General features: G+C 42.0%; 1 protein-coding gene and 1 pseudogene across 1 annotated transcript; one reads left to right on the top strand and one right to left on the bottom strand.

The window, feature by feature from the left end:
• Window positions 1–27,232: 27,232 nt before the first annotated feature.
• On the bottom strand, window positions 27,233–28,696 carry LOC145341380 (fascin pseudogene; annotated as a pseudogene).
• Window positions 28,697–47,027: 18,331 nt separating this feature from the next.
• Window positions 47,028–57,650, top strand: LOC145341379 (dual specificity tyrosine-phosphorylation-regulated kinase 2-like). The gene is made up of 3 exons (XM_080186321.1): window positions 47,028–47,124; window positions 48,602–48,765; window positions 56,055–57,650. The coding sequence occupies exons 1-3, from the start codon at window positions 47,028–47,030 to the stop codon at window positions 57,648–57,650; spliced, it is 1,857 nt and encodes a 618-aa protein (XP_080042447.1).
• Window positions 57,651–72,089: the final 14,439 nt, after the last annotated feature.

Genomic DNA, 72,089 nt, shown 5'->3' with positions numbered 1-72,089 from the left:
AGAAAGATGTTGGCTAATGAATGTTGGTCAAAAACATTTTTAATGCAGAGGTGTTATAAATATAGGAACACGATTAGGGCATTCAACTTCTCAAACTCTTCTATTCAATTAGGCCATAGCTAAATTGTATCTTAATTCCTTCTAATACATTTTTTTAAAATCCTGCAATACATTTGCTAGATATACTGGTCTCAATCAATAGTGGGAAACCTGTGTACATTCAGCCCTTCGGTGTTCTGAGTGCTGCCCACAAGACATTTTGTTGACTGTTGTCCAGCGCAGTGTTGTCACATTCCATTTACCATCCTTTTGGCTTTTTTCCTACTAGAATGACTGATGTGGCACATATGTAAAGCAAGGGCAAGTGAAGTGATGTGTGTGCAGATTGCATACAACATTGACTGTGAGAGCTGTGCGCTTCTTCTGCATCCAATCAGAAATATTTATTTTTTTACCACTTGAAGTTGACATCCGTCATGTCATTTGTAAATATAATGAAAATCTGTGGCTTTTCCCTGGAGTAATAGATCTAAGCACATCATACTAATTCATATCTATTCTCCCTGTGCTGTCCCCTAACTCATTTCTTAATCTGTGAGGTTGTCTAATTCCATGCGCTTTCATTTTTGTTAGCAGTCTCTCACGTAGAACTTTGTCAAATGCTCTCTGGAAGTCCATATAAATAAAATCCATAGTCATTCTCCTATCTACCATTTTAGTTACTGCCTCAAAAAAATCAACTAGATTTATTTGGCATATCTTGTCTTTAAAATTTATCGAAGCTCCTTCTGAACTCTCATTTTTTTTCCAAATACTCACTCATTCTGTCCCTAGTAATAGGTAATCATAACTTTCCTAAAATTGACTATTAGATTAATATTATACTTTCCTAAGTTATTTCACCTTCCTTCATAAATAGTGGAGTGAAATGGGATTTTTTTTTCAAATCCAAGGGGTCAATTGCTGACTCAAGAGTGTTTTTGTCGATAATGGGTGGGATTCCCCAGCTTTGTGGGATGGCTGGCGGGGATCCCAATGCCCTGCACAATGGGGCATCAGGCAAAAATCGGGATTCACCCGACTCCTGTCAGCGACCCCAATTGGGTTCCTGCCCAAAGTGGGCGGCAACCTGATAATTATGCAAACCCACTAATTATAATACAATTAGTGAGTTGACAGCTCATTTACTAGCCCCGCTTCATTCACCCAGCTAACCGCCAATCACTTGGCCCCCTGGCAGTAATGGCACCGGCCAGACATTGGTTTTGCTTACCACTTGTGGGGACATGGCGTGTTGGACCCTGATGGATCAGGGGAGCAGCACTAGACCCGCAGAAAAGAGGGACATACTTTCCCCATCATTCAAATAACAGGTCAACGCCCCCTCCACCCCAACACCACCCAGGTGACGACCCCAGACCCCCTCTAGACCTCTCCCCCCTCAGATTCCACACACAGGCTCTGTCCCCCTCAGATCCCCCATTCAGGCCTCCTCCCTCCTCAAACCCCCATCCAGCCCTTCAAAGGGGTCAGCTCACACCTGTAGCCTCTGACAGGGAGAAAGGAAAATCTCTGCTGCAGAATGGAGTGCTGCAGTGATTTAAAGTCCTGCCAGAGATGGGGTTTAAAGTGACCTTGCCACTTCAGAATTTTCCCAGCTGATAGGCAGGAATGAAGTTGCTGATCACAGAGCTGCCTGAAACCTTCATGCCAGGGCTGATCTTTGGGTCTGCCAATGCTAGAAGGGGAAGTCCAGCTGCAAGACCCCATCTCAGGATGGAATGCTGTGGTCAACCTCTTGCCCACAGCCTGAACCCAGCCAACCATCAGGATTACTGAAAAACCCTACCACTTCAGCCTGGCAGTGCAGAGGGGCAAATATCCATTAGACCTACCTCCTTGACTACACTCCCCCCCACCCCTTGAGCCAAAGATGCCAAGCCAGGCTGGCAAAGGGCAGTGCACCATTTGCACTGCCAAAGTGCGTGGCCTGTATGGGGGCCTGAGTGGGGTGTCTGAGGGGGAGAGGGGGGCTGAGGGAGGAAAGAGCCTGAACGGAGGGGTCTGAGGGGCAAGAGGGCATGAGGGAGGAGGGGAGCTGAATGGGTTGTCTGAGGGGCAAATAGCAGTTGCATAGACCAGGGTTCAGTGTTGGGACCTTGCTTGTTCCCCATTCACATTTGGACATAGCCATAGAGTGAATTATATCCAAATTTGTCACTGACCCTAAGTTAAGGAGCCTAGCAAACTGAGGATGAATGTAGATGTAGCAGCAAGGGCAGGTGTATTGGAAATGGAGTCAAGATAGTTAAATATGAAGGAGTAATTTTGGGAAGCAAATATGAGCCGAAAAAACAAATCCTAAATCTATAGCATCATTAAGCATGAACAAGGACATGATAAATGTTGTACAAAATATTGGGCAAAACACTGAAGACTACGTGCAGTTTTGGACAAAATAAGAGAAAGCCGATGTAGATTGATTTGGTTAATATTGGAACAAAGATGCAAATCTTGAAAAATCAGAGCGAGTTGAACAGAGAAGGGTAAGTAAAGATCAGAAATATTCAAAATGAGGAAAGATTCAAGAGGATAAATATTGAAACATAATCATTGGTTGATAATTTGATTAGCAAAGAGACATAACCGTAAGAATAGTCTTGGAAGGAAGATCCCAACCATTATTCTGACCAATGATCAGCTTTAGAAGTGTTGGTAGCTTTGCCATGTAAGGGTGAATGAAATCAATACTTCAAGAATGATATTAAAGGCTTGGAAAAAGAGCAGGCGAAATGGTACTAACAATGGATAGCTTGAGCAAGGAAGCTCGCACCAGCACAGGCAAAAACCAGGTGCACCCCCTTTACCAAAATATTTATGGTTTGTGAATTGGAGAACATGTGCACTAGAGTGAAGAATTAGGAAGCCACCACTTTCAATGCAACAGAATCAAAAAGGCAGGGCAAACTGTAGATAAGAGATCTGGGAGTACTCTATACCCACACTTTGTAGACCAGTGACGCTTGGGAGCTTCAGGAATATCAGTATCAATGTACTGGTGAATTCTGATAATCTAAAAAAGATAGAAATTATTATCACCATTTAAATATTGATTAGCACATGCTGTTAAGTTGGATCTTGACTATATGTTTTCTGAACGAGTTCAAACACAGTTCAGATTTCTCTACGTGTAGCACAATAGGTCCTGCAGGCGACATTATCATTTTGCCTCTCAAAATGACAGCTGTCAGTTCTTTTGGCTGTGAACAATTCCAGCCAAACCGTGCCCCCTTTACTGTCAGTAGAACACAAATATTTATCTGCGTTCTCTCCTGGCATTGTTCTGTGTCTTTCCATTAGTTAATAGGTTCCGAAAATTCTGGCACTGGACCACGTTTTACAGTTTAATGTACTAGCTGATGAGTAAGGTAAAAATTTCAGTGCAGTAATGATTTATTCCTTCGTGGAAACATTTTTACTTGACCTTGATGAATAATAGTTGGTGAACGCTGACAATCTACCTTTAGAGGGAGGTAAACTTCAATGGGTGTTACTATCGATGAACAAGGGAACCATCCCCGATGTGTTCAGCTTTTGAATTGTGATCAGGCCAAGGGGATGTTCCCTTGTTCATCGATAGTAACTGTTATACTAAACTGAAGAAAAGGAGAATATGGAGAATGCTATGGCCTTTTTAAAACATAGGTCGACTGGCTTAATGAAGATGCATGTAGCTGTGTCTAAATTTGCATGAGAATCAATGAAGTCACTGTGAATGAATGCAAGTTTATTTAGTTGAGATTGAGATCAACAATAATGCTGGAGAATTTAAGGTCTCCTGCACAGCGAACAGTGACAGTGGTCATACCACAAAGATTGCAAGGAAGAATTCACTGCACTGTTTCTGTTGAAGCCCTTTGCTCAGGGTCCTTGGTGCACAGCTAATTTAGCTAATTTAGGTAGTTAAGTTAAACTCCTATGATATCAGCAGGAAGTTGATTCCATTTTAGGACTCAACTGAGCAGTGGTAATTTGAGAAAAATGAACTTTCATTTATAGAGCAGTTTTCAAATTCTCAAGACATGTTAAAGTTCTATCAACTAGGGTGACAAGATGACACAGTGGTTAGCACAGCTGCCTCACAGTACCAGGGACCCAGGATTGATTCCAGCCTTGGGTGACTGAATGTGTGGAGTTTGCATATTCTCCCCATGTCTGTGTGGGTTTCCTCCGGGTGCTCCGGTTTCCTCCCCTAGTCCAAATATAAGCAGGTTAGGTAGATTAGCCATGCTAAATTGCCCTTTAGTGTCCAAAAATATGTAGGCTAGATGGATTAGCCATGGTAAATATGTGGGGTTATGGGGATAGGGTGAAGGTGCGGGCCTGGATAAGGTACACTTTCAGAAGGTTGGTGCAGACTCAATGGTCCAAATGGCCTTGTTCTGCACTGTAGGGTTTCTATGGATTATAACTAATAATATTGACATAATTACAAAAATTGAAGTGTAATTACTATTGTTAGGAAGGAAATAGGTCATGCAGTCTGCACATAATGAGATGTTAAGGGGTTAACATCGCATGCAACTAAGAACTTTTGAGTTGATTTCAAAATGACAAGCTTAAGACATTTATGATTAACGAATTTACCCTTTAACAGTTCTCTTTCTTTCAACATAATGATATTATGACCTTAGATATGGTTAACCTGACTAGAACAAAAGGTGTCTTGTGATTAGCTATATTGTATCAGATCATATGTGATCTGAAGGTTTGTAAAAGCTACATAAATGAGGACGGTCCCATTGTTCAGCACGCCTCTGCTACCTAACTCCCAGCACTGAGTGGAAGTTACGTAGCAAAGGTTTGCTTGTAAGAAGAATAAAGAATTTTTAGATTGGACAATGGTTGGTGTTTGCCTTTGTATCAAGGACGGAAGAGTCTCGCAAGAAACAAACTTAACGTAGCAAAGGTTTGCCAACTTACATATGTAAGAAGAATAAAGAACTTTTGGATTGGACAGCAAGTTGGTATTTGCCTTTGTATCAAGGACAGAAGAGAATCACGAAAAACGAACTTAACAATAGGAAGATGTTATATAAAGCAATGAGATAAATAACTAGATAACTGGAGCTTGTATGCATAGGCATTTCATATCTTTGGGGTATCCCAAAATGCTTTTGGAAATGCAATTAGCATTGCCGCAATTGGCATCAAATTGCACAATGAGGTGCCACAAACAATAGCAAAGAGACAAATAATTAGTTGATCTGTTTTATGTGGTGCTGTTTGAAGGATAAGTGTTGGTCAGGTCACAGGAAGAGTCTCCTTACTTTGCCTCGGAAAGTGTCCTGGGTTCCTATACATCCACCTGTATAGGCAGACAGGGTTCCAATTTATCATCTCTTCTGAAAGCTGGCATTCCTGATAATTCAGCACTCCTTCATCAGTATTGCACTGTGTCAGCATAAATGATAACAGATGGAAAAGTTGTGGGACAAAGATCAGGCAGGAAAACTAAAAGGTTATGTCAACCTTCCTTTCAACATTTACTCTGAATTCATTATGAGAAACAACCTGGACTTAAGATTAATGGACATTGGTCAACAACTGAAGGTGCGTCACCGGCAAGTATTGATTTCAGATACAGAGACAGATTACAGGAGACATGTTTTGAATATATAGCAAAAGTAAAGATAGAGTGAACTCAGTAAAAATCACAAAAACCAGAACTGCAGTATTTAACTTTAGAGTGAACATTATGAGCAAGTAGATTAAACTGTTTACCCTAATAAAATCAGACAGGCAAAGTGACAAACTTTGCTCTTAGTAATGTGATGAGATTCATTGGTATATATAGAATGGTGGACCACTCTTTCTGCATGATACTGCCTGATTAAGGAAGGTGAAAGTTTTGGGCCACTAATAATTTTCAAATTGGTGTTCTTTAATGTACATTAAAAGTCTGATTTTAATTTTGAGCTATAAATGGGCAGAGTTGGTGCTGCCAACAATTTTCCCAGTACCCTTTATGAACAGGTTGACCACCTCTGCTGGAGGCGCCTGTAAAAGTGGGCCCAGCCTAGACAAATGGGACCCACAGCCCTTGGGCCCATTCATGGGAACATAGCAGCAGGATGTCTCCATAACCCTGCAATCGCATCCCAGACACACTTTCTGCATTGGCAGAGATGCAATTATTTCAAAATAATTGTATGTGAAATACATTTATGATAAGAACATAAGAACATAAGAAATAGGAGCAGGAGTAGGCCATCTAGCCCTTCGAGCCTGCCCCGCCATTCAATAAGATCATGGCTGATCTGTCGTGGCTCAGTTCCACTTTCCCGCCCTCTCCCCATAACCCTTAATCCCCTCTCTTATCAAAAACCCATCAACCCGCGTCTTAAAAATATTTAGCGAGGCAGCCTCCACCACTTCAACGGGCAGAGAATTCCAGAGATTCACCACCCTTTGAGTGAAGAAGTTCCTCCTCAACTCCGTTCTAAAACGCCCCCCCTTTATCTTGAGGCTGTGCCCCCTAGTCCTACTGTCCTTTCCGAGCGGGAAGAGTCTCTCCACCTCTATCCTATCCATCCCATTCATCATCTTATACGTCTCAATGAGATCTCCCCTCATTCTTCTAAACTCTAACGAGTACAAGCCTAGTTTATTCAGCCTCTCCTCATAGCTCAACCCCCTCAACTCTGGTATCAGCCTAGTAAACCTCCTCTGCACTCCCTCTAAGGCCAAAATATCTTTGCTAAAAACTATAGTTGATAAAACTATAGTAAAGCCAAAATTGACATGGTAGACTATAATTCAGAGGAACAAATGATCAAGCTGTCTGGTAGTGCAATTTGAGTACTGCATCTGATTCTGGTTGCTGGAGAGATGTACAGATGTAAAGAAATTTAACATGCAGGTACAGAAAGCAATTCTGAAGGCATATAGTTTGTTCATCTTTATTGTTGGTGTATAAGAGGAAGAGAATGTTGTTGCAATTGTACAGTGTTTTAGAACCATAGAACCATAGAAAATTACAGCTCAGAAACAGGCCTTTTGGCCCTTCTTGTCTGTGCCGAACCATTTTTTGCCCAGTCCCACTGACCTGCACTTGAGCCATATCCCTCCACAACCCTCTCATCCATGTACCTGTCCAAGTTTTTCTTAAATGTTAAAAGTGACCCCACTTTTACCACTTTATCCGGCAGCTCATTCCACACTCCCACCACTCTCTGCGTGAAGAAGCCCCCCCTAATATTCCCATTAAACTTTTCTCCTTTCACCCTTAACCCATGCCCTCTGTTTTTTTTCTCCCCTAGCCAAAAAGCCTGCTTGCATTTACTCTATCTATACCCATCAAAATCTTATACACCTCTATCAAATCTCCCCTCATTCTTCTAGGCTCCAGGGAATAAAGTCCTAACCTATTCAATCTCTCTCTGTAACTCAGCTTCTCAACTCCCGGCAACATCATCATGAACCTTCTCTGCTCTCTTTCAACCTTATTTACATCCTTCCTGTAACTAGGTGACCAAAACTGTACACAATACTTTACTCTAAATTCGGCCTCACCAATGCCTTATATAACCTTACCATAACACTCCAACTTTTATACTCAATACTCTGATTTATAAAGGCCAATATACCAAAAGCACTCTTTACGACCCTATCCACTTGTGATGTCACTTTTAGGGAATTCTGTACCTGTATTCCCAGATCCCTCTGTTCATCTGTACCCTTCAGAGTCCTAATATTTACCCAGTACGTTCTACTTTGGTTTGTCCTTCCAAAGTGCAATACCTCACATTTGTCTGCGTTAAATTCCCTTTGCCATTTTTCAGCCCATTTTTCTAGCTGGTCCAAGTCCCTCTGCAAGCTTTGAAAACCTTCCTCATTGTCCACTACACCTCCAATCTTTGTATCATCAGCAAATTTGCTGATCCAATTTACCACATCATCATCCAGATCATTGATATAGATGACAAACAACAACGGACCCAACACTGATCCTTGCGGCACTCCACTAGTCACAGGCCTCCACTCAGAGAAGCAATCCTCCACAATCATTCTCTGGCTTCTTCCATTGAGCCAGTGTCTAATCCATTTTACTAACTCCCCATCTATACCTAGCAACTGAATCTTCCTAACTAAACTCCCATAAGGGACCTTATCTTAGCCTTGCTAATAATTAGCCTTGCTAAAATCCAGGTAGACAACATCCGCTGCCTTTCCTTCATCCACTTTCCTGGTAACCTCCTCGAAAAACTTTCGTAGATTGGGCAAATATGACCTACCACGCACAAAGCCATGTTGACTCTCCCTAATAAGTCCCAGTCTATCCAAATGTTTGTAGATCCTATCCCTTATCATACTTTCCAGTAACTTGCCAACCACCGACGTCAAATTTACTGGCCTGTAATTTCCCAGATTTCTTTTGGAACCTTTTTTAAACAACGGAACAACCCGAGCCACCCTCCAATCATCTGGCACCTCCCCCGTGAATATTGATATTTTAAATATGTCTGCCAGGGCCCCTGCAAGTTCAACACTAGCCTCCCTCAAGGTCCGTGGGAATACCCTGTCTGGTCCTGGGGATTTATCCACTCTGATTTGCCTCAAGACAGCCAGCACCTCTTTAATCTGTCAAGGTTCCATGACCTCCCTACCTGTTTGCCCAATTTTCGTAGACTCCATGCCCGTTTCCTCAGTAAATACGGACCCAAAAAACCCATTTAGTATCTCCCCATCTCTTTGGTGAGACACTTGCAGCATTCTTTATACTTATGAACTCCTTACCTTGCCTTTGAGGTGGTTCAATGAAGATTAAACAGATTGATTCTTGGGATGAAAAAGGGCTCTCTTTGAGAAAATTGAATAGAATGGGTCCATATTCTCTGCAGTTTTGAAGAATGAGAGGTAATAATATTGAAATATATAACATTCTTTGTTTATCCTCTTTTGCAGAATATGGTTATAATTGGCTTAGTCAGCATTTTTGTTGCCCATCCCCTAAGTGTCCTTGAGAAGGTGGTAGTGAATTGCCTTGTTGAATCACTGAAGTCCATGTCATTTAAGTACACCCAAAGTGCTGTTGGGGAGAGAGTTCCATGGTTTTGGCCCAGCAACAGTAAAGGAACAGCAATATATTTCCAAATCAGGATGATGTGTGGCTTTGAGGGGAACTTGTAGGTAGTAGTGCTCCCATGTTTCTGCTGCTCTTATCCTTCTAGGTGATAGGACTCGTAAGTTTGGAAGGTGCTGTTGGAAGATCCTTGATGAGTTGCTGCTTTGCATCTTGTAGGTGGTACACACTGCTGTCATAGTGTAGATTGAAGATGGTGTATGGGGTGCCAATCTAGAGGACTGTTTTGTTCTTTCTGAACGTTGTTGGAGCTGCATTCATCCAGGCAAACGGGAAGTATTCTATCACACTCTTGAATTCTGCCATATAGATAGTGCATAGGCTTGGAGGAGTCAGGCAGTGAGTTATTTTCTGTAGAATTCTGAGCCTCTTATCTTCCCTTGTGTTGTAACCCACTTCAGTTTCTGGTCAACCCCAGGATGTTGAGAGTTTAAAACAAAAATCATTCATGGTTATGGGTATCGCTGGCTAGATTAGCATTTATTGCCATCCTTAATTTCTCTTGAGAAGTTCGTGATGAGCTGCCTTCTTCAACCACTGCAACATCTGAGGTGTGGGTACACCCACAATTCTGTTAGGGAGGTTGTTCTAGGATTTTGACACAATGACAGTGAAGGAACAGTGATATATTTCTAAGTCAGGACGGTATGTGGCTTGAAGTGGAATTTCCAGGTGGTGGTGTTCCTAAGTGTTTGCAATTCTTGACCTTCTAGAAGATAGAGGTTGTGGGTTTGGAAGCCTCAGAAGTCTAAAGAGCCTTGGTGAGTTGTTGCAGAATATCCTGTAGATGGTACATCTGCGGTATATCTCCGACTCTACCATTCCAATCAAGTTGATCCCCTGATTGTAATGGTAGAGTGGGATTTATATCGGGCCATGAGATTACAGATTCTATTTGTGCATAATTCTGCTTCTGCTCATGGCCCACAGTGTCTCATGGAGGCCCATTTTCGAGTTGTTAGATTTGTTTGAAATTTATCCATTTAATACAATGATAGTGGCTACATTAAGGAACTATTTAACATGGCCAATGCACCTAACCAGCACGTTTTTTGGACAGTGGGAGGAAACTGGATCCTGGAGGAAATCCACACAGACATGGGGACAACGTGCAAACTCTGCTCAGTCAGTGACTCAAGCCAGGAATCGAACCCGGGTCCCTGGTGCTGTGAGGCAGCAATGCTAACCATTGTGCCACCGTGCTTTTTCAGATAGATCTGTGACAGGATTTCAATCTTATTAGCAAGCTTGGCAGGCAATCAACCCCCCCCACCCCGCCCCACCTGGAATGTACCTCCACCCCCCCCAATCCCATCACCACCACCACCAGGAAGTCACACTGGAACAAATCCCGACTGATCCCTTGAAGTGTGGTCAAGGTGCCATGGATTGCAAGGATGAGTGAGTCCCATTGCTAGGTTGGGGCTCGTGTCCCAAGTATTCTCATTGGCTGCTGAGAGGCACTTGAGGGACTGCCTATGATACCAATTGGAAAGCCCACTAAAGTTGTACTGGTCACCCTGCTTGAAAGGCTGTGGTTAATTTTTGACATTCCACCCCAGGCCCCATTAACATTTACAAGCACTAGATCTGGCAACTGTTGCCTTAATTAAACATAAGAACATAAGAAATAGGAACAGGACTAGGCCATCCAGCCCTTCGAGCCTGCCCCGCCATTCAATAAGATCATGGCTGATCTGTTGTGTCTCAGTTCCACATTCCCACCATCTCCCCATAACCCTTAATCCCCTTGCCTATCAAAAACCTATCAACCCGCGTCTTAAAAATATTTAGCGAGGCAGCCTCCACCACCTCAACGGGCAGAGAATTCCAGAGATTCACCACCCTTTGAGTGAAGAAGTTCCTCCTCAACTCTGTTCTAAACCGCCCCCCCTTTATCTTGAGGCTGTGCCCCCTAGTCCTACTGTCCTTTCTGAGCGGGAAGAGTCTCTCCACCTCTATCCTATCCATCCCATTCATCATCTTATACATCTCAATGAGATCTCCCCTCATTCTTCTAAACTCTAACGAGTACAAGCCCAATTTATTCAGCCTCTCCTCATAGCTCAACCCCCTCAACTCTAGTATCAGCCTGGTAAACCTCCTCTGCACTCCCTCCAAGGCCAAAATATCCTTGCGTAAGTACGGCGACCAAAACTGCACACAGTACTCCAGCTGCGGCCTCGCCAATGCCCTATACAGCCGCAGCAAGACCTCCCTACTTTTATATTCAATCCCCCTCGCTATGAAGGCCAGCATCCCATTAGCCTTCCTGACCACCTGCTGCACCTGCAGGCTGGGTTTTTGCGACTCATGCACAAGGACCCCGAGGTCCCTCTGCACCGTCGCCTGCTGCAGTTTTTCGCCACGTAAGTAATAGTCCTTCCTACCATTATTCCTACCAAAGTGGACCACCTCGCACTTGCCAACATTAAATTCCATTTGCCAGTTCCTGGCCCATTCGCCCAGCCTATCTAGATCCTTCTGCAGACTCTCCACACCCTCCGCACAATTTGCCGTTCCATCAATCTTGGTGTCATCAGCAAATTTCGACACCCTACACTCGGTTCCCTCCTCCAGATCATCTATATAAATGGTACATAGCTGAGGCCCCAGCACCGACCCCTGGGGCACTCCACTAGTCACCAACCGCCAGTCCGAATAGCACCCATTAACCCCCACTCTCTGCCTCCTATTTGACAGCCAATCCTCTATCCACGCTAACACCCAAAGGAGCTTGTCAGCCCAGCTCTTCACACTGCATAAACTCTGAGGCACTTTCAATGAGCACTGTAATGTCTGATTGCATGGAAGTTCTGTCTGAATTCCTGGAGGCTTGTTTGCACCTGGCTACACCCAGAAGTCAGACGGCCAGTGACAGCAGAATGTGGTAGTTTGGGCTGAGCTCTGTAGCTCTCATGTAGACAATCAGGGTGATTGTGAGAAGGCCCTCAATGGGGAACACTTGCAAAGGGTCCATATCTGGGCGGGAGTGACTCCTATGATTGAAACCTGCCAGCACAAGAGGCTGGTGGTATGTCATTCAGAAAGAGAAGGTAGGACACACATCCTGAGGGTGGGGAGGGGGCTAACCTGATTCTCCATTGGGCAACAAGTCTTAGTTCATGCACTGACTGCCCAGGTGAGTATGATAGCATCACAGCTTCAGTCTGGGGCATGCAGATATACCTGGTGTCTTCAAGCAGCACCCCTGACTGCTGAGATGACTCATGGGGGACAAGACTGAGGTCATAGTTGATGATGTTGATGTGGGGCAGAGACCAGGGACAGTGAGGTCTTTGCTGCCAACTGATCTGTCATTGAGCATTGCAATAACATGCTCCAGATGCAGTTCTGCTGCCTGGACCTTTCTGGCAGTGCTGTTCAACACAACCCCTAGAGGGTGTCCCACATTGTGGTGGTCTGCTGTGCCCTCCACTATCTTGCGCAGCAGTGGGGATGACTTCTGGAGGAGGAGGACCATACGTATTCCCCTGGAGAGTAGATGGACCAGGAAGAAGTGGAGGTGGAGCCTCAGGAGGACCTGGAGGATGGAGGACAGGTAGCAGCAAGGGTCCAGCATGCAAGGAGCACTGTGGAGGCCCAGATTGCTGCCTGATGGTCTGATTAGGAGGCTTGGTGTCCAGCAGCTCCAGTCCCTATGCACCACCCCCCAGCCCCATCACAAGGAGCACCTGCAACCCCACTGCCCCATCACAAGAACCCTTTCTACCCTTCCAAGACTCTTGCCTACCTATCCTTCCAGAATCCTTGTCCACATTTTCCAGAAGAGCACTTCCCCCTTCCTCCTTCCGAGAGGCTCACTGACATCTCGCCAGGATGACGGGCTTGGGTTGGCTGTGTCAGCAAGCCTTGTCAAGGCGGCAGGGTAATGATCACTTGCTGTGAGGCAAACTATGATGCTGCTCTGGTACTATCTAACTGAGTCCTTCCTGTATTCTGACTGCACACAGACTTCCAGGCTCATGTCTGAGTGTGGGTCAGTGGCACCATGGTTTGGCAGGGATGGTTGGGGGAGGGAGGGGGTCTTAAGAGGCCTAGGATTGAGGGAGTGATGAGGCTGTCATTCCAGGATGTCTGTCACCATGGCTCTCACTATCAGGATTGCTTGGGGACCAGTAGGAGATTTTGGAGAGATAAAATCCCTGTGGGAAATGGGATAAAGATGGAGGAACTGTGGTTTTGAGGTGTAATATTCTTTAATGCTGATTAATTGCAGTGTTGTTTAACCTGTCCCTAATGATAGACTCTGCTCTTCACCCGTGCCCTCTTGATGCTCATAAATCTACTTAATTTTGTGTGACCTAGCACTATGTCTAGGTAACTCACTGGGATGCACATCAGGAGTGGAGCTGGCCTACTGTAACCCATGGCCCACAGCTTATGATGCCCTTGGCAGGTGTCCTCTGGAGGGCTACGACCAGGAAGGCCCTTGCTGACTTTTGGGTGCCATTGTTGTAGCAGTGCCATCCTTTTCAGCCCGCTGATCTTGAGATGTATTGTTAGGAAGGGAGGCATTCAGGAGGACTGGAGGCTGCCAGAGTCTCCTGGGTGGAAGGCCCCTGGATGTCTTCCTCCTCCCTTGGGTGCTTTTGGGCCCCCGGGACACTCCATGGGAGGAGGGGCAGTCTCTGTGTTGCTGCCAGTCCTGAAGCCTAACATTGCCTGCACCATGGTGTGATAGCAATAGACCTCTACACCTGGACCAAGCTCTGGTGCCCCTCTGCAATTGCTTCTGTAACTGGGCCATGCTCTTGAAGCCCACAGCCATGGCTCTGTTTCCTCCTCTCCCTTCCTAAGTAGTCTCCAGATCTCTGGAAATAATGACTTTTCCCTCATATGGATGAAAACGTATCTGGAATTAAGAATCTATTGATGACCTTGAAGCCATTGGTGATTGTTGGGAAAACCCATTTGGTTCACTTTAGGGAAGGAAATTTGCCGTCCTTTACTGGTCTGGCCTACATGTGACTCCAGAGCCACAGCAATATGGTTGATTCTCAACTGCCCTCCAAGGGCAACTAGAGATGGGCAATAAATGTTGGCCAGCTAGCAACACCCATGTCCCATGAATTAATAAAAGAGAAAGGTTCTGGAGGATGCAGGAAATCACCACAAACTTGGAGAAGACCCTCTCTGCACTGGACTGGAGTTCTCCCCGCAAGTTGTCAAGGCAGCAGTGGTGCTGTTTCAGGAGACTGATTGCTTGCGGAGTGTTGAATGACTCCATTTGGAGAATTTCTTGCATGATGGGAAAGCATAAAAGAATCATTGGCCACCTAAAGAGGAGAGTAACAGTTGTATTCCCTCAGCAGCCAGCCTTTGGTTCATCTTGGAGTGCTCAAGATACAGGTTAGGGCCGACTGGCAAGGAATAAATGCATTATGGTTGCTACAGAATTAGTGAGCATTCTCCAAGAGGAATGTCTTGGGATAGTGACACAGTAGCTGCCTATTTATCAAATGGAAGTCCCCGTGTTCAAGAACGGGAGTAGAGACAACCCTGGTAATTAGAGACCAATGAGCCTTACTTCTGTTGTGGGCAAAGTTTTGGAAAGGATTATAGAAGATAAGATTTATAATCATCTAGAAAGGAATAATTTGATTAGGGATAGTCAACACGGTTTTGTGAAGAATAGGTTGTGCCTCACAAACCTTATTGAATTCTTCGAGAAGGTGACCAAAGAGGTGGATAAGGGCAAAGCAGTTGATATGGTGTATATGGATTTCAGTAAAGCATTTGATAAGGTTCCCCACGCTAAGATATTGCAGAAGATATGGAGACATGGGATTGAAGGTGATTTAGTGATTTGGATCAGAAATTGGCTAGCTGTAAGAAGACAGAGGGTGGTGGTTAATGGGAAATGTTCATCCTGGAGTTCAGTTACTAGTGGTGTACCGCAAGGATCTGTTTTGGGGCCACTGCTGTTTGTCATTTTAATAAATGACCTGGATGAGGGCGTAGAAGGATGGGTTAGTAAATTTGCGGATGACACTGAAGTCGGTGGAGTTGTGGACAGTGCGGAAGGATGTTACAATTTACAAAGGGACATAGATAAACTGCAGAGCTGGGCTGAAAGGTGACAAATGGAGTTTAATGCGGAGAAGTGTGAAGTGATTCATTTTGGAAGGAGTAACAGGAATACAGAGTACTGGGCTAATGGTAAGATACTTGGTAGTGTAGATGAGCAGAGAGATGTCAGTGTACATGTGCATAGATCCCTGAAAGTTGGCACCCAGGTTGATAAGGTTGTTAAGAAGGCATACAGTGTGTTAGCTTTTATTGGTAGAGGGATTGAGTTTCGGAGCCATGAAATCATGTTGCAGCTGTACAAAACTCTGGTGCGGCCGCACTTGGAGTATTGCGTATAGTTCTGGTCGCTGCATTATAAGAAAGATGTGGAGGCAATGGAAAGGGTGCGGAGGAGGTTTACCAGGATGTTCCCTGGTATGGTGGGAAGGTCTTATGAGGGACTTGAGGCTGTTTTTATTAGAGAGAAGAAGGTTAAGAGGTGACTTAATAGAGACATATAAGATGATCAGAGGATTAGATAGGGTGGACTTTTTCCTTGAATAGAGATGGCATGCACGAGGGGACATAGCTTTAAGTTGAGTGGTGATAGATAGAGGACAAATGTTAGAGGTAGGTTCTTTACTCAGAGAGTAGTAAGGGCGTGGAATGCCCTGTTTGCAACAGTAGTGGACTCGCCAGCATTGAGGGCATTTAAATGGTCATTGGATAAACATTAGGGTGATATTGGAATAATGTAGGTTGATGGGCTTTAGATTGGTTTTACAGGTTGCACAACATCGAGGGCCGAAGAGCCTTTACTGCGCTAGAATGTTCTATGTAACCCCTCACCTTTGGACCTAACATTGTTTTAAATTCAGGCCAATGTTTATAGTTACAGGAATTTATTTAAGTTATGAAGAAAGCTTAAGAAAATTCTGCCTGTTTTCTTTGGCAAAGAAGGTGCCAAATGGCCACCCTAAGCACAGAGTATACCTTTGAAGTGGTTATTTCTGAGAACCAGTGCTGTAGGAGTCTGTGCCTAACTCAGCAAAAGCTGTCTGCTATTATCCTTTAACTTCTAAAATTAATAGCAAGAGTAATGCATCAATTCACATTTTAAGACATATACTGGTTGGCAATCAGTGACTAGTTGTGTGCCTCAGGGATCAGTTTTGGGACCGCAATTGTTTACAATTTACATAGATGATTTGGAGTTTGGGGACTGAGTGTATTGTGTCAAAATTTGCAGATGACACTAAGATGAGTGGTAGAGAAAAGTGTGCAGAGGATGCTGAAAGTCTGCAAACGGATATAGACAGTCTAAGTGAGTGGGCGAGGGTCTGGCAGATGGAGTACAATGTTGATAAATGTGAGGTCATCCATTTTGGGAGGAATACCAGCTAAATGGACTATTATTTAAATGGTAAAAAAAATTGCAGCGTGCTGTTGCGCAGAGGGACCTGGGTCTCCTTGTGCAGGAATCTCAAGGAGTTGGTTTGCAGGTATAGTAGGTAATTAAGAAGGAAAATGGAATTTTGTCCTTCATTGCTAAAGGGATAGAGTTTAAAAACAGTGAGGTTATGTTGCAGCTGTATAAGGTGCTGGTGAGGCCATGCCTGGAGTACTGTGCACAGTTTTGGTCTCCTTACTTGAGAAAGGATACACTGGCACTGGAGGGGGTGCAGAGGAGATTCACTAGGTTGATTCCAGAGCTGAGAGGGTTGGCTTATGAGGAGAGACTGAGTAGACTGGGGCTATACTCATTGGAATTCAAAAGAATGAGGGGAGATCTTATAGAAACTTATAAGATTATGAAGGGAATAGATAAGATAGAGGCAGGGAAGTTGTTTCCACTGGCAGGTGAAACCAGAACTAGGGGGCATGGCCTCAAAATAAGGGGGAGCAGATTTAGGCCTGAGTTAAGGAGGAACTTCTTCACACAAAGGGTTGTGAATCTGTGGAATTCCCTGCCCAGTGAAGCAGTTGAGGCGACCTCATTGAATGTTTTTCAGGCAGAGATAGATAAATTTTTGAACAGTAAAGGAATTAAGGGTTATGATAAACGGGCAGGTAAGTGGAGCTGAGTCCACGAAAAGATCAGCCATGATCTTATTGAATGGTGGAGCAGGCTTGAGGGGCCAGATGGCCTACTTCTACTCCTAGTCCTTATGTTCTTACTGTAACAGATGATTAAAAACATTATTAAGTAAACACTATCTTTGTCGGCCACTTATGCTTTAAACCGCAGGATAGGATGATACTGTTTCCCACAATAAATGCCATCCCCCCCACCTCCCCCCCTCCCTCCCCCACCTTGCCCACTGCCACTTTTAATTCTTAGACAACCAAAAGAACACATTTCATGGGTATGGGTATACCTAACACAATCCTTTAAGTAGATGTTCAATTTTCCCACAATCAATCCAAAATGATTCCTGGTTCGCAAAGGGTTTATTTTTTGCTTTCTTAGACTGATAACATGAAATTTTAGAACTGCCTTCAACAGTGAGGTTCTCTTATCCCAGTGATCCTCTCTCTAGTCCAAGCTCAGTGACTCTTACAGTCTTATCTTAGCTCCCAAAAAATTTGATCTTTTCCACCCAAGTGTGAGCTCCACCCTACATTCTTCCATGGTTAACCAAAGGCCTGACCTTTTCAGATGTTGGGATGGGGGAGTGGTCTGGAGGTCAAACGACCTCTATCAGATCCAAACAAAGGCCCAATTTCAAAAGGAGGCACCTGATAGAAGTGCTCCCCACCCCCTCCACTTCCTGTCTAATATCTAAGTCCATTGATTTTTGTGTTGCCACCATGGAAGGTCAATCCTCCTGCCAGACTGAAAATTGAGGCTGAGCAGGAAGTGGCCCTTCTGTGACCATTATTTAGCCACTTATGGGCCTCAGTTGGGTCAAGGATGGGCTCCCCGCTCACTTCATCATAAAAATCATAGCATGCTCAGGGCAGAATGGATGAAATCCCATTCCTTCAAAATCACCCTCATTCCACTGAACCTCTCTCCCACCCATTCCCTCCCCCCCAAACAAAAATCTGCTGGTGGGAAGCATGAAGATATGGCCACAGAAATATTTAGGTTTCTAGCTGCTCCCTCTCTCTGGGATTAAAAACACTTTCTGTGATTTTCTAGGAAAGCGCGCTGATCTTTACGATGTGAAGATGTCTGCACCTGTCAAGCACGTCACGTGGAGACAGGCTCACTTGTATCTGGGTTAATGCTAGCAGAGATAAGATGACACTCTTAAGGGGTCCTTAATTGGTCACTTAATTAAGTGCTTGGATTGGGTGACGGGACTGGAAGATTGACGATGGGCCTTGCCACCAAAAACTGAGTTTTGGTGGAGATGGGAAGTTGGTGGAGTTCAGGTATGCCACCATGCCACCTAATTAGTCCCGCCTTCCATGCTCGCTACTAGCAAGAGCAAAAGATCCTACCCACAGTCCCCAATGTCAACACACAGACATGTGCCATTGTCTCCAAGCATAAATGCCATACATCTTAATCCAGTAAAACAATTTAAAACTTTCTTTGATCTCTAATGATCAATAGACCACCAAAGCTTATTGTCAACTTTTCTTTTAAGTGGAACATTCCCAGCAATAACAACAATTAACATTCATGGCTCTCTTTTGTACGGAACTTGGAACAGCTTGGAGTCAGTACAGGGATAATATTCACCTAACTCATCTGACCAGATTTGATGTAAAGCTCATTTTAGACGCAGATAAAATTTACTTTGTATTCTAGCCAGCTGAATAATCTTGGATGAGGTGTAAAACTGGAGTAGCTGTAGTTTTTTAATCCAGTGAATTTGGAATTGCCCTGCCATTTCACAAGGCAAAGAATGAGGAGTGAGCAGATATCACTTTTGAAAAAAACACTCAGCAGTTTTCACAAATCAAATGGTGCACAGAGGGAACCATTCAGCCTATGCAAACTCTTTGACAAAGTGACCAATTGAACCCACAAGGTGCCTTCCTAATTTCTTCTTTGTGATGTACAGTCTCGTAGTCTGCATGCCAGCAACACTTGATAGATCTGTGGGATTTCTCTGGTATTCTATCACTGGTTGCCCATATACTTTGACCTAGTCACCTGTGACACTGAGGCAGGAAAGTATGATGCCATTGTGTGTGGGCTGGGAGGAAAACGCTTTGGTTTAAAAAGGAGATTCTATTTGGGGATTGAAATTCCTCAAGCAGTGGCTAATAATAAACTCTGATCAGAAAAAAAACTCCAGAACATGTCATGTGAAGACCTTCACTTTACCTACAACATAACAATCTTACAAATCTCATAAGTGAGACGTGTGCTGTGGTAGGAGAAGATCTCAATAGTTTGCACACTGCTCAGCATGCTCTGCTACTAACCATCAGAGTCACTGTGGTCTTGATCTTCTTTGCTTGGCTCCCTCCAATGATCAGTAGTGAACCTTGATGGCATTTTGCAAGTCACTCCCCTGTTTGTGAAAGCAGTTTCAGATAGAGGCTTGTAAGCACTTCCACAATTGATTTGTGAAAATTGGTGAGTTTTTTTTCAAAAGTGATATTTGTTCACTCCTTATTCTTTGCCTTATGAAATGACAGGATAATTCCAAATTCACTGGATAGAAAAACTACAGCTACTCCAGTTTTACACCTTGTCCAGAATTATTCACCTCCATCAATGGATAGCTACAGATTCAGGGCATCACCAATTGCACCAGTGTGACTATCAAAGCACAGTTCGAGCAGCTAGTGAGCTTCACCAACAGAAAGGGATCCCTCAGTGTTCAGCTGTCTGTAACCATACCTGTAATCCTGCCTTTGAAAGACCAGCCACACTTAATGCCTGCCCACCTGCTCCCACCACTCCCTCCTCCCACTCTGCATTTTGTTTGTAACCATGCAAGTTCCTCATCCTCAAATACCTGTCCAAATCTCTTTTAAAATTAATTAGCAATCAGCCTGCACAATCGTGTTGGGTCGAATGTCCCCAGATGCTGACAATTATGGAGTGAAAAAAAATCCTCAGCTCCCCTTTACCAGAGGGATTAGTTTTTCTCTATTTGCTCAATCAAAATCTCTCAGCATCTTAAAATGCTTTAACCTTCCCTGTTTCACTCATAACCTTCCCAACATCCCATCATAACTGAATCCCTCATTCATGGTAACATCCTTCTGATGGACCCTTGCTAAGGCCTGAATATCTCTCCTGTTGTGCAGTGCCTAGAATTGTCCACAATATTCAAACTGAAGCCTGAACAGTGATTAATAAAGTTCCCACAACATAATCTCTTTGCCTTTATATTCTATTCCTCTGTATGTAAAGTTACGTAAACCAAATTGCTTTGTTTTAATCCTACCCTGCCATCTTTCAGGATTTATTGATATGGACACCAAGATTCCTCTGCCCATTCACAATTCTCAAATCTTTGCCGCTTATTATATACACTTTCCATTTAAGTCCTTCTGAAGCTGATGACTTCATAGCCAGGCATCTGCCATGCTTCAGCATCCTGTCAATCTCTTACTTTAGGGAAATAAAGCTTTTACTTTGCCATCCCAGAAAAGAAAAATAAAGAAACCATTGTTATAAGAGGTACAATAAATCAAATCAAAAACCACCAATGTCCAAACTGGCAACCAACGATTTTTTTGAAGGACATCTTGAACTGTCTTTTTCCTGAGAATAACCTTCCCTTTGTCTGCTGTCAGATCAATGCTATGGAAGTCTGTGTAAATTTACCTATGGGGCTTTTGGCCTATACAAGCTATTGCAGTCATTACATTCACGGCTGGCTGCCAATGGCAGAGTACATGTTTTTGCTGAGGACATGATAATGTAGTTTTGATTAGCTGTTCAAGGTCTGTGACCTATGTATTTTGTGCGTATGTGTACTATGCCTCACAGTCACTATTACGTATTATGTTTGAATGGTCACTATTCCAGGATCATTCTGGAATGCAAAGGTAATGGCCCACTCCCCGCATTCCCCCCTCCACCCCCCATGTTCCCTCCCACTCCCCCACTTCTTCTTCTTTCTACTGCACACCATCTTCTCAAACTTTCCTGTCTCCCCCTCTCACTTCCGACAGCAAAGTTCATCACTTAGATTAATGTTGGATTTTCATCCTGCTCTCATACTGTTACTTCTGGTGTCCCTCAAGAATCCCCTCCTATTTCTCATCAACATATTGAGATCCAAAGGCACAGTTACCACATGTATGGTAATGAGGAAGCATTGTACTGTTGGACATGTTGTCTTCCAGATAAGTTGGTACATCGAAGTCCCTTCTGCCAACTTGGGTGCATGTAAATGATCCCATGGAACTGTTTTGAAGCAGATCAGTGGAAGTATATCCAGTTTGCTGGTCAATACTTGTCACTCAATCACTGTCATAAAAAGGCAAATTATCGCATCATTATGCCAATGTTGGAGTTAGTTGCCATATTTCCTACATTACAACAGTGACTTCATTTGTTGTAAAGCACTTTGAGATGTTTGATGAAAACGCTATACAGATGCAAGTCTTTATCACTAAGACAATGTATTTCCACCTCTGGCTTATCTAATTTATCCTCATGCATACCTTTGTTATCTCTAGATTTTTTCTATTCTAATGCACTTCTGGCTAGTCTCTGACATCATACCCTCTGTAAATTGAAAGTCATCAAAGGATCTGCTGACTATATTGTAAATTGCACCAAATCCCATTCACCCAGCCTCTCTGTGCTCACTGTGCTAAATTGGCTCCCTAAAATTCTCATTGTTTTCAAATCCTCTGGCTTTTCATATTTCTGCAATCCCTTCTGGCACAATGTGGAGATGCCGGCGTTGGACTGGGGTAAACACAGTAAGAATTCTCACAACACCAGGTTAAAGTCCAACAGGTTTAATTGGTAGTAAACGCCACCGCAACCCTTTGAGATATCTACGCCTCTGCACTTCTCTCACTTCATGAGAATTCTCAGTTTTAGTTGCAGTGCCATTGGTGTCTGGGCCTTCAGCTGCCAAGGCCTTAAGCTCAGGAGTTCCCTCATAAACCTCTCTGCTTCCCTTTTCCTTCTTTATGAAGCTCCTTAAAATGTACCTTATCGGTCCTAACATCTTCTGTGCTTGGTGCCAAATTTTGCTGGATAATGCTCCTGTGAATTGTTTTAGGACATGCTACTATGATAACGGTGCTACATAAATGTGTTAAACGTGAAAAACCTTAGAAACCTATGGCACCGGAGGAGGTTACTTGGACCGTTTTATCTGTGAGGACTAACAAAGAGTTAGCATGCCAAACCCCACCTTCCAACCCTTCACTTATAGTGAACATCAAGAACTTTTTAAAGACAATGGTGGTTTCTGCCTCTAGTATCATTTCAGCCAGTGAGTCCCTGACAATTATCACCCCTTGGGTGAAAAACGTTCTGCTCAGCTTCTCTCTAATCTTTCAATATAAATCTATGCCCAAAGTTATTGACCTCTCTAAGGGGAATAGGTCCTTCTCTGTTTTGGTTGTTCGTAACTTTAAACACATCAATTGCACTCCATGAGTGTTTAATTTTCTGACTAGTCTGCCACGTGGGACATTTTCAAAAGTCTCGCTGAAATCAATTTAGATGTTTGTAAATGTGATACCCTCATGTTACCTCCTCAAAAAAACCGAACCAAGTTAGTCAGGCACAACCTTTTCTTAACCTATTCACATTGACTGTTTTTGTTTAACCCATGCCTTTCTCAGTGATGATTTATACTGTCTCTCTTAGAAGCTTTTTTCCAGCATCTTGCCCTCCAAGAGTAGGTTGGTCTAGCCTTTTAAACAAGATGTCTTTTATTATGATCAGTAAAGGATTTAAGGCATTGGAAAAGATTGATTATATTCAAATGATTATTAAAAGATTGTGCTCAACTGGTCAATTTCAGTTCCAACTCACAATGATTATTTTTTAGCAGGAAGAATATTTTGACACTTTTTTGCAGAACTTCTTGTCTCAGGGAGGTGTGGAAAAATATGAATAAAGCCATTTAGCAGAAGTCTGAATTTTACACTGAATTTCAAGCATTCAAAGCACATAAAATTGATACTGTCTATATTTGAAGTTTTACCATATGCTGAATACTTAAAACTATTTTATATGTTTTATTATCTCCATTCCTGTGAGACTATCCACAGCATTGGCACTTCGGTATTCAAGAGAAAGGGTATGTCAACTGTTCTTGCCTCCTATGTGCGAGACTTTGGAACTATCCCCTGGTAGCTAAACAAGATCAATGTAAAAGCAAAATACCGCAGATGCTGAAAATCTGAAATAAAAACAGAAAAGGCTGGATTAACTCAGCAGGTCTGGCAGCATCTGTGGAAAGAAAAACAGAGTTAACATTTCATGTCCACCTGACTATTCTTCAGAGCTGAAGAGAGGGAGAAATGAATGGATATTATACTGTTTAAAAGATGGTGGAGCATAGTCGGTCGGGGATGAGGTGAGCTAGGAGAGATTGAAAGAAGATGTGACAGAGGAAGTGTTAATGGCAGAATTGAGGACTAAAGAAGGTACTGATAGTGGCATAAAAGTCAGACAAACAGAATGTTAACAGTAGAATAAAGATCAGCGCTTTGCAAAAGCACAAGTTAAAAATACGTGACCAATGGCCCAGTTGGGGAATTTGGTTGCATTGGGATGAAAACATTCTCTTTAAAGGGGTCAAGATAGAGGAGAAGTTCACAGTCTGAAGTTGTTGAACTCAATGTTGGCTTGAAAATGCCTGATTGGAAGATGATGTGCTGCTTCACTCGTTTGCATTGGGCTTCACTGGGACATTGCAGCAGGCCAAGGACAGACATGTGGGCGTAAGAGCAAGATGATGAGTTGAAATGACAAGTGACAGGAAGATTGTGGACTGAGCGAATGTCACCCAATCTGCTCTTAGTCTTCCCAATGTAGAGGAGCAGCAAATACAGCAAATCAAATTGAAGGAAGTGCAAGAGAACTGCTGCTTCACTCGAAAGGAATGTTTAGAGCCGTGAGGAGTGAGGAGGAAAGAGGTAAACGGGAAGGTGCTGTGGGAAGGAGATGAAGAGTTGGGGATGATGAAGTGGACCAGAATGTCACAGAGGAAGGGAGGTGAGGAGGAAAGTGCATTTTGTGGTGGCATCATGCTGGAGTTGGTGGAAATGGAGAGGATGATCCTTTGAATACAAGGCTGACCAGGTGGAAAGTGGGGACAAGGGGAACTTATCATGGTTCTGGGAGGAAGGAGAAGGGGTAAGGGCAGAGATGCGGTAGATGGATCAGACACAGTTGAGTGCCATATCAACCACAGTGGGGTAACCCTCAGTTCAGGAAAAAGGCAGACATGTCTGGAATGCCATTTTGAAAGGTGGCACCATTGGAGCAGATGTGACAAAGGCAGAGAAACTGGGATGATGGGATGGAGTCCTTACAGGAAGCGAGGTAGGGAAAGTTGTAGTTGAGGTAGCTGTGGGAGTTTGACAGCTTATAATTAATATTGGTGGTCAGTTATCACCAGAAATGCAGAAACCGCGGTCAAGAAAGCGAAGGAAGTATTGGATATGGGTCATCTTAAAGTAAGAGAAGGGTGGAAATTGGAAGGAAGAAAAGAAAAATCAAAAAACTTTTCCATGTCCAGATGAGAGCATTGATACAGTCATCGCTATAACAGAAGAGGTTTTGCAGGATGGGGCCTGAGTAGGACTGGAATGAGGAACGTTCCACATACTCCACAGTCAGGTGTAACTGGAGATCACATGGGTACCCATAGCCACACATCTTATTTGCAGGAAGTGAGACATTATTGAGTAAGAGAATAAGTTCAGCTAGCCAAAGGAAACTAGTGATGAATGGGGATTAGTCAAACCTCTGTTCAAGGAAGAAGCTGAGAACCCTCAGACCATCCTGGTGAGGGCAGGAGTGTACAGGGATTGGATGTTCATAGTGAAGAGGAGACAATGAGGACCGGGAAACTGGAAATTATTGAGATGATATAGGATACCAGAGGAATTGTGAATATAGGTGGGAAGAGACTGGCCAAAGGAAAAGGAATGGAGTCAAGATAGGATAATTTATTGGGTTGGAAACAAGCTGAAACAATGGGTCTGTCAGGACACTCCTGTTTGTGAATTTTGGGAAGGAGGTAGAAATGGGTTGAGCGGGGTTGGGGGATTATGAGGTTGGAAGCTGTGGAGGGAATGAGCTCAGTTAGTCTTGGAAACAATGGCATAATGTTCCGTGGTAGGGTCCTGGTCCGTGGATTGATAGGAGGAAGTGTCTGAGAGTTGGCACTCAATCTCTGCAATGTAGGAGTCAGTGTGCCAGACAACAATGGCATCAGCCTTTTTGGCGGGTTTGATAACAAAGGGTTGGACTTGAGAGAATGGAGGGCAGCAAGTTCAGATGGAATCAAGCTGGTGGTATATGAAAGGGGCAGAGAAATTAAGAAGGCTGATATCGCTGCAGCAGTTATCAATGAAAAGATCAAGTTCAGGTTAGAGGCCATTAATTTACATTAATGACCTGCAGGAAGGAACATAATGTGAGGTTTTCAAATTTGTTGATATAAAGATAAGTGGAAGGTCAAGTTGTGATGAGAATATTGTGATTCTGCAACGTGTTATAGATAGATTGGGTAACGGGTGAAAACCTGGCAAATGGCATTTAATGTGGGGAACTGTGAGGAATCAAAAGGTGGGTTATTATCAAAATGGAAAGGGATTGCAGGTTAGTGAAGTATAGAGGGATTTAGGTCTTGTAGCGCACAAATCACAAAAAGCTCGCAGGTAGGTCCAAAGAGTAGTTAAGAAGGATGATGGCATTTAGGCCTTTATTGCAAAGGGATTGGAGTTTAAAAATAGGGAGTTTTTGTAGCAATTATTTAGGATATTGGTGAGGCTTCACCTGGAATACTGCAGAGAGTTTGGGTCCCCTTACCTAAAAAAGGAGATAGTAACATTTGGAGCAGATCAAAAGAGATTCACCAGGTTAATACTTGGGTTGAGAGGGATATCCAACAAGGGAGGCTAAATAGTCTGGATCTGTATTCCTTGGAGGGGTGACCTTATTAAAATAAGATCCTGAGGGAGCTTGACAAGGGAGATGTCTTCACTAATTGGAGAGTCTTGAACAAGGGGACAAGATAAAGGGCCGTTCATTTAAAACTGAGGTGCATAGAAATTTCTTCACGCAGAGGGTGGTAAATCTCTACAATTCTTTGTCCCAAAGATGGATAAAAGGTGGATAAAAATTTGATTGATCGAAGAATAGAGGGCTATGGAGAAATGGCAGAGAAAAGGAGTTGAGACCTGCATTGATTAGACATGATCACATTGAATGGTGGGGCAGACTTGAAAGGCCTGCCGACTTACTCCTGCTTCTTTTTTTCTGTGTTTTTGTGTCTTCTTGTGCTAAAGGGTCCAGGTAGAGGGAGAATATCGGCAGGTGGCGGGGGTGAAAGGATCAATTTAAATGGAGGAGGACTCCTGACCAAAGAAGTAAGCACAGAGATGAAGGCTGACATTTGTTCTGCTTTTAACATATGCTGTTGTCTTACCTTTATGTCACTTTCAGCACCTTAGCCCTCAACACTGCCATTAACACTTCCTTTGTTTTGTGCCCCAAACATTTTTTAAATCTCTTCTAGCTCACAGCTATCACAGACCTTCTAATTTGCTCCACCTGCTTTACTCCCTCTTTAAACAAGATTAATATATTTGATTTAGCTTATTATTTTTCATTTGTCAGGCCTCTGTCCCACCTGCCCAAACTGAATTTTGTAATTCATCCAGTGGAAAACATAAAGGAGAACCTGCAGTCCACTTCTCTCGTATTAGTGCACACTGTACATTATCGGAAGGACCAACTTCAAATTGCATTTGTTAGCAATATATTATTTCCTAAATATTAAATTTTTTGAAACTCACAGTTGATAGCAGGAATAGAGTTTAATATTTTTGAACTAAATGGTATTCGTTCCATTCATTCACCCTGACTGAACCTGAGTTGGAGATACTTTCATATGCCTTCACCACGATTGGATCTGCTAAAGTCACTTAATATCGGAATGATGAGGCAGACTTAGCATCTTTTCCTACAGCTTTGAAGCTTCCATCAGATTCTGCTACAAGATATTTCCCATTGGGTCCCCTTAAGATCAATTGGTCTGAATTCATCACTTCAATAGTGAAGTCAACAGGCTTTTCTCCTGTGACAGTGACGAAGCCTTCTTCATTCACCTCCCAGTACTTGTCAAGGGATACTATTTTGAACTGATAGAAACCATCAGCAGTTGAAATTATTTTGCTTGCCTCGTACATTGGCCTGTTGCAAACTAATATCTTCTTTCCAGGCATAAGGCCAATGAAACCATATTCACATTGGAGTATTAACTGAGTTCGGTTAGTAAGTTTGAAGACAAATTCTTCCTGTCTCCCAATTGCAATTGGCCCTACTAAGAGTTGGCCACCTGCATTCACAGTCACATATCTTCCATCTGATGCTTTTAAGGCTGCCTTTTCCCAGTTGTAGATAATTTGAAACCAGCAATGAAAATCTAGATACTTTGAAACTTCAATGCCGCCTTTGGCACCAACTGCAAGGTACTGTTTTGAAATATTTTGGAAGCAGACTCTCTTTGTTGTGGAATCCATCATAATTTGGAAGTTTCCAGCATCCTTTACATCATTAACATTTGAGTAGACATCCGGGCCAGGTTTACAGGAGATATACTTCTCATTAGCCAAAGACATGATACTGATCTGCCCAGGAGAAGGGTCTATGATAAAAAGTTCATCTGAACTAGGAGTCAAAGTTTTGATTGTTTTAACGTTGCAGTCTTTCACAGATAGGAATTTTCCATGCACATCCTTCAGACAGATCATCCCATTATTGATCTCCAGGCGGTATAATGTCCTGTGTGTTACTTCGGGCTCAGTCTTCCCAGTGAAAGCAATGAAGTTACCAGTTCCTGTCTTTATGGCATATTTTTTCTCTTTGATGTCAAAATAAAGTGTCATTACACAGTCAGCACCCCAGGGTTGTTTCTTATCACAGTACAGTTTCCCATTTTGCTCATTTAATCGGACATAATTTTTGCTGCCAGGGTTGAACATGTTGACGCTGGGATGAATGACCAGGTGCGGCACCCATTTCTCACTGTCGGAGATAGCCTGGGCAAAGCATGTGATGTTGTCCTGGTTTCCTCCTAAATACCGCTTGGAGCACTCCGATTGGAAGGAGACTCTTCCGTCTGGATGAAGTGTCATAAGGAAAGCGCAATTTGGAGTGGGAGCCTCTTGATCACATGTGATTTTGCCATCCTTGTCTGCAGCAATGTATCTATTGAAGGAACTCTTAATATGCACCATGGGGGAGTCCTCCTTAGTAAACTCAATGGTCCATATCTGACTCTTCTTCAGTGAGGAACCTGTTGCATTCACTTTGTAATTAAACACCTCTCCTGTCAGGTATTTTTGGGCTGAATTTATTAGACCGAAAAGAAGCACTTTATATGCCATTTCTCACTGCTTACCTTGTTCTTGAATATGCACTGCATCTGATCAGTAACTTGTTTTTTATATATACACTGACATCATTGTCCTACTCCCTAGCAATGCTTGTGACATAGCAGTGAAAGGTTTAGTGACATTTAGCGATGCCATGTTAAGAGGCTGTCTTAAGCATTTTCTCTTTAGCCAATATATAGTGCTTTTTAACAGAAGTCTATCCCATAAAAACTGAAACTGCAAATTTTATAAAAATGTTAAGAGAAACGTGATTAAAATAAATCCTTCCTTTCAAGGAAACTGCTTTGTTTGATGCCTGTGTAAGTTTAGCTCTAGAAATAACTCTAGTTACTAACTCTGGGACAGCATGGTGGTATAATATATAGCTCATAGCACCTGCAATCAGGGTTCAATTCCAACCTCGGGTCACTGTCTGTGTGGAGCTTGCACATTCTCCCCATGTCTGCGTGGGTTACCTCCCAAAGTCCAAAGTGTGGGTTAGGTTGTTTGCCATGCTACATTGGCCCTAGCATCCAGGGATTATCAGGGGAAATATGTGGAGTTACAGGAATAGGGCCTGGGTAGGATTGTGGTTGGTGCAGACTCGATGGGCTGAATGGCCTCCTTCTGCACTATTCTATGATTCTATGAAATGTATGAGTGCCTATTAGGAGAAGCATTGTGTTAAAGATTTCTACTTGCTAGACTATTCAAAGAAATTCCAGATCTGTTTTCAATGCTCCGACAGAGATGACAAGAACAGACTTACTTCCTGCATTGCACACAAACATAGAAGACATATTTCAAATGGAAGAGGGAAGTTAATTGGCATAGCAAACAAAACAAGATCACCACTAAGTCATTTGGGGGCAACCTTTGATTTTGTCATTTAAACAAAGTACCATTGCACAAAAATCTCATAAAATTAGTCACGCCCAAACACAAAGAGCTACTAGAACTTTAGGATGTAGTCTAACTATGATATCTTGGCATGAATACATCAATCTTCATGATACTTCCACCTGTTTTTTCCTTGGTGACATAATCCCTGTCAGTATTACGGGATAGAATTTTTGCCAACCTGTTTTCTTTCGCACTTACTTCGCCAAGGGCATCTGAATTGGAGTAGTGTGTTTGATGACTCCTCTTTCAGAGTGGAGTTGTCTCGGAGGGGATGCAGATAGCAGTCTAGAAATTGGTTTGCACCCAGCACTGGAACAGACAGACCACAGGCGCGTGCAATATTGGGCCTAATGCACATGATGTTGGCAAACTGCCGACCTGCTTGGTATGCCAAATGGCAGCTTACCTACAAACAGAATTTTTAATTCCTCAGTGGCCATCAAGTTGATCCAAAAAGAGGTGCACTCCCATAAGAGAGGGAGAAGCTTTAGGGAGGAAAGAGTAACAGAGGTGATTGGATGGGAAGGAGGGAGCGATGTTTCACAGAGTGGTGGAAAACCGAGATGGACTTACTTTCTTAAAAAAACTGAAACTTCAGTAGTGACCTTCAGTGATTCCTTCAAGAACTGGCCAGGTCACATGTAGACCATGCTTTCCTGAACATAGCTGTCCGATCAATGTTGGTTACATTTTGGGCAGCTGCCTCTTGAACTGGGAACTTCACATTTAGGCTCCTTATTTGCAATTGCAAAGAGATAATGCCGGTTTCAAGTACGGACCCTGGGTGCTTCTTTATCTTCCTTCATTAATCTGGTGGTATTGTACACCATCCAGTGAAAATGAGGGCATGCAGCCCACTGTGCTTCACAAATATTTAGGTCTCCATTTTACACTGCAGAAATAAGCTTGCACCAGCAAATGCATCAGACAGTTTATTGCTGTGGGACTTGAAGGCGAGTCTCCATCAAAATACTCTCAGCTGCAAATCAGAACATCTGAAACTCTGAGATTCATATGGCTCTCCACATCACAAATACAGAAATTGAAGTGAGGGCCCCAAGGAGAGTGATCTTTACATGAATGCAAGGAGGTGACAAGGGCAGTAAATATCAACTCCATTATTTGGTGCATAGCCACACAATACTGCAACAGTTAAACCACCTTAAAAATGAGAGAAATTATACCTTCCATGAATGCATCTTTTATTCTAAACATGTCTTTTACATATAACTGTTTGCTGCTCATTGCTAAACTGTTTACACATTTACACAATATCCTATATTGGATAGGCACATGGAGCACTCCAGAATTATAGGGAGGGGATAGCTTGATCTTGGGATTGGGCATAGCTCGGCACGATATTGAGGGCCGAAGGGCCTGTACTATGCTGTAATGTTCTATGTTTCTATTTCATATATAATGCTATTAAAAAAGAAATGCATGCAGAAGACTAAATTCTACAGCCCCTGCTGCCATGGAATCGGAACTGGCGAGGGATAGACAATGGTTATGTCCGTTTCCAAGGGGAAAATCCCCCTTGGGTGGGATTTTCTGGTCTCGCTCGAGTGAGGCCATAAAATCCCACTCAATATCTATCTGCATGCAGGCATTGAGGGTGATCCCTGAGATATGTGAAATCCAAAACCCACATCCTCAATACTTCTCAGCACTGCATTTCGGACTGCAGCCATCTATCCTTTTTGTGATGACGTTTGTATCTTATGATTTTGACACTCATTATACACTGAACGTGAGTATCACTGGGAAGACTAACAGTGCCCATTCCCAATTACTCTTGAGAAGGTGGTGGTGAGCAACCGCCTTGAACTGCTGTAGATCATATGGTGAAACTGCTCCCCTAGTGCTATTGGATAGGGAATTTCAAGATTTTTGACTGTTTGACTATCACTGTCAAAAATCTTGATAATCTTGGTAATCATGGTTTATATTACCATTGTTTGACTATCACTGTATGGTAATATAAACCATGATGGTATGTGACTTAGCGTGTGGTGTTCCATAGCACATGTTACTGTTGTCCTTTTAAGTGGTAAAAGTTGTTGATTTGGGGAATGCCATTGAAGAAATCTTGGGCTGTTGCCGCAGTGGGTTTTGTAATGGTACACACTGCTGACAGTGGTGGAGAGAGTGAATGTTCTAGGTGGTGTGTGGGATCCCAATCATGTGAAGTGCTTTGTTGAGCTTCTTGAGTGTTATTGGAGCTTCACTCACCTAGCAAGTAGAGAGTACTCCATTGCACTCCTGATTTGTAGCTTGTAGATGCTAGAAAGGCTTTGGGGACTAAAGCTGCAATGAGGTTTGGAACTGAGTGATCCTAGTGGAACACAATCTGAGGATCACTTAACTGATTATTACTGAGTAAGTGCCACTGATGACAATATCTTTCATCAGTTTGCTGATGATTGAGAGAAGACTGACAGGGTGGTAATTGGTTAAATTGGGTTTGTTCTGATTTTGGGGTCAGACCCAGCCAGTTTAATAATTTGTTGATGTTACAGTTGTATTGGAACAAACTAGCTCAAGGTCCAGTTAATTCTGGAATCCAAGTTTCAGTGCCAGCTAACGTGAAATACATTGGGGAGCATCAGCGAGGCTGGTGAGGGCAGGAGCATGGCAGGCATGTTCCAATGGTCAGCTTCCAGAGGTCACGGAAGTTATCGCAAGAGGCAGAGGGTGGTCTGCATCAGGGGGGCCATCAACAGCCACTTCAGGTAGGAGGGCAGTTCAGGTGGACAGCAAGCCCCCAATTCTGCCTATGTGCTCTTGTGGAGGCAGTGACTGCCAGGAGGGGCATTGTGATGTGGGATGGCAAGAGGCGGCCACCCAATCTCACCAAAGAGGTCTGGGAAGAGGTGAAATCAGCAAGCACGGCCTGGTCTCACACACATGGATACAGTGCTGGATAGGATTTCATGATTTTCTGTGCTCGGGTGAGTTCAGAGTTGGCATGGTCCAGCGTGGAGAACTACGGAAGGATGCCCATCCTTCGCTACACTCGTGGGTGTAGGAATAAGGAAGTCTCAGAATACACCTTTGCCTGGGCATGCTAAGACTGGATAAAAGGTCAGAAGCCCTGGGTTTATTAAAGGGACAGGTGCGCAAAGCATTTGGGGACAGCATGGAATGGTGCTGGAGAGGGAGTGGTCGGTGCAGAATGGAGCTTTGAGCGTACAGGAGAAACATAACCAAAGCAACGCTGAGATCCGCCACTGGTGGTGAGGTGGCAAACCTGGCAATCCTCACCAGACATGAGCTGGGAGCCCTGGAGATTGAACGTGAGTGAGGATGAAGGTCCTTAGGCCATGGAGAGGCTGGAGCCCAGTGGGCAGAAGCGGATCAGGCAGAGAGTGAAAAGGATCTAGGGTCGAATGATCCCTCATCAGGATTACTGAGAAAATATCCAGTGGTTCAGCAATCACAAAGTCACAAGGCCTTTGATATCACTTGTAGCCAGCCAGCTATGATGGAATTGAATGTGTAATGTGACTAATAGAACTGACAGTTGTTTTTCTTCCTCAGGTGAGCTATCCCCACAGCCAGCCTGGAAACTGATGACCCTCCCTGAACATCAAAGCAGGCACAGATGGCAGCTGCACCCATGTCATACCCTCTCTTTGCATCAAGCTGCAATGCAAATACTGGCATTTCAGTAGCAACAAAGTGTCAGATCAGATGGTAGTGCACAGTGGTGAGGGCACATCATGCTCCCATGAGTAGATGATGGAAGCAGAGATTGCCCATAGTGGAGGCAATTGGAGGACAGCTGGAGACCAGGAACATGCTGAGTCCAAGGCAAGTAATGAGCCTCTGGAGCCATCAATCAGGTGACAAATGCTTGATGTCCAATGGGATGTGTGAGGAGACTTGGTGAAGATCCCTGAGAATCTGCTTGTCATGGGCTCAGTCATGGAGGTGTCCATGTGCAGCATGAGCGCTGCATTGACCCTGAGCTACGAGGGCACAGCCTTCTCCACTGAGTGGCAAATCTTGTGGTTGGGCATGTCCAAGGACAGAATCAGGGGTTCCTGGGTTGCGTTCAGACCTCCAATCCCTCACACAGGTCATGACTTCATGAGGTTACAGCGAGTGTGGGAGATGGAAGCAGCATCCAGTCTCTCGGGTGGGTGCCATCCATCAATGGTGAGCAAATATATCTCACAATGGCTGATTGTGGCCACCTTCAGTGGGCTCCTCTCACAGCACCTCGGATGAGGTTTCTCTGCCAGTCACTGTGCCAACCTCAAAAACGGCAATGTGGAGTGCCCAACTATATCACTGAGCGCACCTCTCAGGCAGAGCCTGTTCAAGTGCCACTGGCCAGAGATTACCATTAAAGTCACTGGGGCAAACAAGACAGCAGAGTCAGCAATCTGCCTCTGGTGCCGTTGTCAGTGAAGGTGGGGTGTGGCATCAGGATGTAGCACGTGAAAACGTAAGCTTAAGGCAGTGAGCAACACAAGGGGTTTGCACAGGTGGCTTATGTCATTGTGTAAATCTCACACGTGCATTCTTCTTGTTCGGCAGTCCCTCAGTGTTGAGGATGATTTGATTCCACTCCGGAGAAAGGGTTCTGTGGTGGCTGAATGGTCCGATCCTGGACCTGCAGGCTGTGCTACATGCTGGCAGCTGATGTTTGATGAGGTGGGTGGACAGGATGCTTTGGATTTTGCGCACTCTTTCTGCTGCTTACACTTGGCCTCTGTGTGCTCCACCCCGTGATGCTTGAGGTGTTTGGTGCCTTTTCATATATGCTTCTTCTCCAGCTTGTGCGTTCTTGGACAAGCAATTCCTACGTGTTGCTGGGGATGTTGCATTTATTTAGGGAGGCCTTAAGAATCATTATTCACCAAAGAGAAGGACTTGGTGGACGATGAGTCTGGGAAAGAGTATGTAGATAGTTTGAGTCATGTTGAGATCAAAAAAGAGGAAGTATTGGGGTTCTTGAGAAACGTTAAGGTAGACAAGTCCCCAGGGTATGATGGGATATACCCCAAACACTGAGAAGTACAAGGGAGGAAATTGCTGGGGTCTTGAGAGAAATCTCTGCATCCCCACGAGCTACAGGGCAGGTCCCAGAGGATTGAAGAATAGCCAATGTTGTTCCATTGTTTAAGAAGGGTAGCAAGAATAATCCAAGTAATTACAGACCAGTGAGCCTTACATCAGTGGTAGGGAAATTATTGGAGAGGATTCTTCAAGATAGGATTTACTCCCATTTGGAAATAAGTGGACGTATTTTCGAGAGGCGACATGATTTTACAAAGGGGAGGTTATGCGCCACTAACCTGATTGAGTTTTTTGAGGAAGTGATGAAGATGATTGATGAGGATAGGGCAGTGGATATTATCTGCATGAACTTCAGTAAGGCCTTTGACAAGATCCCTCGTGGCAGACTGGTGCAGAAGGTGAAATTGCATGGGATCAGTAGACATAGAAGATAGAGGGTACCAGTGGAAGGGTGCATTTCTAAAAGGAGAGCTGTGGTAAGTGGCATTCCTCAGAGCTTAGTGCTGGCACCTTTGCTGTTTGTAATATATATAAATGATTTGGAGGAAAATGTAACTGGATTGATTAGTAAGTTTGAGGATGACCACAAAGGTTGTGGATTTGCGGATAGCGATGGGGCCATCAGAGGATACAGCAGGATATAAATCAGTTAGAGGCTTAGGCGGAGAGCTGGCAGATGGAGTTTAATCTGGACAACTATGAGGTAATGCATTTTGGAAGATAGGAAATATACAGTAAATGGAAGACCCCTTAACAGTGTTGATAGGCAGAGGGATCTGGGTGTACATTACACGGGTCACTGAAGGTGGCAACGCAAGTGGAGAAGGTAGTCAAGAAGGCATATGGCATGCTTGCTTTCATCAACTGAAGCATTCAGTTTAAAATTGGCAAGGCATGTTGCAGCTTTATAGAATGTTAGTTAGGCCGCACTTGGAATATAGTGTTCAGTCCTGGTCACCACACCACCAGAAGGATGTAAAGACTTTGAAGAGGGTACAGAAAAGATTTACCAGAATGTTGTCTGATATGGAGGGCTATGAGGAGAGATTGGAGAGACTTGGTTTGCTCTCACTAGAATGACAGGAGGACCTGATAGAAGTCTACAAGATTATGAGGGGCATGGACAGAGTGGATAGACAAAAGCTTTTTCCCAGGTTGGAAAGTCAATTACTAGGGGGCATAGGTTTAAGGTGTGAGGGGCAAGGTTTAAAGGAAAAGTATGAGGTAAGTTTTTTTTCCACAGAGGATGATAAGTGCCTGGAATTCGCTATTGGGGGAAGTAGTGGAAACAGATATGATAATGAATTTTAAGGGGTGTCTTGATAAATACATGAATAGGATGGGAATGGAGTGATATAGTCCCTGGAAGGATAGGGGGTTTTAGTTCAGACAGGAAGCTTGGTCAGTTCAGGGCCAAAGGACCTGTTCCTGTGCTGTAATTTTCTTTGTTCTTTGAGTGTCCTTGTAGGGTTTCCTCTGCTCTCCTAATGATCACTTGCAATGCGGAACTTGGAGCAGAGCACTTGTTTTAGGAATCTTGTGACAGGCACGTGGACAATGTGGCCTGCCTATTGTAGCTAGTTGACAGTGCCTCAATACTGGGGATATTGACCTGGGAGAGGACGCTCATATTGGTATGTCTATCCTGCCAATGGATTTGCAGTATTTTATGGAGGCAAAGATGGCTCTCCAGGGATTTAAGATGTCTGCTGTACATTGTCTGTGATTCAAGTGCATACAGTGGGGTGGGAACCACAGCTGCTCTGTAGACCATAAGCTTGGTGTTGGATTTGAGATCGCTATCTTCGAACACTCTGTTCCTCAGGCATCTGAAGACTGTACTGGCACATTGGAGTTGATGCTGGATTTCATTGTTGGTGTCTGTGCTGAGAGGAGCCATATGGGAAATGATCCACACTATCCAGGGACTCACCGTGGATCTTAATTGTTGCGGGTGCAGTTCTACATGGCAGGAGCCACAGAGACATTAATTGGTTAATCAGTTATAATTGTGTTTCTTTTGTTTCACAAATGTCTAAAAGATAAATGACTACTTTGCTCACAAGCCCTGAGTGTCCTGTGTAATTAATGGATATTGCGAAAGATGTTTGGAGCAGAAATCTTTATTACTGAGGCGGTGATGAAACATTAGGTTCATTGCATGGTTTTGTATGAAATGTTTGGAAGAAGGCAGTGCCCTTGGCCTCAGATGGAAGACAAGCCTTGGCAGCCTAGCTGAAGGCATGGTGAACCAAAGCCTTCCTTACATTCCTTTCTCCCTGAAGGTTTCTCATTTCTGCCTCTTCTGCCTGTTTACCTGGGCTCCACATCTGAGTCATCAAAGGATTTCTCCTCTGAAGTATGTGCACCTATCTCAGTGATTTCCTGATCCAACAGTCCCGCTTACAGAGAGAAAGATTATGCGCAGTACAGCAGAATTACAATGCACGACACCTGTTCTGGTAGATATCTCAGCACACCCCCCTCCCCCCCTCTGCCCGGTAATAGTCCAGGTATCCAAATCTAATTTTTAGCAGATCTGTTGTCCTCTCCACCGCTGCCTTTGTGAAGGCATGACAGCAATTGTATCTTTCCTCCGCCTCTCTCCTTGGGTGCCTGAGTGGAGACATCAGCCATCTTTGCAAGGAATGCACCTTGTCATCTATCCCTTGAAGCCAGCAGGAGCCATGAAAAGCCGTGGCATTTGTGAGTGCCTTAGTATGTTGCATCATGGGACTGCCAGGTAACCTCAGACAAACCTTCAGAGACATGGGCGTTGGGTGTCCACCCCCACATTTGGAAGTTACCTGAGGGTAACCACCTGGCCTCCTTTCTCTTTGGCTCATGTCTTCCTCCTCAGAGTAGATGCCCCATGCTGAATACATTAGACCCATATTGTGGAGATGCAAAAAGACTGACCCATGCACTGAGTGTCAAAGATATGGAAAAAACATTACAAGAGTGAAATGTCCTGCAAAGTCCAAACTATATGCACAATCCTTAAAAGGATGCAGTGAAAACATGCACAAAACTGGGTCAGCTGGAGTTTAAATTAACTTTTTAATTGTCAGTGGATGCGCATTCAATTCGTGTTTTCATCCACTGACCAAAATATCATGCGTGTAAGTCTGTGATGCACGCCCAATGTTAAGCACTTCTGGGTTGGATGGACATTCATCTGAGTTGTGTAAGTTCTGGCCCATAGCCTTTGCTGTGCCTAGCACGCTCTGCCATTATTACTTTATGTCAAGTGGTGCTGAAGACCATCTTTAGCGATGCTCAGTGCATCAGAAGGAAATCAAGATTTATTGATGTAGTTATAATGGGAGAACATTTTTTAATTGGGGTGCAAAGAAAGCTCATCGCTCCCAGTGAAATATTGTTTCCATAAAGGATGAGGTTTCATGCAAGTTCCAACTCTGGTTGCTAGAATTTAAAAGGAATGTTCCATTGGTTAGCTCAATGACAAACTCAAATAAAGAATCACCTAATTATGGTCAGGAATTAAGCTGGCTTCAGTTAGATCCATTACAGCATACGTTAATTGAGTGCTTGCATCTTACTGTTCATTGGGCTAATATTTATTATATATTGTCATGAACAAATTGGTTACCCAGTGACATCCACTGAGTTATGAGGTTGTAATCGTCTTTTGCCTAATCTCTACGGTTACGATATAAATCATAACGACATCGCTGGTGTACTGTTTCATTTAGAGGCAATAAAAGGACTTTCCTTTGTAAGTACAGCTATAACCTCACAAAAAGGAGACACAGAGGGCATAGTTTTTTGGCCTGCCTGTGGTGCATTTCTCATGGGATTTTAGTATAAGTCTACAACATTTGCTGGTGGCAGGATCTGCACTCCACGTCACCAAGAAACTGGGACCAGAAGATCCCACTACTCTGAATAGCTGAAAATTTTTGGCCACAAAGTTTTAGATTGTTCCTTTGGTTCTAAATTTAATTAGCAGAGGTAGAAGGATTGGATCAGTATATTGGAACCTGCTGAAGTCTTGCACAACACGGATACCCAATAGCAAAACTAGTGTTCTCACTTGCTAAATTTTAATGTTTTTTCCTTCTGGCTAGTGAGACATGAATTCAGATTCACAATTTCCCACACGTTGAATGCCAGGTCTCAGCCCTGCTGCTTTGGGTGGGGTACCAATCGTTTCCCATAAAGTGGATACTCACACAAATTTAGTTGTTTTGTACGTTCAACTCCTGGTGGCTAGATTCAGAGAATCAATGGCAGAATCTAACAAACAACAAATAGAAAATACTTTAAAAAGTCACCTCAATCACTGTGATATGAATGACAGGCAAAATTATACAATTGGAATGAGAAACTGCAAGTTAAACGGTTCCGATTACTAATGTGGCACTTGTTGGTACTAAGCTGTTCACAGCTAAACAATATTGGCCCAGATTTTGCACAGCAAGTCAGGTAACAGCATTCACCATGAGTTAGATTTGCCTGTGGACCCTTTAGCACATAATATTTTTGCCCACTAAGTTGCTAGAAGTGAGAGTTGATTACTGCACAGCAAGGAAATAGGGCATCTGGGGTCTGAGTGACCAGTGCAACCAATAAGGTATTTCGGTAACCAATAAAAAAGTCTCACAACAATGGGTTAAAGTCCAACAGGTTTATTTGGAATCATGAGCTTTCACCTTCATCATCTGATGAAGCAGCAGTACTCCAAAAGCTTCTGATTCCAACCTTGTAATATCTTCAAGAAGAGCAGTCCTGGCTTCTTCCTGTAACTGAAGTTGCTCAGCCCTGCAACCTTCCTTATGAATCTTTTCTGTACTCCCTCTAATGCTAATATATCCTTCTTTTAAAGTGTGGTGCCCAGAACAATAAACACCAATTCGGGTTTAATGTAATTTGTACTAAAGCAAACTACTGTGGATGCTGAAATCCAAAACAAAAACTGATGTGTTAATGGGAGAATAAAGATCAGTGCTCACTGGAAGCAAAACTAAAGAACAAGTGACAGATGGCTTAGAGGAGAAGGGGGAAGGGGTTTTTCATTGGGACTAAAATGTTTTGGATATTAAAAAAATTAAAAGGATCAAGCTGAAGGAGACTATTAACACATTTCATATCTTACCTGTATGCAACTTCTAGCACCTTCTCCTGCCGTTAACATTTCCTCTGCCTACAAATCTTGATTGCAATTTTTCCTAGCTCCCACTAATCACTGACTTTCTATTCTCCTCCAGCAACTACACCCCCTCATCACCCCAGTCAACAGCACTTACCACATTGCTAAAAGGTACTAATGCTTGTAATTACCCCAAATTTCTGTGGTGGGCTTAGTTCCTAAACACAGCTTCACAACATTTACTGAAATTCACTGATGAAGCAGACAGTGAGATGCAATTTCTACAAAGCAACACATTGTTTGCATTCAACCAATCATCTGACCTTTGCCTGAAAGTGCTGTATCACTTGTGTTTAATTAATGGCCAATGCCATTTGCCTCACTATCATTTTGACAAGAAATTCTGACTTATTAAAAAAATAATTTTGCAAAACGTTGCAAATTTAATAAACTTTCCATGTTTTAAAGAAGCACAATTTTCACAATGTAACCATTTTATATGGGTGAAAATGGGAGAAGCAATGAAAACCAAATGCACCAGATTTTATAATAGAACTTGACTCTTACTAGAAATTTGTGTGGCCGAAATTCAGGCTATCCAATCACATAAGCACAGAAGTTTCCAGGGTAAGTTTAATTATGGTATTGTAGGAACATCTCTCGTTGGTGGTCTGCCGAGACTGAATGTCTGCTATAGCTTAGAATGCTTACCATGAAAATTGACCCTGGGACAACGGCTTATAACCTGTTTATTAGAAGTACCTATTCCTTTTGCAAACTGCACAAATCTCCAAGATTCTCCAAGGCAGAGGGAGGAGGCCTCGTTTGGACCAGTAATGAGATATGTCAATAATTAAACAAAGGTGTGATCACCAATTTTTCAAGCACGCGCATTCAAATTCACTGCCTCAAAAGACTGGCTAGGATCAAGCATCAGGTCAAACCCACAGTAGAGTGCAAAGTGCAAATCTTGTCAGTGTGAATCTTGTTTGTCTCTCTTGATGTGACCGGAATTGGATTCAACTGAATTTTGAATTTGGTTTTTGGAGCAAGCAAAGATTGGATTTGGATTTGCCCGGTTCATCCTGAGCACTGACTTTGTAACTTTAAGGATGGAGTAAAAAATTAAAAGACTTGATAACCTTTCCAATTCGGGCAATTTTCAGTCAGCACCCTGACTTTCACAATGTCGAAAGCTACCAGGCGATGCTGAGGACCATTAGCTTTCATCTGGAGATGCATATTCATTGGCAATCTTAATGACCTGTATCTCAGTAAAGCCGTGTATGGTATATTATGGTATATATGGTATATGGTATATTTACGACCATGTATGATTCATACATGGTCATCATTTTTATTATGGTTTGCATGTTAAGACCTGGATTGAACTTCATTTCACAGTAAGTATGCTGCATCCTTTGTGAAGGAGTCGACTGCTTGTAACAGCATTGAGAGAACATTAGTTGTAGGTGGTGAGCTGCCTAACTCCATCTATCACTCTTACAAGGAGGGAGCGATGGAAGTCTAGGTAGGCAAGTAGAGACAGGGAAATAAGTGGGTAAGTGCCAGATACAGATCATCATGGCATTCTATTAACTCCTGTCTGCATTACTTGTCGCAGATCAAATTACACCCACTGTAAGTGATACTTGACCTCTCCTTCTCAAAAACTCTTTATAAGCTTGCTTCATTTTGCCCTTCTTTGGATGTGCCAGAAAAATGAACAGCTAAACAAGTACCAATCACTACCCATGTTTGGGTAGATGGAGCTAGGAACTACAGTATAAGGGGAAAGATGTTGTACACTGTAAGGTCAGGTAATGTTTGAAACACCAGTGTAACATGTTTCTTTCTATAATATAGGATGCTGCGGAGCAGAGCATAAGACTACCAATGGTCTCCAACATCATGCAGCATATGATAGGTTAAATAAAGGAAGAGCCCGCCACCTAATTCAGACAAGAATTTTTCTTCCCTTTCCAACCCAATAACACTGCTTTTCCAGCACAGCAGGTTAAGAAAACCAAGCCCCATAACTCCAGATAAATATTTACCTTTTGACAACTGCTCATTCTGTTTCTCCAGGAATGAGGATTGGAATTGATCGTGGTACGGAGACTTTTAAGATACATTTTATTGGAGTTTGAATGTGCATGAAGGTCAATCTGTGCATTGCAAAAGGTTATATACAGGGCTAGCTTTTGCTGTGAGTGACAAGTGAATGGCACCCATTGTTGGTTAGGCTTATAGTTGTCCATAGATGATGGTTTGTGGGTTTTTGCATGACGGGTTGCTATGAACTAACCACCTAAAAAATACAAAGGAAGTGTTAAAAATTAAATTTAACAAACCCAAACAATAGTTAAAAGCCAAATTAACTGCTGTATTTTAAAATGTATTTTCAGAGAGGTTGGTTAGCAGTAATTAAGATTTCATACACTGTTCCTCGGTTAAAACAGTCCTATAATAAAAGAGGGTGCTGAGAACATAAGCCTGCCACACAACGAGCTTTGTATTTTTGGTTAGTTTGATGCTAATCCATATTTGACTTCTCAACTTTAACATGACAGCTGTGGCCTTGGCAATCCTGGTGCTGATTTCAGCCTCGTGGTACCGGTTGCTGCTAATTTTTGAACAAAGGTACGTGAAGCTATCAATGACCTCTGGAGTGAGGTTGTTGACTTTGATGGATGGTGGAGTGTCTATGTCCTAACCCCATAACTTTGATCTTCCTGGCACTGGTTGTCAGTCCAATTTTTTGCAGGCCTGGTAGAACCGACGGTATGAAGCATGGACTGTTTATGCAAGCCAAGAGGCTTTCACCTCCTGCCTCTGAAAATATCAGACATCTGCTGGCAAGAGAGTGCAGAATATGGAAGTACATCAGTGTGCAGGGATCCCCAGCATGCTTCTGGAGCGGTGACTCCATTGGCTGGGCCATGTGAGCTGAATGAACGATGGTCGCATTCCTAAAGACATGCTCTATTGTGAGCTTGCTATTGACATGAAACCAATAGGTCTCCCATGCCTGCGAAACAAGGATATCTGACCTCAAATTGAACTGGATCAAAGTCAATGCATGGGAAGTCCTCACTGCTGACCAGAATGTCTGGACACAAAGAAGGGCATGGCAAACGTGGGGTACAAAAGAAGTATCCAGATGGTGGTAAGGAGAGCCTGCTCGAACAAAAATGTCAGCCGACCTCAGACCAACACTATTCATCTGTTTCAGCAGTGGAAGAGATTGCCACTCACTAATTGGCCTTTACAGCTACAACAGGCAATGTTCAATCCAGAAGGAGACACACCATGGGTATAGGTCTATAGTCTCCCAATATGGACACCTATCAACTATCTATTTATATAAGCCCTAACTTTTTCCAGCAAATTTAGTCCATATCTATGACATCAGTAGAGGAGCCTTACACAATTGAATACTTTTCAATGGGAAGCCAGATAGCATGATGTTCTTTTGCACAGTTTACAGAGAAGTAGTGCATCTTAGACTTTTAAACTTTGGATTTAGTTCAGCTTTTAGATTTACTAGATATTGTCTAATGTGCACACAGTTAATTTATTATTTTCATAACAAAATCCAGCTATATTAAAGAGTATTAAATTGGTTCATTATTACATACACATTATTTATATAAATGTATATATTCTATATAACATTTGTATATACAGTATTGCATGTACTATCGCACATACTAAATCAATTGTTCAGATAGCTTTCAATCATCACTGCATACATGCATGGAGACTTAAGACTTAAAAATGTTAGGAAGGAAGATACGGCAAAAGAAAGCAATCTCCAGGGAAGGAAGAAGTCTCAAGTACCAAATCCATGAGAGAGGACACATCTTGGCTTCTTATGGGCCTATCTTTGAGTAAGCATTACATGTTCGGGTCTTACATATTTGTTAAGGTGCTAAAAACAGGCTTGTCAGCAAAGTTGAGACCCATAGAATAAACAAGACAGTGATAGTATAGATACAAAGTTGACTGAGTAATAGGAAACAGAGACTATGGTGAATTATTGTTTTTCAGATTGAAGGAAGGTGTCTAGCAGAGTTCCTTGGGGGTTAGTATTAGAGCCATTGCATTTCTTGATCTATATTAAAAGATTTGGGGTGTGATCTTACCGGATGTTCAGGCCATGCTCCTGCTGCAGCGAGGTTAGAGAATTTGGTTCCCAGCCAAATCTCCGTTCACTGCGGCGGGATGGGAAAATCCCATTGGCCTCAACGGTGGTAACATTCCAACCTTAGACTTGGGTGTGTAGGGTACAGCTTCAATTCCAATTTCTGTGATTCGATGATTTTGATCACAGATTCTATTCCACTTCAGCTCTTCAGAGCACTCATTGGTGCTCCCAACTCTGTGTGCCTTTGTGACTGCCTACACTAGCCTTATATTTTAGAAAACTTTTGCTGTCATGATCCAGAATAATGGAGTGAAAACACTTCTGGTAATTATTTCCCAGTTATTCGAATTTAGCCTTCACAGGCCCTCAGTTATCTTTAATAAAGAAATAGACATCACACCATCAGACCTTGCTTTAAATTTAAAAGCACAAAACAAAACTATTTAATAAAAGACAAGTAAGTAATAGATATACATTTGCAGTTCAGTATTTGCAGTAGAAATTCTTCAACTTTTCTTGTTAGAATAATGGGCATTTATACAACACTTTACATAATCTCATATGATCTCAGTATGTCCCAAAGTGTTTTACAGCACTTTTAAAATGCAGTCAGTACTATAATGTAAGAAAAAAAATTATTTTTTACACAGCAAGGTACCGCGAACAGCAATGAGACCTTTGGTCATACAAACTGTTACAGTGAGTGCATCCCTAAACCTTAAGCTAGTCCTAGTCCGCGGGCAGCACGATAGTACAGTGGTTAGGACTGCTGCTTCACAGCTCCAATGACCTGGGTTCGATTCCTGGCTTGGGTCACTGTCTGTGTGGAGTTTGCACATTCTCCTCGTGTCTGCATGGGTTTCCTCTGTGAGCTCCAGTTTCTTCCCACAGTCCAAAGATGTGCGGGTTAGGTTGATTGGCCATGCTAAAAATTGCCCCTTAGTGTCCTGAGATGCGTTGGTTAGAGGGATTAGTGGGTAAATATGTAGGGATATGGGGGTAGGGCCTGGGTGGGATTGTGGTTGGTGCAGACTCGATGGGCCAAAGGGCCTCTTTCTGCACTGTAGGGTTTCTATGATTCTTTTGTAAATAATTAAAAAAATGGATGGGATTGTACAGCCTTGCTCGTCTCGAAACCATAAAATCCTGCCCGAGGTTAATGGACCTTTCCATTGTCTGTCCCTTACCCAAACTGATTCCGTGGTAAGTGGAGCAGTAGAATTCATAGAAACCTACACTAATTCAAAGTATCACTTGGAATTTTAAACTGATTTTTCTCTCACAAGTTTCAAATTGAATGATTCTTATTCTGATCTTCAAGTGAATTCTTAGATTCAAACTGTCCAGGTCTTCAAATATCCTAGAAAATGCTTACTGAGTCTTCTTGGATTTTGAATAACAATTTGAAAAAGTTTTTAGAAATTATCATTGTAATCCTGCTAATAAAGTAAAACTTGAAATTTATATTGCATTAAGTTAGCTTTAAGTCACTCATATAAAGTGACTTGATTTGAAGAAACAAATAATAATAGTAAATTTAAAGATTATTTCTTATATATTTAAATGGTTGCAAATTGCCTTAAGAGTTGATCACATGATTTGATGATGTGTCGCACAGGCTGCTGTTTTAGTTTCAGTCTGTACAGGGCAGTGCTCCTGGAATAAATCTGTTGTTGTTAGTTTGAATCTACCATGTGTGCAGACTGCATATTTTCTTTTTGTGTAAAACCCATAACCCCTACCATGGTTATGATATTACAAATAGAAAAGTGGGGACAAGTTTGGATTTTATTTCATCTAGAACATTGATGAAACATCTTAAGTAGGAGAAAAAAATGTTGTGGGTCCTCACATTTCAAATATCAGAAGGCTGGGGAGAAGCAACAACAAGATTGAAAATTGAAGTGTCAAGAAGACCAAGGAAGAAAATTAAAGCTCTCTGTAAGGCTTTATAAGAGGGGATTTATCCAATTAGAGAAGAATGACATTCCAGCAGTATCTGGCATATTTGAAAACAGTGGATGCTTTGCTGTACAGCTCGAGTTACTTAAAATAAAATAGATCAAGTCAGTGGTCTCCAGGATAAAAAGGAAAATTAGTAAACAAAAATATAGTGAGTGTCTTGAGTCACTAGTGCCTGCAGCGAAATGGCAGGTCAGTTTTACAGCACAATCATGGAGCTCCTATGCAAAGCATTTTTGGTACTTTGTACAAGTGAATAAAATTGCAAATGGTCGTACCAGCATTTCTCAGCACAATAGGAAGTAAAACCTTTAATTTTCCCCTGAATTTGGTTCATTCAACAAAGCCAGGAACCAAAACTTATGTTGACTTAATAAAAATCCTTGAAGAGGATTACTTTCTAGAGCCATTGATCATGACAGAATGGTTCAGGTTCCACTGAAGGAATCAACTGGAGAACGAAAGCATTCCTCAGTTTGTGGCAACCTTAAAAAGGCCCCTCTCGCTGAGGCCCACCAGCCTGATCCAGGCAGTACCCACAAACTTTCACCACACTTTCCTTACATTCCTGCTGCGGCTCCTTGGGGTTGGGAATCTGTTGTAGTCCCAGCATTGGCTATGCTCCCACTGGCGCTGAGGTGGGATTTTCTTCCCAAATGGCAATGGATGTCCTGCCGTATCCAAATTATCACCACTCTGAACATTAAATAAGTGTGTGAGCCGCCAGGGTGGAGGCCAGGGATGCAGAGACCCTGTTAAAATCAGCCCAATGTTTCAAGTCTGTTTTCTGATGAAAAGTCACTTGGTTTTCTCTCTCCACCGATGCTGTCGGATTGGATGAGTCTCCAGCATTTTCTGCGTTTATTTTTGTTGTCATTCTGCTTGCAGCATTATATGGATCTGTTTACACGACAAACAAGTTTTTGCAATCCAGGCAATATTTTTAGCTAGACACTGTGTCTTTTCCTTGCACTTGAAATGCTTTTCTTTGCCACAGAATTATCTTGAGTTAGAAGAAACTGAATAGCTGGATTCCAGATTCTTCATTATTTATAGAAAAAAAGCTGTTGTCCTATTTTCAAGAGTTTACAAGCACACAGTTCTAATTTACATACTACCGTATTTTTCTTTCTTCCTTTCTGTAGGTTTTTGAATAACCTTGTTTAAATGGTGTGTGCCGATGAGTGATGACATCATTAGATGAGTGGCAACTGGCTCGGAGGAATTACTGCAGTCGACAGTATGATGAAAAGGACATCAATGGGTGCATTCGTCGACTTGAAGGTGCTTCAGTACCTACTCACATCAGTCACGTGCAAGTTAAGTCAACTCCCCGCATGCACAGCTCGGATCAGTGGGGTAAATTTTCTAAGACCCCCCCCCCAACCCCATGCCACCAAGCAGGGCTTTGGGCGAAGTGGGTGATATTTGCAAAATCATAGGTGCACTGTCTAGTGAATCTGGATTTTCCAAGAAGCCACCTACATCATGTCATGGCTCTTTGTCTCGTTACCATGCCAGTGTTCTGGGTCCTCAGAAAATTTCCCTCAGTAATCTTTCCAATTCACTAGTATTTATCAAAAAATAAATAAAACTTCAGAGTTTATTTCTGATTGATCATGGTGTACTTTTCTGCAAGAATTTCTCTCAATGGTTACTTCATAATGAGTGTTAGATTTTGAAATAGATGAACTTCAAGCAGGATTATCATTGCCCTTTCTAACAATTAACCAAGGTATTTTCCTCCATCCAATTTGTAATGCTACATTTCTGTCTGTGTGGTCATAACTGTTGCATTTGTGCGAATGTAAGTCAGTGACACACATGGTTTGGAGTTCAGTTTCCTTTTGCCATCCCCCCCATCTCTTGAATCTTAAGCATGGGACGAGTTAGGGTAATGCATTTTGCCTTGTGTGCACATATTGAGTTAATGGGCTTTACCGCCTTACAGAACAATACTTTAAAATAACTTAAAAAAAAACCTTAAATTCTATTTAAATAATTTATTCAGCCTCATGCCCAAAATGGGCACAAGACTGATCGTGCTGGATATCCAGTGCTGGTAAGATCTTGAAAGGTGAGAAATCAGGTGCGAACCTGGTTACTCAGTTCTCATGTTATCTTATCGCCTTGCCCCACCCCTCGGCTGATGGGTCATCCCCATAGAGTTTAACAGCACAAAAAGAGGTCCTTCAGCCCATCCTGTCTGCACCAGCCATCAAGTACCTGTATATTCTAATCCTATTTTCCAGCACTTATGTCCATGACCTTGTATGATGCTATGATGTTTTAAATGCTCATCTAAAAGCTTCTTAAATGCGTGAGGATTCCCACCTTTACCACCCTTCCAGGCAGTGAGTTCCAGATTGCCACCACCCTCTGGGTGAAACTGAGCTAAAATGTTTCCGTGATGGGCACACTGAGCTACCCTAACCTTTGAAAGACATTGTGAGTTGCTCAACAGCACCACAGTTGCAGACAGCCTTTGTATTTGTACAGAGCATCTGAAATAATGTTGAAATTAGTAAATAGAGAATAATGAAATATGCTGACATGCAGGAATCTGGTGAGCTCACAGACAACCTGACTCCCTTTAGGTTGCATTGACTCCAGTTTAAATACACTTTCCATAAACTATAGTAATAGTACAGGATGTTTTGATGTACAATCAATGCAAGGAGAAATGTTGAATTATACATAACAATAGGAAAATCAATTTAGAGTGTAAAAATCCCTGACTGCGCAATTTTATTTTAAATAGATTTTCAAAGTTCTGAATTCTTTCCTGCTCCCAGAAAGAACTATGTGCAGGCCTCAAGAGAAAACAGTGTTGTTGAGTATTCACCACATTTGGCTAAAGCTCTGCCTCGGGTTCATGTACCCTTCTATCTACCTCCTGAGCTTATTTGCTATAGCTCCTTTTTGGTAAATATCCGTGTGTTCTTATAGTGACAATATTCTGTGTGTGTCAAACATGTAAATAACTTTGCCAACAAGCTGTAGCTCATATGATGAGAGTATTTGGAAACCTTAATCCTAAGATGCTAGCACTGCAATAGATCTTACATATTGAACATGGGCCCTCTTTCCTGTGGGCTCTGTCAGACAAATGTGGATGTTATCAATCGCATCTCCGGTTGCCAGAGTGATCCCTACCCCAGACAGTCCCCACAACTGAGTATCAGAAATCTGAAATTTCTGAGAATACTCATGTCCAATAACTAAGGGTAAGCATGTGGGCATCTTCTAAGTATATCATTTAGGGGAGATGGAATAGTGACAACATCACTGGTCTGATAATCAAGAAGCTAATTATCTTAGGACATCATGCCAGCTAGTAGAATTTAATTTCAATTAATAATCTGGAATTGAAAAGCTAGTCTCACTAGTGGTGACCACGAAAACATTGTCACTTGTTGTAAAAACCCATCTGGTTTACTAATGTCCTTTAGGGAAAGAAATCTGCCATCTTACCTGGTCTGGCCTACACGTGACTCCAGACCCACAGCAATGTGGCTGACTCTCAACTGTCCTCTGGAAATGGCTGAGCAAGCCATTCACTTCAAGGGCAATTAGGGATGGGCAAAAAATGGTGGCCTTGTTGGTGAGACTTGCATCCCATGAAAGAATTTTAAACAATTATTCCAATTACTTTGTGAGTTAAGGCAAATTTTCAGATTGTGTGACTCCAGGTTGACACCTTGGTCACCTAAAGTACACATCAGAGAAATCAAGTAGAAGCACAATTTTCTGGCTGTTAATCAACATTGACAGAAATCAAAAGACAAATACAGATGTGGAGCCAGATTTTGATGATAGACTCAGGAATTGAGTCGGCCCATTTCTCAATATTGCATGTCGGAGTTCTGAATTAACTCACACACGTGTTATATCCTGTCCCTCGGTGAGTGGGGAGAGGGTGTTCCACGCGAGCTGAAGTCAGTGCTGTTGCCTTGCAAAGCATGAGAACGAAGGCATGAGGATATAGAGGCCGGCACGTTCGAAGTCTCGTCTCCACTCACAAGGACCTCAGTCCAGTTCAGCAGATGAACTCATAGCCATAACCCCTTGATCCCCTCATATCCCCAGCCTACATCTTGTCCTCTCCATACACTCTATCCCCCCTCCATGCCCTTTCATAAACCCTAATGCAAATGCAAGAATTGTTGAATTGTGCCTAACAATGAAAAAAAACTAATGGAATTTCAATGGGCGTGATCATAAAAATGTCTACAAATTTACTGTATGTTTTATACTGTTGCCATAATTTCATTGGTACCATAAAAGTTTAGACGTATCAGAGTGAGAAATTCATTTGCGGTGACACAGATATACTTTGATTTCCCCGGAGACAGGCAGTGCCGTGGGCTGAATGATTGACGAACGCTGCATGGAACATGCAGGCAATGGCCCACAATGCTCAGCCTCCCTGCCCCGGGGAAACCAAGGTAAGTGTATCTAGCAGCGCTATGTGAATGAATTTCTCCCTTTTCATGTTAACAATTCATACCATTGATCTGTTTTCTCATGTAATACACATTTAGCATGAGATGTTTCACCTCTAATCAGTATTAGTTTCAGTGACAGCTGGGATGGAAGAACAAAACCATTTCAGGGACTCATCTTGACCTCTTCTCAGCTGACAATGTGGCACCATGTAAATGAGCCACACAAACTGACCAAGAGTATGAATGATAGTGAGGAGAATAAGGTAATTCAGTCTGTAAACGTAAATGAGTGTTCTTTGGAGAAGGAACCGGGGGAGATTATGAGGCAATTTTACATTTTAAACAATTCGGTGCAGAGTAAGGAGACAAGAGAATCTTTACCACCATCTGTTTGTTGGGACCAAGTAAAAGAAAAATTAGAGGTAAACTTCCTCAGGGTTTCTTCTCCTTATCTTTAGTGGTGGTTTAGCAGAGACCCACTTACCTGTGTGGTTGGGGCTTCCACCAAAATTATGGTAGAGGAGAGAGATTTAGTGAAATAGTTAACCACCCCACCATTCTGAGAATATAAGTTGTAATTAGCGTAAAAAATATAAACAATCCTTTAAGGTGTCCCACATGTAGCATTATTTTTAACTTGCACCTTTGACTAGAGTTTTGTGCCTGAGAACTGGAATTAGACCCAACCAGACTGCTGGCTGTAAAAAATCAAAGAGAAAAACGCTAGGGCAGTCTTAATCTAGTTCCCTATGGACACAGATTCATGGCACAAAACTGTATAATGAATAACTTTGGCAGTTTCTCTCAGGGATGCTAAAAGCACGGCTCGTGTATGTTACAATGAAATTGCACTGCTCCATTGGGAGTGCTCATCTCTGGTTTTGAGATTATGGAGTATTGTGTAAAGGATAGAGGGCATTTATCCTGTTCCTAGTCAATGCTTTATTGGATTTGACTGAAAAATAAACTGTACTTATACTCAGCACAATATATTTGCTGATTTGAAAAATACAAAACTAAATAGATTTATAAAATATGTTAAAAGCATGGCTTTAGACAGTTTATCAGATAACAGAAAACTAGAGCTCAATGGAGTTAGATGAACAAACTACTTGGAAAGTCTTTATATGCAATTTGGGAGTACACTAACTGCCTGGAATTACATGAAAGGAGAATCATCTATTGATTACTCAGGAGAGATTAGAAGCCAGGTTGCCCAGCATAGATCTGTTAGGTATCTGGAAGACTCACCATGACACTGCCAACAGGTTAGACATTAGTCAGATCAAGCACAGTGTTATCATACATTCAAGAATGACATCCAGTCAGAATTGCAAGTTTCTGCCATGGGTCTTCATGTGTCTAAACATAGATACTAAGAACAAGAGGAAGGCCATTTGGCCCTTTGAGCCTGTTCTGCCATTCAATATGATTATGACTGATCCTGTATATCAATGCCATATTCCCACATTATCCCCATATCATTTGATAAAAATCTAATATAAATCTGTCTCTTTCTTGAATATGTTCAGTGACATGGCCTTCAATGGGAGGGAATTCCAGAGGTTCACTACCTTTTGAGAGCAGAATTTTTTTCCTAATCTCAATCCTAAATGACCTATCCTATATCTTGAGACTGCATACCTGTTTCTAGATTCTCCAACCGGGAAAACATCCTGCCTGCATTTAGTCTGTCCAGCCATGTTAAAATATTTTATGTTTCAATCAGATCTCCTCTCATCCTTCTAAACTTTCAGGAAAGCAGGCCCGGTTGAACCAATCTCGCCTCATAGGACGGTCCTGCCAACCTGTATCAGCCTAGTGAACACCTGCTGCACTCCTTCTACTGCATGTACATCTTTTCCTATGTAGGGCGACCAAAACTACATGTAATACTCTAGATGTGCTCTCACCAAGTCCCTGTATAACTGCAGTAAGACAGCCCTAGTTTGGAATTCAAATCCTCTAGCAATGAAGGCTTTTCCAATTGCTTGCTGCACCTGCCTCTCTACTTTCACTAACTGGTGTACAAGGACGCCCAGATCCTTTTGTACATCCACACTTATCAATACATCACCATTTAAATAATACTTGCCCTTACTGTTTTTCACACCAAAGTGTATAACCTCCTAGTTAGCCATATTGTACTGCATCTGCCTTGTGTTTACCCACTCACACAGCTTGTCTAAATCACCTTGAAGCCTCTTTGCATTCCCCACTCATAAAAAGACCCAATTATTCCCACTCTTTGTTTCCTGTCGGTCAACCAATTCTTGATCCATGCCAATACATTAACCTCTAACACATATGATTTAATTTGCCCACTAACCTCTTCTGAAGATCTTACCAAAAGCCTTCTGAAAGTCCAAATACATCACACCCAACAGGTTCACCCTTATCTATTTTAGTAATGACATCCTCAAAAAACTCCAATAGATTTGTTAAGCACGATTTGCCTTTCATATACCCACACTGGCTTTGTCCAATCCTTGTAATGGTTTCCAAATGTTCTGTTATCACATCTTTTATAATAGAGTCTAGCATGTTCCCTCTAATGATGTCAGGCTGATTGGTCTATAATTCTTCCTTTATCTCTCCCTCCCATTTTAAATAATGGGGTTACGTTATCTATCTTCCAATCTGTAGGACCTGCTCCAGAGTCTATAGAATTTTGGAACATGACCACTACTGCATCCAACATTTCCAGGAGCATTTTGTTTGATACTCTGGAATATAGATTATTAAGCCCTGGTTATTTGTCAGCCTTCAACCCCATTAATTTCCCCAGAACTATTTTACTAGTATTGATTTCCTATAATTCTGCCCTCTAACTAGATCCTTGGTTCCCCGATATTTGTGGGAGGGTATTTATGCCCTCTTTTGTGAAGACAGAACCAAAGTAGTGTTCAATTCTTCTGCCATTTCTTTGATCTTCATTTTAATATCCCAGATCTTGACCCATGGACCTTTGGTCACATAGGGCAGGGTGTCCTGTGAGATAGTGGGATTCAGAGTGTTGGATTTGCTTCCTCTTCTTTCTCTCTCTTCTGTACTCATAAACTTTAGAAATATTTGTATGAGTTTCTTGGTTTAGAACATGTGTTTATCCATAGGAGTAGTGCATGGTGTGTAAAATGGTTGCCACATTACAAGAGCCATGTGAAAATTAGAGTGCAAACTTTAATAAGGCAATTCTGGCTATAATCTGCAGCAACATCATGGTGAAGCAGCAATTAAATAAGAGGCAGTGAGATGCCTCATTAATCTTTTGCCCTACTTTGAAGAACCTGCCCCACAACAGCAGCCAGCATTTGCAGCCAAAGAAGGCAACTGGCACAGAATTTGACACCATTTCAGAAATTGAGTTCAGGAGGTTTTGGCTGCAGGTGTTTGTGGCAGGAAACCTGCCAGAAGCATCACTCATGTCATGTGAGGGGGGGGGGGTGGGCTGGCATTAGCACAAGTGCTAACTCTGTTATCCATGAAACTGGAGATCAGTATTGCAAAATGTCCAATAACTTGACCAGAGATGACAAGGAAGCATATTAACAACACTTTTTACCATCTAAAAGTGACAGTTATACAGCTAACTAATGCACTCTGGTTGGAAGGAGGGTCTGTTAATTAACTCAGGATCTCACACCACGGTTCCCCTTCTCCTCTTCTACAACAATTATTTGCATGAACATTAGCACTCCTTTCTCCACCTTAACAGGCTGATATCTCCACATCTCTTACTCTAGCTCTCTCATATCGTTGCAAATGTGTTCCTTAACTGTCAGCCTTCTCTTATTTGATGCTGTAGGAGAAAGTGTTGCATAATTGCCACAAGGGGCAGACCAAGACATGGGGTATCTCCAAAGGTGAATGCCTTTTGCTGAATGAGGAAATGACCATTGAACTCATGTCATGAGATGTGAAAAGGCCAAAGACTGCAAACTATCTGACAGATGTTGATAGTACTGCCACTCAGGATAGTAGCATGTTTCAGGACTCTGGTTCTGTCTGTCACAACACATCCCAGTGGAACATTGCAGGAAACATCATGCTGTCTAGAAACAAGTTCCAGATATCAACCACCCCCAACTTCCTGCCAAGAGCAAAATGCCATGAGAGGACGATGCTTTCAGTCATGAGAGCATTTTGTAAAGCATGAGTAGCCAGTCACCTCTCACAATTCTCATCTTCAGGTTGCATCTCGGAGAAGCACTAGAATAGTTGAATGAAATGCACATTCAGTCACCAAGGGGAAGCACAGTGTTAGTAGGTTAGCATATATTCACCTTGGATATAATTGTATTAAAATAGAAAACACCCTGTTGCTCATGAAGTTTAGTCGGACAGGATCAGTTGCACTAATTTACAGTTGATATAGCCAGTCAGATTATGATTATTGGCATGATCTTATGGGAACAAGGGGGCTAGTATGTTCTAAAATGAATGTTCCTTCAGAACATTTTTAAACTTTTACGTTAATAAATTCTGCATTCTCATTCAATAAGTATTTTCATACATCATAATTAGTTTCTACCAAGTGATTTGATTTAGTATCACATGTGTTAATATGCAATAAAAGGTATTGATTTTTGTGCACTATACAGACAAAGCATACCATTCATAGAGAAGGAAACGAGAGACCAAAATGTAGTGTTACAGTCAGTGACATGTGGATTTCTAAAAACACTAACGGCTGACGTGTATACTAATCTTAGAACACCCTACCTCACCCAGCCTGTTTATTTTAAGTTGTCACTCACAGTCATCCTTAAGATTTCCCTGAGTGAATTTGTGCCAAATTGTTCCTATATGCAGTTTTGGGCTATGAATTGATGCCCAGAATTGAGGCTCCACAAACTAGTTTCATGTACAGTCAGCTAATCAGCAGTTTAGGTTGGCTTCAAAGCCAGTCCCTGAGTCAAAAAGACAATAGAGACGCATTCCCTTCCCGTTTTGGGGACGTTTAGTGGTGGAAAACATATCTGGAATTCTCTGGCTGTTCGTTAGTGGTGGATTCTCTTGTCCTGCCTGCAGTGCACCCCTGCTACTGGTTTCCTGGCTGTGTGTATGTCGTTGGCTACCATGGGGAATCCCATTGACAGCGGTGGGATCTTGTGGTCCCACCTCTAGCGAACGTGTGCCCCTTCTCACTGCCAAGAAACCCGCTGATGGGAGGCTGGAAAATTCTGGCCCATATGTTTATTTTTAAATGGAATGATTTGGGCAGTCATTCTGTGACAATTCGTTCACAAGAAAGTACAATAAATGAGAAAAGATACACGCTAAAGCAGTTACTTCTAAGGTCCAGGTGGTTATATTGGGGATGGTGCAATAAGTCTTAGTTTCAACACCAAGAGTCAAGCATGCATGGAAGATGAAGAATGAGTAAAATGTTATATTTTTTAGGAGCAAAACACAAATGAAGGTCAGAAGCACAGTGGCTATGGCAGTGTTAAAAGAGGAAATTGTGATGCAGAAATTTTGGTGCTGGAAGTCATTGATTGGAAGAATTGCCTCTCAGGCAACAAACATTTCTTGCATCTATGCAGAAGGGTGTGAGAGAAATACTTGACAACTGTACTCAAATTTAAGGGCAGCTTCTAAGTATTGTATAAGTTGAGCTTTAGAGAGGAAATCATGTATCATATGTCCTTCCTGAATCAGAATAAGTATTTACAGACCCCTAATAACAAATTTCCATTATCGATTTATTGTTGAGATAACCGCATCTGGCATTCACAACAGGAATCTGGTTTTCTTCTGTTTCAGGAGAGTGACTATACAGGTACCATGACTGATCCATTCCGTGATGGAGTTGATCAACACTTCCAAGGTCAAGAATTGTATGAAGAAAACGAGCCAAAATTGACAGCATGTGCAACACCAAACAATTCTCTCAGTGCCAATGATAAGAGTTCCCTGCCTTCCCACAAACTGGACAGCTCCATCCAACTCAAAGGCAACTCCAGTTCTATTAAATCCTATGACATCTCCACTCGGCCTAAAGGGGAACCAATGACAGCAATGGAGGCAAAGAAACACTATATACACAAACTTACACCCTATGAGGAACAGGAAATAGCTAGCTATTCAGAAATCTATTTTGTTGGACCAAATTCTAAAAAGAGACCAGGAATTATTGGATCACCAAATAATAATAGCTACGATGATGAGCAGGGATCTTATCTGTATGTGCCACATGATCATATAGCCTATCGATACGAAGTCATCAAGGTAATTGGAAAAGGTAGCTTTGGGCAGGTGGTGAAGGCTTATGACCACAAACTCCACCAGTACATCGCCTTGAAAATGGTGCGGAATGAGAAAAGATTCCATAGGCAAGCAGCAGAGGAGATCAAGATACTAGACCACCTGAGGAAGCAAGACAAAGACAATACCATGAATGTCATCCACATCTTTGAGAGTTTTTCCTTCCGTAACCACATCTGTATGACTTTTGAACTACTGAGCATGAACCTCTATGAACTTATCAAAAAGAATAAGTTCCAAGGATTCAGTCTGCCCCTGGTCCGTAAATTTGCACACTCCATCCTGCAGTGCCTTGATGCTTTGCATAAAAGCCATATCATCCATTGTGACTTGAAGCCTGAGAACATCCTGTTAAAGCAACAGGGCCGTAGTGGAGTTAAAGTGATTGACTTTGGATCCAGTTGCTATGACCATCAAAAAATCTACACATACATTCAGTCACGTTTTTACCGAGCTCCTGAAGTGATTCTAGGAGCACAATATGGGATGGCTATTGATATGTGGAGTTTGGGATGCATTCTTGCTGAACTGCTGACTGGCCATCCATTGTTGCCAGGTGAAGACGAGGGAGATCAGCTAGCTTGCATGATGGAACTATTAGGAATGCCATCTAAAATGCTGCTGGAATGTTCCAAAAGGGCCAAAATGTTCATCAGTTCAAAGGGTTATCCTAGATATTCTTCTGTTGTAACACTTCCTGATGGAACCATGCATTTGAATGGTGGACGATCTCGGAGAGGAAAGAATCGGGGTCCCCCTGGTCAACGGGACTGGATATCTGCCCTAAAGGGCTGTGATGATCCATCTTTCATTGACTTCCTGAAACACTGCCTGGAGTGGGATCCTGCCTTACGCATGACACCAGCACAGGCCTTAAGGCACCCTTGGCTACGAAGACGTCTGCCAAAGCCTCCAACGAATGACAAAACAACATTTGTCAAACGTATGTCAGCAAGCCCTACTGCTCTCATGGATGCAGTGGTTAAACTACCTCCTACTTCTGCCAGCATTACCAATAAACTGAAATCTAATCAGAATAATGATCCCAATCCCAACATGACTCAGAGGACTGTACTGCCAAAGCTGGTCAGTTGACTGGTATCTTGAAGAAGGAAAAAAAAACTGTTGTTACTCACTTGGAATATGAATTCCTGTGGCATGCGGTATACAGGGAATACAATTTCTTCCTTTCTACATTCCAATGTGACTTGAGCCAACAGGTCTTTGATTATTACAAGGCTGCAAGTCTGCACTGAGCATGCTCCAGGACTGCTGGGCAACTCCTGCCAGGCCACACTGTACACATTGGTTTACACTGTACAATGACACAAACGACCCATCAACATTCATAGTAAAGCAGTTGGGCTGGATGCAAAAATGAAAAGGTGTTCTTTGATTGGATAGTTATTTATTATATATCAGCAGAATCTCACACAGAAATCGTTGTGTGCTAATCCTTTCTTTCCCCATAAATTTGAAGGCCAAAAGTGTCCTTGTATTCACTGATGAAACTGCTGTGAACAAAAGTGGCCTCAACCCATTCACATTCTAAATAAAATTATCATGTAAGATTATATTTATTTACAAATTTCTGATGTACCAATGGATTTGGCCTATTAGCTATCCTAATTTTATCTTGCTTGGGATCTGTATTTCCTTTGGTTACTGAACATCGATGGGCAGTCTAAGGTGGACATTGAGATGTACTGGAAGAGAGGTCACAGCATTCAGGCACACAGGGGTTATCGATCCATTATTTAAAAAGGACTAAACGAGCTAAGGGTTCCAGACTCCATTGGTTTGTGCAAGGTGGTGTGTTCGTAGATGTGCAGGGATACCACTCTTAGGTGCCAATTAACTGCAACTGCATTGAGTTGCAATGATTTTTCTTGGTGACAAAGATGCTAATGTCAAAAATCACAGGTAGTTCATCTTGATTTTTGGCAATGAGGAGTGATGATTTGCTACTTATATTCTAGTTTTATGTTTATGAAACTTTATTACATTAGTTTCTGTTTTTATGAAGATATATGATATATTAAAGGATTTGATAGAAGGAACAATCATCTGTGCAGCTAAATTAGCAAAAGACAAACTTGTTTGTTTATTTGTACTCTATTTTATAGTTTTTGTCACTTTCCCCCTTTACTCCCTTGTGCCAACTAGTTTTTTTAAACAAATAGAACAGATGGTTATCCTGGCCTAGGCAATAGCATCAAATAAACAGTAAAGTGAGAAGTTTGGACATTTTCCTAAGCGATATTTCCTCTGATTTCTCATCCATCCCTTTGGGAGTAGTGCCTGCCCTGGTGAAGCCTTGAACTTATCAGTTGGGGATCAAAAGAACTTGTCCCCTATTGTTCCAAGTCGAGGACTTTTCAGGTATGAATCTGTGTTGTCATCTTAAATAGTAAAAGCTTAAGCACCATACACTGTTTTGAATTTTCTTACAGTAACAGAAATCTTGTGTGGGGCATACTTTTTTAAAAGGTCTCTTAAGGATGAAGGATCCCTTTGATGCATCAGGTTGGATTGTGCACTCTTTTATCTTGAAGCTTAGTTAACAAATTTTATGATCAGAATTTTTGGAGGAGAGGCTGAATCTTTGGGAGGATGGCTCAAGTGGCTGTACAGATTGCCCATTTCATATCCTCCCATTTTTCCAGTGACTCAAAGCTGGAAAATTAGGGAAGTTGTAAACCTGGTTCACTGGTCTGGGCTCTGGATTGTTGATCTGTTGTCCTGTTTGACAAGGATCTGAGCCAGCAAAACTATCTTGAAAAATTTACACTTGGAACTGATAAAGCATTTTCATTTATTGTAAATTCACGGTTCATTTGAGTATCTTGTCTGCCCAGCAAACAATGACAACCTGATAAACATTCATTGTGCTCCTATTAGAAAAATAAACAACCCTTGTTGTTTGACTGCAGAACACATTAGTGGGAAATTCTGACCACGCTTACAATGGGAGCTTTGCCCTCTAGGAACACACATCAGAAATTAATGTCATGTGTACATTTCACATAATGGAAAAGAAAGAGAGGCTTGCATTTATATAATGCCTTTCATGACCGCAGAGCGTGTGGAAGTGCAATCGCTGCTGCAATGCAGGAAACACAGCAGTTCATTCATGCACAACAAACTTTGATTTGATTTATTACTCATATGTATTGGTATACAGTGAAAAGTATTGTTTCTTGCACACTGGATAGACAAAGCATAGTATTCATAGAGTATATAGGGGCTAGTAATGTTGATTGAGGAATAAATATTGGCCAACACACCAGGGAGAACTCCTCAGCTCTTCCTCAAAATATTGCCATGGGTTGTTGTATCCCCAGCTGTGAAAGTCGCAGGACTTGGTTTATCCCTCATCTGAATGACAGCACTTCTGACGGTACAGCTTTAGTAGGACAGCATTAGGAGCCGATCTGGAATTTTATTTGGGGAGTATGAACAGGTAGAGCAGCGACACTTTCCTGTTAACTTAAACCAGCTGGGAACTCAATTGTGGGCCAGAAGAGACCCAGCAAACTATTTTATTTCAGGTTTCCTTGTGGATCAGAAGGATCATGACAGCTTTTCAAGGTCTCACTGGGAAGTCTTTGGCCTCCTCTGTCCTGTATTCCATCTCTCCCCCTCTGACATGCTGATTTCCCCTCCCTTCAATGGCTTTTCCTATACCACATAACTTTGTAGGTGCTGAGCCAGAACAATCTTCGGCAATCTTTGGCACATTGGCAAACTTCCACATCATTTCTCTTGCCCGATAAATAATTTTCATTTATTGTAAATTCACGGTTCATTTGATGATCATATCTCACCAGCAAACAATGACAACTTGATAAACATTCATCATGCTCCCATTAGAAAAACATACAACCCTTGCTGTTTGATTGTAGAACAGATTAGTGGGAAATTCTGACCACACTTACAATGGGGAGCTTTGCCTTTTAGGCGCACACATCAGAAATTAATTTAATGTGTACATTCTGCACTATGGAAAAGAAAGAGAGACTCGCTTTATTTAACGCCTTTTGTGACTTCAGAACATCCTAAAAATGCTTCAAAGCCAATTAAGTACTTTTTGAAGTACAATCGCTGCTGCAATGCAGGAAACACAGCAGCCCATTCATGCACAACAAACTGCCCAAGTCCCAGGAATATTTCATAGGCCCACCATTACTCACATCTCCATCAGTATAACTGATCCTCTAGAAATGCTTGACACTAGTTCCTGAAACTGCCACCATATGATCTTCATACTGCACCTACCTGCACTGTTGGTTTGTTTTCATAACAAACTTATCCATTTGTCCCATCATGTCCTGAATCATGGATTCTGGGAAGCAGCATTCTAATTCATAATTCACTTTTGTTTAGAAAAGATTTTATCGGTACCTCTTTTATTGTGATCCCCGACAACTACAGTTTTTCCTTTAATCTTGAATAATCTCTTCTCTTGCAATCATTTGCTGCAATATACCTTTAGCAGCAGTTACCATCCCCTTTGTTCCATACTTGTTCACTTCCGGTATGGAAAGTTTTTAAGGTGACTCGCATTCCACAGATTTCCTTTGCTCTGGTTGTTTCTTTTTACATACTCAGGGGTTGTCACTTGTATTTTTGCTGTTTATCTCCTCATATCACGGTGTGACAACTCAAAGGAAAGTCTCCTCCAGACATTTTTCCTCCTTGCATACATTACATTGAGTATCTAATTGGTGTGTGAGCCTAGGAATTAATGTCTAGATTGCTCAGTTATTTGATTCTTAAAGCAAGCATAAAAGAGTGACCCAAGCATAGCAACAGGGTATGTGATTAGCATTAACACCAGCCATTTCAACTCAGGAGTGTGGGACAGAGAGGTTTGATGAGGGCAATGTGGGTATTATGGTGTATATGGAGTTCCAAATGGTGTATAATGAAGTGATTGTTAGCAAAATTGAAGCACATGGAATGTAAGAGGTCATGTCAGAGTGAATTATATACTTTTAAAATTATATAGTGTGCATTTTTGTAGGTTAATGCATTACCATTGTTCCAATTCCTTTAAATAAGAAGAATACTTCGTACTCTACCACAACTTCTGCTTTACCTGTTAATTATTTTCATTTTACAGTTTGAAAATAGGTCATTCAGATGAACAGGACTTTGCCCATGTTTATGTTGCAGGGAGAGTCTTACATTTTATTTCATCTCATCTTACCAACATATCCATCTATTCCTTTCTCCCTCTTGTACTGATCTAGCTTCCCTTTAAGTTAATTTATTCAATCACTGCAAATGGTAATGAGCTCCACATTTGCACCACTCTCTAGGTAAAGACATTTCTCCTGAAATTCTCATTGAATTTATTAGTGACTATCTTATATTTATGGTCCCTAGTTTTGGCATTCCCGTAAGTGGAAATATCTTCTCTGTATCTACCCTAAAAAGTGCCTTCATAATGTTATTTTTTATTAAACAAATTATTATTTCCCATATGGGCATCACATATACACACTGATTGCTAATTTTGCAATTAGCTACATTATATTCTCTGAGGGAAGAAATTCCTGCCTAAATAATAGTTAAAGAGGAGGTAGTTGAAATATTGGATCAGTTAAAATTGATAGAATCCAGATGGGATGTATTCCAGTTGCTAAAGGAAGGGAGGGTGGAAGTAGTGGAGGTAGTCACAATATTCTCCCCAGTCTCCTTAGGTATTGAAGTGTTGCCAGAGGACTGGAGAATGACTAATATGACACCATTATTCAAAAATGATGATAAATCCAGAAACTGCAAGCTAGTTAGTTTAACCCCTGTGATGGAGAACTTTTATGAACAATATCTTGAGACAAATTTAATCAATCACTTGGCCAAGTGACGGTGCAGAGGGACCTCGGGGTCCTTGTGCATGAGTCGCAAAAACCCAGCTTGCAGGTGCAGCAGGTGGTCAGGAAGGCGAATGGGATGCTGGCCTTCATAGCGAGGGGGATTGAATATAAAAGTAGGGAGGTCTTGCTGCAGCTGTATAGGGCATTGGTAAGGCCGCAGCTGGAGTACTGTGTGCAGTTTTGGGCGCCGCACCTGCGCAAGGATATTTTGGCCCTGGAGGGAGTGCAGAGGAGGTTTACTAGGCTGATACCGGAGTTGAGGGGATTGAGCTATGAGGAGAGGCTGAATAAACTAGGCTTGTACTCGTTAGAGTTTAGAAGAATGAGGGGAGATCTCATTGAGACGTATAAGATGATGAATGGGATGGATAGGATAGAGGTGGAGAGACTCTTCCCGCTCAAAAAAGACAGTAGGACTAGGGGGCACAGCCTCAAGATAAAGGGGGTGCGGTTTAGAACGGAGTTGAGGAGGAACTTCTTCACTCAAAGGGTGGTGAATCTCTGGAATTCTCTGCCCGTTGAAGTGGTGGAGTCTGCCTCGCTAAATATTTTTAAGAAGTGGGTTGATGGGTTCTTGATAAGAGAGGGGATTAAGGGTTATGGGGAGAGGGCGGGAAAGTGGAACTGAGCCACGACAGATCAGCCATGATCTTATTGAATGGCGGGGCAGGCTCGAAGGGCTAGATGGCCTACTCCTGCTCCTATTTCTTATGTTCTTATGTTCTTATGTTCTAAGTGTAGAAGCCCACACAGATATGCTTATATCAGATTGTGCTGTGAAGGTAACAGAGTGTCGATGCAGACAATACAGTTGTTATGGTGTTTATGGAGTTCCAGATAGCATTTGATAAAGTGAGACATGATGGGCTTGATAGCAAGGTTGAAGTGCATGGAATAAGAGAAGCTGTGTGACAGCACGATGCAAAATCAGCTAAGTGACAGGAAACAGAGTATAATTGTAGACGGTTTATTTTCCAACTGGAGAAAGATGGAATGTCGGCTTTCCTGAAGGTTGATACAAAGCCCACTGCTTTTCATGATAAACATTAATAAAACACGGATGGACTAAGTGCTATGTCAAAATTTGCAGATGACACAAATTTGAAACTGTAGTGAACAGTGAGGAGGTTGATGATAGACTTCAATAGACTATGGATGGGCTGATAGTGCAGGTGGACATTTAGCAGAAAAATGTAAAGTGATAGATTTTGAAAGGATGAAGAGGAGTAATACAAACAAAGAGACTGACCTTTCCTATTGGTAAAAGGGTTGTGAACTAGAAAACAGTGATTTAAAATGATTGGCAAAAGAACCAACAGTGACAGTAGTAAAAAGCTTTTTTTCTGCGAGTGATTAGCATCTAGAATACACTACCTTCACTTTACACAAAGGAAGATATGAATAATGTACCAGAAGTTCTGAGAGAAACAAGATTTAGTGAGGAGTTGAAGGAAATCTGTATTAGTAGAGAAATGGTTTTGGGGAAGTAGATGGGATTGAACATGAATAAACTTCCACGGCTTGATGATCTCCATCACAGCATACTTAAGGAAGTGGCTCTGGAAATAGTAGAGCCATTGGTGGTTATTTTCCAAAATTCTTTGGACTCTGAACAGGTTTCTATAGATTGAAGGGTAGCTAATGTAAGCCTGCTATTCAGAAAGGAAGGTAAAGAGAAAACAGAGAATTATAGACCTGTGAGCCTAATGTCAGTACTGGGGAAGTTGCTAGAGTCCATTATCAAGGATTTCAAAGCTCAGCATTTGGAAAGCAAAAGTATAATCGGACAAAGTCAACCTGGATTTACAAAGGGGAAATCATGCTTGAAGAATCTATTGGAATTCTTTGAGGTTGTAACTAGTAGAGATGACCAAGGAGAATTGGTGGATGTGATTTATTTAGAATTTCAGAAGGCTTTTGACAATGTCTCACATAGCAAACTACTATGTAAAGTGCATGCGATTGCAGGTAGTGTCTTGAGATGTTTAGAAAGCTGGTTAGCAGATAGGAAGAGTTGGCATTAATGGGTCTTTTTATGATAGGAAGGCAGTGACTAGTGGGACACCACAGGGATCTGTGCCAGGACCCCAACTGTTCACATTATAAATTAATCATTTGGAAGATAAATGTATTATCTCCAAATTTGCAGATGATACAAAATTGAGTGGAAGCATGAGCTGTGAGGAGGATGCAGCGATGCTTCAGTGTGATTTGGACAGGGTGAGTGAGCGGGCACATGCATGGCAGATGCAGTATGACGTGGATAAATATGAGGTTATCCACTTCGGTGACAAAAGTAGGAAGGCAGATTATTATTTGAATGGATGTAAATTGACAGGAGGATAGTCAGTGAGATCTTGGTGTCCTTGTGCACCAATTGCTGAAAGTAAGTGCATGTGGACAGCAGGCAGTAATCATAGCAAGAGAACTTGAGAATAGGAATAGGAATGTTTTACTGCAATTGCAGAGGGCGTTGGTGAGGCCTACATGGAGTACTGTGTGCAGTTTTGGTGTGCTTATCTGAGGAAGGATGTCCTTGCTGTAGAGGGTGTGCAGCAAACATTTACCAGGATGATTCCTGGGACGGCAGGTCTGTCATACAAGGAGCGACTAACTTGGTTAGGATTGTATCCATTGAAGGGGGTCTCATTAAAACATATAAAATGCTGACAGGATTAGACAGGGTAGATTCTTCTTGGATTGAGGTGAGGAAAAATGTTTTCACCCAGAGAGCAGTGAATCTGTGGAATTCACTACCACAAAAAATAGTTGAGGTCAAAACATTGTGTGATTTCAAGAAGAAATTAGATATAGCTCCAGGGGCTAAGGGATCAAAGGATATGGAAGGGAAGGCAGAATCAGGATATTGAATTTGACGATCAGCCATAATCAAAATGAATGGTGGAGCAGGCTCAAAAGGCTGAATGGCCTACTCCTGCTTCTAGTTTCTATGTTTACCTGAGATTGGTCAGTCAAAGCTTTCAAAAAGGAATTAAACAAGTATGTAAAGGAAAGACGATTGTAATGCTACAAAAAAAAGACAGGGGAATGGGAGAGGCATTTTGCTAGTGGTGGAGTACCACTGTGTGGAAAAAAACCCAGCTGCATGGAGATGGCCTCCCTGTGGCTTCACAGAGGTGGGGATTATCAGTACCAGAGACTCCTTGGCCCAGTTGGTGGGCTGACAGCAGAACAGGCTGCCCAATTGTTCATCCAGCAGTAAGAATCCTGCAGTAACAAGCAATAATAAACAAAAAAGAAACATCCAAGATAAAGATTTAATAAAGAACCTTTGTTAAATAATCACTGAGGTCATGCCTTGGGTCACAAATGCTTCCCCCAATCTCCGTCTTCTTCCTATTTCTACCAAGTCAAGTTGGTCAGCTGACCACCACAGCATGTTATCATTGGTTACATTGCAACACCCAGCAGCCCCAACACTGCCACTAGAACAGTCTTCCTTCTGTTCTCTGGGGCCTGATGGTTTAAAATGTAATCACCATTTTGAAGTGCCCTAGCCTTTCTCCTGAGTTCCTCAAAGGCAGCCACCCTTTCAGTGACTGCGATTGGGTCAGCAGTTTGGAAGCCAGTCAGTTGGCTTTCAATAGCTTGCTCCTGGCAACACCACAGGTTAAATCCTGTCTTCCACCCAAGCAAACTGCAACTCAAAAACCCTCTGACAACAGGGCCTTTATTTTAAATTATCATGTGCTTCTGTTAAGACAGCAATTGGTGTGGGGAGAGGAGGAAGCACACATTGTGCAATTACAGCTACAATTGTAAAGGCTTCCTGCTCTCAGAATCAATATTTATTATTTATTGAAGGCACAATAAAAGATCTTTACAAAAGCATTAAAAATCATTCAGATGCTGCCACCTTCCCCAGCAAAATCAGCTGCTACATTCAACCATGATGACAGGCCTTTTCTTTCGACCTTATGCTGCCCAGGTTTTGTTGCTATAAAGACTCCCAAATGTTTTACACCAAACCCCCGAAAAATGCAATGGGCAATGAAACATTACATCTGACTAGGTTGTTCAGAAGCTTGTTAAATAATGATGTCAAAAAGGCAGGTGGGCTGCCAGGGATCATGACTTTAATTTTATGTTCATACTTTCTTAATTCAGGCTTAGTTTTGATGCCATCTGGAGTATTTCAAAGCAGAACAGCCTGGTGACATTTGAATGTGAAGAAAGAGCACTTTAGTGAAGTAATGCAGAACTATCAGTACATATGGATCTGTAGAATACTAGGCAAATGTTCGATTCGGTTTAGAGACATCGGAAAATAGTTCAGGTCAAAACATTGTGTGATTTCAAGAAGAAATTAGATATAGCTCCAGGGGCTAAGGGATCAAAGGATATGAAGGGGAAGGCAGAATCAGGATATTGAATTTGATGATCAGCCATAATCAAAATGAATGGTGGAGCAGGCTCATAAGGCCGAATGGCCTACTCCTGCTTCTAGTTTCTATGTTTACCTGAGATTGGTCAGTCAAAGCTTTCAAAAAGGAATTAAACAAGTATGTAAAGGAAAGACGATTGTAATGCTACAGAAAAGGACAGGGGAATGGGAGAGGCATTTTGCTAGTGGTGGAGTACCACTGTGTGGAAAAAAACCCAGCTGCATGGCCCATTGTGTTTGTATCAGCTCAGAAAATTCTATCCTCCAGCTTATAACCCTAAGGGTTAGGGCATATCCAAATTCCAGCCCAAATTAAAAAAAAAGGTTTCTGCTTCTACCAGACTTTCTAACAGTGCGTTCCATGTCCTCAATACCCTCAAGGTGAAAAACATTCCCCTTAGCTCCTCCGTAATCCTTCTGTCCCTGGTTATTGGCCTCCTTCCTAATGGACATACACCTTTTCTAATTGCTTTTACCTAGGTTCTTCATAATTTTATACACCTCAATTAAAAGTACCCTCAGACTTCCCTGTTCTAAAGTAAACAACTCCAGCATATTTGATCTTTCTTCATAGTTCAACTTTTTCATTCCTAGCCACCTCTTGTCACTCTCTTTCATATCCACCTCTGCTCATTCTCCAAGTCATGCTGTATTCCCACGGGAATGTACACTACTCGACCCGTTTTTAGTTTGTGCAGAATCTTTGATGTCAGCAAAACCTCCTGCAGTCCAACAGATCACTCCTTGTAAACTTTTGCAACTTGAAAGAGCAATGTAAAGCACCAAACATTTGTATCTTTGTAGGAGCAGCAGGAAGAAATCCACCAGTACGCAAAGCTATAATTAGTTGATGATCCCATTAAATAGGGATAGCTTTGCATTGCTTAATGCATATCCATGGTTAAGAAAGGGTGGTAGCTAAAGCACTGAGTTCCAAAATGGTATATTGATTGAATTCATGATTTTCCTGGACTGTGTACTACCAGCAGTGTTAGCTTCAGCAGTTTGCATGCACATTATAGACTTTATTTTGGCGTAATGTAGCGACCCTGTTTAGTTGGCATACTCTCCACAAAATAGTAGGTTGCTATCACTCACTGTCTCAAGTACCACATTGGGCATTTACCAGAGAATAGTTTGTACTTTTGGAACTATGTTCTGGTGTGAGTCCTCTTTCAGAAGAGCAAAACAAGGGAGAAAGAGTGTGAGATTGTTTGTAACTCACCAGATACTATTTTACTTTCTATTCAGAACCTGGCTCAGGAGCTCTTTAACATCACTTGTTTTAAAGTCAATTGAAGGTATTTAAAAATAAATCTTGAAAGGTGCTTTGAATTCTTTCCTAGAGTAAAGAAATCTCCTTGCCTTTTGATTGACGTTTCCCCCAGAAGAAGTGCTGCAAATGAACTTCCTGGGATCACAGTGCTATCCTCCGCTTGAGGAACACTTGTCATCTCTGATTTGCTGAACCTACGGAACAGTTCACTGCAATGAACAGTTTGTCATCCTCAGATATATCATACGATGTAATCTCAGACCAACCACTGCATTGGATCTGAATCATGTGACTGGTGGTTGATCAGTGATATACACACATCAACAGTTAGCTGTGAAGTGTTTTATGAAGCCATATTGTTAAAACTTTGTTTCCTTCTTCCTAAGTTTTGTCTTTACCCCATTCAATCCCTCAGACTTTGTAAGGTGAACCATTCAACACTAAAGCACAATTTAAGAAAAGTTTCTATATAATATGAAGTGTGCGTGATGCCATGTAATATTTACTAAGATAAAATTCTAAATTATTGCAGTTGCAGCCATGAGTTTTATGGCAAGTATAGCACAGCTTGAAACATGTTGCTTGAACAGGATACCCAATTAAATCTGTCAGATTTTTAATGAAGTGATGTTTAATGTTTTGTAGGTTATTAGGATAGTACAGTTAGAACAAAATTTCAAGGTACTAAAACATCCCATGATTCAAATATCAAGGCAACACCTCCTGCAGCTACTTGTCTGTATTTTTTATGTTTATCTGTTCACATTTTTGTACAAACATGACAAACATGACCAGTCAAACAACAGTGGGCTCCAAGCTGCGCCTAAAATTGGGAGTTTACCACAACAAAGCTTTGGCCTTTATGTCTACATTTTGGGAAACAACCATGGTATAGTAAAACTTCCAATAAATTTATATATGCATCATACCATTCATTATTGTCAGTTTAACAGGACTTTTTTATACAATAACCACAATTTGAATTAGGTTGAATGCATTTAAAGGGCATTACTACCAGTCCAAACTCTTCAATGGATCCTCAATGCACATGGTGACAATAGCTGTGTGAAAACATGTCATCTCACTGCTGTGTGAGTCATTGCATGTGATTGAAAACAAAACAGGGTTTCCATGCTCTGAAGCTGCCATCCCTCTCTGGCTTGTTAGTTGGGATTGAGTTCTGTTTCAGTATTTCCAGACAGCGCAGCTTTTTTGAAATCTGATGGGTATGTCAGTGAAATATTCCAGCTTGCAGGCCTGTGCCTTAACCCACTGTTATCACAGTGAAATCAATTTGTGCATTGTACAGATGTGTCTGTCACTTACTGTTTTATCTGTTTGAGATGCTTTTTCTCCCCCTAATAGGCAGATGTGATTCCTATACCTCTGATTATTTAATGCAAATATGAGATTAATATAAGCACTGTTTGTGGTGTATTTCTGTAGAAAAAGTGTTGGACCAGTTAAAGAATCAAATGTTAATGACTGTTAGTGTTAGAGGATGTGGTACCTTGGCAATAGATACTAACATTGTAATATTTACGAGATGACATTGTATGAATTAAAGGTATGCTGTAGAGCCATTGGGTTCATAACATAATTTACATTCTATTAGTTGTATTAATATTGTACGCAAAAAAATCTGTTTTGAAGTGTTTTGGTTCATGAATATATGCATATATGTTCAGTTACACCTTTACACTTTTTGTTTAGAATAGAAACAATCAGTAATAAAAAAAAATAATTTTGCATCATTCTTGCTTAGTTCTTCAGTAGAACGGTGAGGAATAGTCAAAACTTGGTGGACTTTTTTTAATTGAAAAATGAGCCTATACAATCAACACAAAAGGTCCAGTGTGTCTCATATCATGATCAGATTGGTATTCAAATATTCATCTCCTAGAATAGGGAGAATCTAACCACTTTATGACTTGATAAATGCCATTTTACAATGGGTCCTGTAAATTATTGGTTTGCTAAGGCTACACCATCACTGAGCATTGACACATTGTTTTGTTTCAACCATTCTGTATTACCATGGATTTAAATTGCTACAACGTGTTAATGGTCTATTAGTGAGGATTGCAGTAAATCAGGATAATGTAACCTGACCTTTATTTCGTAGTGATCAATTGTTTATCAACCATACAGCTTGCAGGAATTATTCTATCAAGGTATAGTCTTGCTTCTGTATACAGAATCTGTCATACAAAAAAACCCTACTTCCTGTTGTTACGACTGTGTCAACTTTTCTCCATTATAAATTTCTAACATCCACTTATCGTCAAAACGTTGATGTAAATTCCTCACTCCATGATTAAAATCTGGCTGCTGGATGGCTTTTCCCCCCCAAATATTGCTCAAAATGTTCACTGAAAATTTTGATGCAACAATTTTTTTCTTAGTAACTGAACTCCTCAGTTGGGTACTGGAATTTGAGAAATTTCCAGGCTTGCCATGCCCCCTTGGGAGAAACTCCCCCAAATGATCATAGAATCCCTACAGTGCAGAAAGAGGCCATTCGGCCCATCAAATCTGCACCAGCCACAATCCCACACAGGCCCATATTTACCCTGCCAATACCCCTGACACTAGGGTCAATTTATCATGGCCAATCAACCTAACCTGCACATCTTTGGAATTTGGAAAGAAACCAGAGCAGCTGGAGGAAACCCATGCAGACACGGGGAGAATGTGCAAACTCCACAGACAGTGAACCGAGGCCAGAATTGAACCCAGATCCCTGGCGCTATGAGGCAGCAGTGCTAACCACTGTGCCACCCCAGGTGGGATCTTTGGTGGGGGCTGGCGTTGTTGGATGCAGAATGGAGTTTGGCCCACCCACCACCTGTAGACACAGATGAGGGGCAACCACAAAGGCTGCCTAGTAACTGGGTGGATTTTTTAAAAGACCCATCTCAGTTCTCTGGGACTTCATCCTGTTGTTTTGTTAAAAATTAAGCCCTCTAGCCTTGCCCCTTACAACTCCTCACACTTCTCTGGCCCCATACATGAGAACTCATGCCATCCTAATTCCCTCACCCCCTAGCTTCTTCAACCTTTTGGCAACTTAAAGCCAACCTGTGTTAACCACCTACCACCCCTGCCCTTATACCCTTCATGTCAACTCATCCAGTATCCATCATGGGCAGATCTCAGGAGTCATGTGGAAATGACATAAAACAAAACTCTAAAAACCCTATTACAGACTTCACTGTGTAAAATAAAACTTCTATTCATGAAAGCCCATTCAAAACATTTAGGTCCCCTCAAGTATTTAATCCCTGATAAAGCATGCAACAGTATTCACAGTCCCACATCAAAGACAACTAATTCTTCAATAATCTCTTCGGACTGTCAATGAAATTGTGAATTTACAACTCTTGACTGTGGCAATGATAGGTTGTGGAAAAAGCCCACAATTAATAATGACACTTTGGTCTGAACTTCCTCAGAATAGTAACCAGCAGATTGCCACAATGTCGTGATTTACCAGAGCTGAAAAAGAAAAATGCCTGTCTTGCCTGACCTTCTTGATCCATGTCGAGTGAGACTAAACAGGTGGTGTGTCCATGGCTCCAGTGGTGAAGTGGAAAAGGAGCAGAGAGAAGGAGGGTATGCCCCCAATCCTTTATAGTGCTGCCATAAAGCAGTTGCATATAAAAGTCTAATTGAAAGGGTGAAGGTAGGTTTCTAAGGTAAGTGAATGTGGTTTGAGAGATGGGGGTTCAGACATCAGTTTGGGCGTGGGCAAAGGCCGTGGGCCAGATCTGGGGAAAGGGGTCAGGAGGGTGGTCGGTCTGGTGTGGGGCTTGGTCAGATTGTGAGGGGGAGAAATCCCATGGGAGATGTGGTGTCTGGTCATGTTGGTGGGTTCCCTGGGGGCTTGGGGGTGTGGGGAATTGGAGGCTCGTTCTGGATGTGTAAAAATAATTACCCTGAATTCTGAAGTGTTTTTTCCCTTCAAACTC

This window comes from Carcharhinus amblyrhynchos, chromosome 3 (assembly GCF_965287045.1).
Source record: "Carcharhinus amblyrhynchos chromosome 3, sCarAmb.v2.hapA, whole genome shotgun sequence".
Taxonomy (NCBI): Eukaryota; Metazoa; Chordata; class Chondrichthyes; order Carcharhiniformes; family Carcharhinidae; genus Carcharhinus; species Carcharhinus amblyrhynchos.
The sequence above is the reverse complement of the archived record's forward strand: the minus strand, read 5'-3'. Positions and strand labels throughout refer to the sequence as shown.

Excerpts from the sequence above, each read along its gene's own strand:
- LOC145341379 (XM_080186321.1), top strand. The coding sequence starts at position 47,028 with ATGACATCATTAGATGAGTGGCAACTGGCTCGGAGGAATTACTGCAGT. Across the intron at positions 47,125-48,601 it reads GTGCATTCGTCGACTTGAAG|ATTTTCAAAGTTCTGAATTC; the intron begins GTGCTTCAGTAC and ends TATTTTAAATAG. Across the intron at positions 48,766-56,054 it reads TTTGCTATAGCTCCTTTTTG|GAGAGTGACTATACAGGTAC; the intron begins GTAAATATCCGT and ends CTTCTGTTTCAG.